The sequence below is a fragment of the Daucus carota genome, chromosome 5, assembly GCF_001625215.2.
Source record: "Daucus carota subsp. sativus chromosome 5, DH1 v3.0, whole genome shotgun sequence".
Taxonomy (NCBI): Eukaryota; Viridiplantae; Streptophyta; class Magnoliopsida; order Apiales; family Apiaceae; genus Daucus; species Daucus carota.
Genome location: NC_030385.2, coordinates 26,145,090 through 26,216,564, shown reverse-complemented (window position 1 = coordinate 26,216,564; position 71,475 = coordinate 26,145,090). Strand labels below are relative to the sequence as shown.

Below are 71,475 nucleotides of genomic sequence, written 5' to 3'. Positions count from 1 at the left end.
TGATGGCAAAATGAGCTTTTAAAGCCACATCTGCACAGTCTTTGTAACTTTTGATCTCTTGGCCCAAAAGCTTGTATTCATTTTTGTCAGGCCTGGCTAGTGGAAAGTAGATTGAGCTTGAGTCTTTTCCAGGCTTGGAGTAGCCACAATTGTTTGGAAACAGAATGGGCTTGAACTCATTTAAAAGTGATGGCTCACCCTTTTCTTTCTTGGAAGGGATAACAATCTCAGGTGTAATCACCCTGAGAATTGTGGTTGTGGTTGGAAAAGAGATTTGAGCTGTGGTGGCTGTAGAAGATTTCTTGCCTAGTTGAGCCACTCTCTTTGCAATAGAGTCCAATTCTTTCATCCTTTCAATCTTTTGCTTTTCCCTTTCAGTGTGGAAAGGAGGAGGAATTTGGCTGATCAATTCTGCAGGAGTTGGTAATTCTTTCTCCCCCTTTTTGTTAGCAGCAAGTGTAGGGGATGGACTGGGAAGTGAAACACCAGAGGCAAGAAGAAGATGTTGAAGAAGTCCAGTCTGAATTCTTTGATGCTGCAACATCTCATCCATTCTAGAGTTTAAGATATAGACATTTCCTTCCAGAGCTTCCACTTGCTTTTCCAATTGTTGATGTTTTTGCTGAGAATCAGAAAGAGCTGACTTGACCTGAGCTGGAAGCTTTTCATCAATTTGCTTGGTCAGATCAGTCTTAACAGAGGCAATAAGAGAATTGAGATGTTCTATCTCATGCTGAAAATGGAGAGATTGAAATTTGTGAAGCTTGAGATTGTCTAGTGCTTGACTGGCAATGGTGGCAGAGATGGCTGGAGAGGAGGTTGAGCTTCCAGGTTGTGATTGAAGAATGGTGGAGGCTTGCCTTTCCAGCTCCATGCTAACAACAGTTGCATTGGCAGACTGCATGGAGAGCCATGAAGGAAGAGAAGTTGAAGGTTGTTCAACAAGGGATTCCTCAAGAGCATCATTGAGGTCTTCATCACTATCATCATAATGAAAATCATCTCCAGCATTGGCAGGCAGAGCTGTAAATGCCTCCTTTGCTCTAAGCATGGAAGATGTAGTGTGAATCAGATTGAGGTGCCTCTCAGCTGCTTGATTGTCCAATCTGGCAAATTCTTGAATGGAGGACATCCCATGAGTAAAAGTCTCAGGGTCTAGTGAAACACTATCCAATATGGATCTGTATTCAGCTTGAAACTCTTGTTCACTAAACCCTTCATTGACACCTGCATTTCTCTCAATTTCTCTCTTTTCTTGCATCAAGGGCTCCCCTTGGCTCACCACACAACTCACCTCTCCCTCACTTACCCTTACTAAAGGGTCACTCTTAACCTCTCCTTTTTCCTGGCTAGAAGAAAATGCCAGACTCTCCACACACTCTCCTTTTGCCAGCTCACTAGGCTGCCTCTCCACTCCATAGCTCACTCCACTCAATCCTAGAAGTGTTTGTGCTACCATTTGATCAACTGCTGTAGAAAAAGGTAAATTAATTGAAGTAGCAGCAGTTGTCAACTGATGAGGGACATCAGTTGAAACATGAGTAGAGGATGCATTCAACTGATGAGAGCTGTTAAGCAGATCAGTTGAAGGACAAACACTGTTCAACTGATGAGGGAGATCAGTTGAAGAAAATGAAGAAATAGGTTTAGAAGCTGTGATAGTTGAGTCTGTGGTGATTGATTTTAAAGGAAAATCCACAGAACACACTGTCACAGAAGAAGGAAGTGGAAGAGAAAGATCCAACAAATCATCAAAATGATGATGATCAATCTCAGATTGGGGCTTCTCCATGAAATCCAAAGATGGAGAATTTACAAGTGTGGTGTGAATTAATTCCACATCCACAGAAGAGGTTGGGGATTGTGTTTGAGTAGTAGAGATGGTAAGATCATAAATATGGGTGATTTGTTGAGATGAAGAAGGGGGCTGTGACTCCACATTTATTGGAGTCACATCAATCTGACTTTGAGAAGTTAAAGGCATAAAATCCAGAATGGATGCCTGTGTGTGTGCAGAGTGCTTAACTTTGTCACTTCTCATCTTCTTTCTCCCATAAGCTTTTATTGGTGAAGAAGTGGTGTCCCTCCCCCTTTTTAACTGTGTCCCTGGATGAGGACTATTTTCAATAGCAACATCCTTTTGGGAGGATGCTGCTAGGGATGAGTTTAATTCCATATTAACATCTACAGTCTTTTGGGAGACTGCAGAGTGGCTAGGCTGGTCAGCACACACCTTTCCTTCCTTATTCTTAGGGCTTCTTTTATGTTCACCCTTTCCCTCCCCCTCACATCCTCCAATCACACTCCCCTCAGGTTTGTGTTTCTTGGATTTTACAACAGATGCCTTTTGGGAGGCATCTGAGGTTGGTTTAGAAGACTTGGGTTTAGAAGGTTTTGCCACTTGTGTGGACTGTTGATGGGCCTCTTCAACAGCTCTGATGGCAGAAAGCAAAGAAGTTGAGGGTTGAGAGAGAGTAGTAGGAAAGCCATGTACCTCCTTTTGCTTTCTAGCTTCCATTATTGGCAGATACACCACCTCCAAGGAGGGGTATAAATTCATCCTAAAGAGGTCTTTAAAGACTCTCTTTTCCTGCACAAAACTGGGAAGCTTGGCTTCCTTGTTAGTAATAGCCAGCTTTTTGTTGAGATGATTAGCTAGCATCATGAGAAATCTGACATAATAAATATTTCTAGGTCTACCAGTTTTATCACCTAGTTTCTCCCCAATTTCTTGGATCATCAAACCACCAAAGTTGAAATATTCATTAGTCAGATACATGTAAAGCATTTGTAAAATCTGGGAAGTAAGTGCATTGAAATTACTAATTTTACCAGAAAATGCCTTAATAAATGCATCACATAAATAACTCCATTCTCTCCTAAGACCCCTTCTTTCTATTTTACCTAAGGCATCAGTTGGAAAAACATAATTCATGGCATAAAGCAAATTAACTAACTGATTATCACTAGGCAAAGATAAAACAGTATCTTCAGGAATCTTAAAGCATGCTTTCATAACATCAGCATTGACAGAATGAATTTCATTATTGACAGAGAAAGTTAGAGTTTCATGCTCACTATTAAACTCTGCAGAGGTCCACATCTCCTCCACTATTTCATGGTAGATGGTAGGAGCTTCAAGCATAGCATAAGAGAGCTGGCTTGACTTGATGAACTCCATCATCCTGTGATACTCCTTCTCCTCCACAGCCTTGGTATCCACAAATGACGCGAAGTTGTTCTTCTCATAAATAAACCCACTTGGTGCAGTATACTTCTTCATTGGTGCCATTGTAGTTACAGAGAAAGCTTGAGGAAAAATTAGAGTTTGCTTTTGCACAGAGAGAGAAGAGAACTTGAAGAATTCGAAAGAGTGAGATGAAAGGAAGTGAAAATAAATTAAAACACTTAAATACTTTCTCAGAAAATTGCTGTGATTGGCTGAGAAATTACCGTTGAGAAGAAATTACTCTTATTGAACTCTACTAAAATTACACACACGATCGTGTGTATAAAGTAGGAGAGAGATAAAAGAAATTTCAACGGCTCAGATCTGATAATACTTTCAACGGATGAAATAAGCGCCTCTTTAAACTTCCTATTCAACTGATGAAGATCAGTTGAAAGCGTCTTCAATTGGTGTCATCAGTTGAATGAAAAACAAAACAAGAGGATATTGTTTCAAACATCAGTTGAAACAATTTCACTACTTCATCAGTTGAAATATTATAGACTTTATCCAGAATTATAATTAATTCAATTTTGATAAATCAAAATTAATCAAATTCTGGCTGCCAAATTACAGAAAAATTCACTCTAAATTAGGAGAAATTTAACATACCTAATTTACTTACCAACCTTGTGAATGTGGATTCATCAAGAGGCTTTGTGAAAATATCTGCAATCTGTTCTTCACTTGGAACAAAATGCATTTCAACAGTACCAGCCATCACATGTTCTCTTATGAAATGGTATTTGATGTCAATGTGCTTGGTTCTTGAGTGTTGTACTGGATTTTCAGTTATAGCAATAGCACTGGTGTTGTCACAAAATATTGGGATTTTTGAGAGATTTAATCCATAATCAAGTAATTGATTTCTCATCCACAATAATTGTGCACAACAGCTTCCAGCTGCAATGTACTCAGCCTCAGCTGTAGAGGTTGATATAGAATTTTGCTTTTTGCTAAACCAAGAAATCAATCTGTCACCAAGAAATTGACAGGTGCCTGTTGTACTTTTTCTATCAATTTTGCATCCTGCAAAATCAGCATCTGAATATCCAATTAGATCAAATCCAGAGTCTTTAGGGTACCAAATACCAAGATTTGGTGTTCCCTTAAGATATCTGAATATTCTTTTTATAGCAATAAGATGTGATTCTTTAGGATCAGATTGAAATTTAGCACAGAGGCATGTAGAAAACATAATATCTGGTCTACTAGCTGTCAAATATAAAAGAGAACCAACCATGCCTCTATAATTAGAGATGTCCACAGATTTCTCATTAGGACTTAACTCTAATTTGGTGGCTGTTGGCATGGGAGTCTTAGCTTCTTTGCAATCCAATAAATCAAACTTTTTAAGTAGATCATAGATGTACTTAGTTTGATTTATGAATATACCTTCCTTTACTTGTTTAACTTGTAAACCAAGAAAGTAGGTGAGCTCTCCCATCATGCTCATTTCATACTGACTTTTCATTAGATTAGCAAACTTCTTGCAAAGTTTCTCATCTGTAGAACCAAAAATTATATCATCTACATAAATTTGAACCAGAATAAAGGCACCATTTACATTTCTGTAAAATAGTGTTTTATCCACAGTTCCTCTGGAAAAATGATTATCTAGCAAGAATTGAGACAGAGTGTCATACCATGCCCTAGGTGTTTGCTTTAGTCCATAGAGTGTTTTTAATAAAAAGTAAACATACTCTGGAAATTCTGGATCTTCAAAACCAGGAGGCTGACTGACATATACCTCCTCTTCCAGTTCACCATTTAGAAAAGCACTCTTGACATCCATTTGATAAACTTTAAAATTTGCATGAGCAGCATAGGCCAGGAAGATTCTTATTGCTTCCAGTCTTGCAACTGGTGCAAAGGTCTCATCAAAATCAATCCCTTCAGATTGAGAGTATCCTTTAGCAACAAGCCTTGCCTTGTTTCTGGTGACAACTCCATTCTCATCCACCTTGTTTCTGAATACCCACCTTGTTCCTACAATTGTTCTGTTTTTAGGTTTGGGTACCAGCTTCCATACATTGTTTCTCTCAAATTGATTTAGTTCTTCTTGCATAGCAAGAACCCAATCAGCATCTTTGAGAGCATCTTCTATAACTTTAGGTTCATCCTGTGAAAGGAATGCACTGTACAAACACTCATCTTGAGTTGCTCTTCTTGTTTGTACAGATGCATTTGCATCTCCAATAATTAGCTCAAAAGGGTGATCCCTTGTCCACTTTCTTTGTGGTGGAAGTGATTGTCTTGATGATGTGGCTTCATTATTGAAGTTCAGGTTTCTATGTTGGAAAGCTCCCCCTAAATTTGACATCTCATTATTTCTAGACTGATTGGAACTTTGAGACATTCTTTCAACTGATGATCCTTGAGGTGTTTCAACTGATCCTTCCAATGTAGTTTCAACTGATGCTTCAGTTGAATTTCCAATTGCAGTTGTTTCTTGCACCAGAGAGTCATCAGTTGGAATATTAATTCCAGGATTAATTCCAATATTTTGAATAACATCATCATCATCATCACTATCATACAGATCACCTTCACCTTCATTTTCAAATCTGAGATTATCATGAAATCCTTCATCTGAGAATCCTTGAATCTTCTTATCATCAAAAACTACATGGATTGATTCCATAACAATGTTGGTTCTCAGATTATATACTCTAAATGATTTTCCATCAGAGTATCCAACAAAAATAGCTTCATCTGCCTTGGCCTCAAATTTTCCAAGATTTTCACCTTGATTTCTTAGAACATAACACTTGCATCCAAATACATGAAGAAAGCTAATTGTTGGCTTCTTTCCTTTGAAGAGTTGGAAGGGAGTTAGATTATGAGGTTTGGTAATTAGTGAAATGTTTTGAGTGAAGCAAGCAGTGTTCACAGCTTCAGCCCAAAAATAGGTTGGAAGTTGAGCTTCATTAATCATGGTTCTTGCAGCTTCAATAAGAGTTCTATTCTTCCTTTCAACAACACCATTTTGTTGTGGAGTTCTTGGTGCAGAGAACTCATGAATAATTCCCTCTTCTTCACAAAATTCTTTCATCACAGAGTTCTTGAATTCTGTTCCATTGTCACTTCTTATCCTTCCAACTTTGACATCTGGATTGTTGTTTAATGCCTTGATATGATTGATGATGATTTTCCCAGCTTCATCCTTAGAATGCAGGAAGAAAGTCCAAGTAAATTTTGAAAAATCATCAACAATCACTAAGCAATATTTCTTCTTTGAAATGGACATTATGTTGACTGGTCCAAATAAATCCATATGCAAAAGCTGAAGGGGCTTCACAATTGATGAAAGAGATTTGCTTTTGAAGGAGCTTCTCTTTTGCTTTCCTAGCTGACAGGCTCCACATAATCCATCTTTGGAGAATTCCAGCTTGGGTAGACCTCTTACCAAGTCCTTCTTTACTAACTCATTCAAGGTTTTGAAATTTAGATGAGACAATCTCTTATGCCATAGCCAACTGTCATCTGAGCTTGCTTTGCTGAGAAGGCAAGTGATAGATTCAGACTTTACAGAATTAAAGTCAGCTACATATACATTTCCTTTCCTTTGTCCAATCAGAACCACATTGTTGTCATCTCCTTTGGTGACAACACAGGCTGCAGGAGTGAAATTAACTTTGTAACCTTTGTCACAGAGCTGACTGATGCTAAGCAAGTTGTGCTTAAGACCAGACACCAATGCAACTTCATCAATGATGACATTCTCTTTTGCAATCAAGCCATATCCCATAGTATATCCTTTGCTGTCATCTCCAAAGGTAATGCTAGGGCCAGCTTTCTCCACAAACTTTGTGAGCAGGGAGGAATCACCAGTCATGTGCCTGGAGCATCCACTATCCAAGTACCACAAATTCTTCTTGTGGTTTCTCTGCACACATTTTACAAACAGATCAAGTTGATTTTGGTACCCAAATTGCTTTGGGTCCAGATTTGTTAGTCTTAGCAATCTTTTCCACTTTCTCAACCTTTACCTTGGATTGAATTGATTCAATCTTTGGTTTTGGTTGAGAAATTGGAATATCAACTCTGTTTTCAAACACAGGCCTTTGAGGCATGCATACATTGTTCATTCCATGCAAATTTGAATGAAATTGAGGCATGTTAAAGGCATTAAAATAGGGATTGAACATATATGGCATGTTAGGCTGAGAATAGGGATTGTGAGGCAATAAACCAGGCATCATATTCATAGCAGATAAATTCATGTGAGGAACAGATGTCATAGGAATAGGCAAAGATAAATTAGGAGCAATCACAGTTTTACAATTAGCAGATAAATGATTTACACTACCACACTTACTGCAGGTTTTCCTAAGAGCACTAGCATTGGGAGTGTAATTGGTGTGCTTGTTAACTCCTATTTTGCCATTTCTATTTCCTTTCTTCTTTTTAGTCTCCTCAGATTTATGCTCACTGGTATCCAACTTCTTCTTGTTCTTGTTACTGGAATTAAGAGTGTTATGAACACTATCACTGGTCTCAGAAGAACTATTCTCACCCTTAAAAAAATTCTTTTTAACAGGACCATATTTCTTGTTAAGCTTCTTGAGAACACTCTTGTCAACTGATGAGTTTTTGTTCAACTGATGACTCTCATCAGTTGAGACTTTGTTTTTCAACTGATGATCATCATCAGTATTCTCATCACCTGAACTGTTCTCAGATATCTCAAGCACTTTCTTATTCCTCTTCCATTCATTCTCTACAAAGGTCTCTCTACCTTGCATGTTAATGATATTGGTGGAAACATCCCTACCAGATTTCCATTTGGCAATAATCTCTTGTTCCTTATCAAGCTGCTTTCTTATGATCTCTTCTCTTTTCAGAACAACCAAGAGATCATCCTTGGCTGTCTGACACTCAATTTTCAGCTTCTCAAACTCAATAAATTGAGCTTCTAAGACACTGTTTCTATCACTAAGAAAGGTGTTAGCTTCCTTAATTCTACTATTTTCCTTAGTAAGAGATTTTAAAGAAACATGCAAATGATACAATTCTGTAGACATTTCATTAATGGTAGCATTGCATTCATCTTTAGTTAACTCAACTAGATTTGTAGTGAATACCTGACTACTTCCAGTGTTTTCTTCTTGATCTGTGGAGTTGGCCATTAGAGCTAGATTGACAAACTCCTCCTCTTCATCAGAATCATCTCAAGCTGCCCAATCATCCTTTGTGATGAATGCTCTTTCCTTTTGTTTGAGAAGTTCATAATATTTCTTTTTGTAGTCAATGTTTTCACTTGACTTCTTCTCAACTTTAGGCTTTCTGCACTCATTTGCAAAGTGACCTGCATTCCCACAGTTGAAGCACTTGAATTTTGATCTGTCTACCATGCTTCTATCAGACTTGGGATTGCCTTTAAAAGATTTTGCTGAATTAAAATTCTTTTTGAATTTCAGTTTGGAGAATCTTCTTGACAGGAAGGCTAGATGCTCATCAATTCCATCACTTTCTTCACCAGAATCAGCTACTTCTTTCTCTTTTCTTCTTCCTTTGCTTGACTCTGAGCTCTCCTCTTTGACCAACTTCTCAGTTTCTTCAACTTGAGACTTTCCCTTGTCCTTGACAGTATCCTCTAGAGATGCAACTAGAGCCACAGATGAATGCCCTTTCTTTTGGCTTTTCTCAATCTCTTCATCTTATTCCATTTCAAGCTCATAAGTTTTTAAGGTTCCATACAGTCTCTCTAGAGTGTAGTCTTTAAATTCTTGTGTATTTCTGAGAGAGACTGTCATGGGTTTCCATTCTTTGGGAAGAGCTCTTAAGAATTTCAAGTTTGAATCCTTAACTTGATATACTCTTCCAAAGAGCTTTAGACCATTTAACAGTTTTTGAAATCTGTTAAATGTATCACTCAAACTTTCACCAGCCTTGAAATGGAATGACTCATATTGTTGAATCAGAAGCTGCATTTTGTTCTCTCTCACTTGCTCATTCCCTTCACAGATGGTTCTGATGGTGTCCCAAACTTCTTTGGCACTTGTGCAGCTAATAACACTATCAATCATTTCTTGATCCAAACCATTGAACAGAAGATTCATGGTTTTCTTGTCCTTGTGCACTTCTTCAGTATCTTCTTGAGAATATTCATGGATAGGTTTTGGAATCATCTTACCTACCATGTCTTCACCATCAGCTCCCATACTTGTGCAGACCTTCATGGGGACATGAGGCCCTTTTTCAATGCAGTTCACATAGCTTTCATCAATGGACAGCAGATGCAGATGCATTCTCACTTTCCAGTGAAAATAGTTGTCTTTGTCAAGAACAGGAATCTTCACTCCAGCATCCTTCTTTCCCATCTTTCTCTAGCAGTGTTGATCTTTTTCCCTGTTTGTTGGGAACCTCGCTCTGATACCAATTGTTATTTTACACCAACTAAGAGAAAGATTGTAGAAGGGGGGTTGAATACAATCTTTTACAAATTTAAAAGATTCAAGAATAATATACTAAAAACACAGTAAACAGAAAAACACCAAGTATTAAAAATACGGGTGGATTGAATGATCCACCCGTGAGATTTTATATCGAAGAATCTGTGGATTGTTTACAATTCGCACAGCTGCTGGTTCATCACTCAAACAAGTTCTAACTCTCAGATTTTCCTCTCAAGTAATTTGAACAAGTTCAACTGATGCTACTAACTTGGTTATATACTCCAAGTTTTACAAAGCTTTTAGCTAGATTACAAAATGCACTCTAATCTAAAAACAATGCTGCACAACTTTGTCTTATGCATGCTTTCTGAGATGTCTTCATCTTTGACCATCATCTTGATTTGATCCAGATTGCACTGCATGAGATAAGTATGTTTCTGCTTCTTCTTTATTTTCCTAATTAGGCTTCCATGTCTATTTTAGTGTAATTCGATCCATGTGATTTGTCAGACTTAAGCTCTAGTCACTTTCAACTGCTCTTTGCTTCATCAGTTGAAAGTTCTGGTTGCTTTCAACTGCTCTTGACTTTATCAGTTGAATGCCCGGCTCATCAGTTGAATGAATTACAAACTCCATCAGTTGAATGCTGTTTCAGTCTCATCAGTTGAATTCCTCAGCATCATCCGTTGAACACTTTGTCTTCAGTTGAATGCTTGATTTTCATCAGTTGAAACATCATCCAGTCTTCATCAGTTGAATAGTTACATCTCATCAGTTGAATATCCTTCACTTAGATAAAATTACATGGCATTGGATATTTACAATTAGCCATCCTATTCTACCCATCCGTTGATAATTCCCAAAGACAAGAAATGTAACAATTACAACTGAAATTTGATAAAGATTCTAAGTAAGACATGTTACAAAATGTTTATGTTATCATCAAAAATTATTGATTCCTAACAGATATCAACTATGCCCTTTAGATTTTTTAGGTATAAAAAGTCAGTTGTGTTAGTGTGTATTAATAATAGTTAAAAATTAAAATTATGAATTCAAGATATGACATTGACAAGTGGTGTATCTAATTTAATATAAGGTTTTAATTGTGGATGAGGTGATTGACTCGAAATATGTAGTAGTACTTTTCTTGATACATTATAAATTTCTCTTGAAACTAATATAAAGTTAATGTATGAATATCTTATTAAAAATATAAATTATTTGAGTAAAATGCGAGTCGTTGCTTCGTTGTATGAATAATTTTGATTATAAAATATAAAATATTCGAATAACGTGCTAGGCGTCGCTGCTCAGCGACGCCGAGAAGCAATTACTCAAAATAGAATTTTTATATACTAAATAATATTACGTAATTTTTTTAGTATGAATGAATTTTAATTAAGAATCAATTTTTTCTAATATTACGTAATTTTCGAACATAAATGAATTATTTAACAATTTTTTGTAGAATTTAATTTTTAATTTATCACAAAAACATTATTACATTATACATTTATCTTGGAACTAATATAATTTAATGTTATTATAATAATCTCATGCAAAATATTAGAATCCAAGATTTAATATTTTAATATGGTTTTACACGATTGTGCATCAATCATCTAAAATATCTGTTTTACGGAACCATAACCTTTCGAATCCTTTTATATTAATTGGATTTCTTTTTTTGGTCTGTTTACCGCTGTATTATCGTTATTTCTTGGGGTAAATGAATAGTGTGAGATGATGGGTGGTACTATTTAGTACTTTTTTTAGACGATAACTTTGCTTTTGACTTTTGACATATTATACTTCACGGATATCAACTCTGCCCTTTACATTTTTTAGGTATAAAAAGTCAGTTGTGTTAGTGTGTTTTAATAAAAGTTAAAAATTAAAATTATGAATTCAAGATATGACATTGACAAGTGGTGTATCTATTTTAATATAGGGCATTAATTGTGGATGAGACGATTGACTCGGAAAATGTAGTAGTACTTTTCTTAATACATTATACATTTCTCTTGAAACTAATACAAAGTTAATGTATGCATATCTTATTAAAAATATAAATTATTTGTGTAAAATGCGAATCGTTGCTTAGTTGTATGAATAATTTTGATTATAAAATATAAAATATTTGATTAAAGTGCGAGGCGTCGCTGCTCAGCGACGCCGAGAAGCAATTACTCAAAATAGAATTTTTATATACTAAATAATATTACGTAATTCTTAAGTGTGAATGAATTTTAATTAAGAATCAACCTTTGTAAATATTACGTAATTTTCGAACATAAATGAATTATTTATCAATTTTTTTAGAATTTAATTTTTAATTTATCAAAAAAACCTTTATTACATTATACATTTCTCTTGCAACTAATATAATTTAATGTTATTGTAATAATCTCATGTAAAATTTTAAAATCTAAGATTTAATATTTTATAAAAGTTCTACACGATTGTGCATCAATCATCAAAGATAACTGCTTTGCGGGACTATAACCTTTCGAATACTTTTATATTAATTGGATTTCTTTGTTTGTCTGTTCACTGTTGTATTAACGTTGTTTCTTGATGTAAGTGAATAGTGATAGCTGATGGGTGGTTTCAGTACTTTTTTTAGACGATAACCTTGCATTTGACTTTTGGCATATCATAATTCACGGATATCAACTCTGCCCTTTACATTTTTTAGATATAAAAAGTGAGTTGTGTTAGTGTGTATTAATAAAAATTAAAAATTGAAATTTTGAATTCAAAATATGACATTGACAAATGGAGTATCTATTTTAATATAAGGCTTTAATTGTGGATGAGACGATTGTCTCGGAAAATGTAGTAGTACTTTTCTTCATACATTATACATTTATCTTGGAACTAATATAAAGTTAATGTATGAATATATTATTAGAAATATAAATTATTTGAGTAAAATGCGAGTCTTTGCTTAGTTGTATGAATAATTTTGATTATAATATATTAAATATTCGAATAAAGTGCGAGGCGTCGCTGCTCAGCGACGCCGAGAAGCAATTACTCAAAATAGAATATTTATATACTAAATAATATTACGTAATTCTTAAGTGTGAATGAATTTTAATTAAGAATCAACCTTTGTAAATATTACGTAATTCTCGAACATAAATGAATTATTTATCAATTTTTTTAGAATTTAATTTTTAATTTATCAAAAAAAACCTTTATTACATTATACATTTCTCTTGCAACTAATATAATTTAATGTTATTGTAATAATCTCATGTAAAATTTTGGAATCCAAGATTTAATATTTTAAAAAAGTTCTACACGATTGTGCATAAATTATCTAAGATAACTGTTTTACGGGACCATAACCTTTCGAATCCTTTTATATTAATTGGATTTCTTTGTTTGTGTGTTTACCGCTATATTATCGTTATTTCTTGGTGTAAGTGAATAGTGAGAGCTGATGGGTGGTACTATTTAGTACTTTTTTTAGACGGTAACCTTGCTTTTGACTTTTGGCATATCATAATTCACGGATATCAACTATGCCCTTTACATTTTTTAGGTATAAAAAGTCAGTTGTGTTGGTGTGTATTAATAATAGTTAAAAATTAAAATTATGAATTCAAGATATGACATTGACAAGTGGTGTATTTATTTTAATATAAGGCTTTAATTGTGGATGAGATGATTGACTCGAAATATGTAGTAGTACTTTTCTTGATACATTATACATTTCTCTTGAAACTAATATAAATTAATGTATGAATATCTTATTATAAATATAAATTATTTGAGTAAAATGCGAGTCGTTGCTTCGTTGTATGAATAATTTTGATTATAAAATATAAAATATTCGATTAAAGTGCTAGGCGTCGCTGCTCAGCGACGGCGAGAAGCAATTACTCAAAATATAATTTTTATATACTAAATAATATTACGTAATTTTTTTAGTGTGAATGAATTTTAATTAAGAATTAATTTTTCTAATATTACGTAATTTTCGAACATAAATGAATTTAACAATTTTTGTAGAATTTAATTTTTAATTTATCACAAAAACTTTATTACATTATACATTTATCTTGGAACTAATATAATTTAATGTTGTTATAATAATCTCATGCAAAATATTAGAATCCAAGATTTAATATTTTAAAAAGGTTCTACACGATTGTGCATCAATCATCTAAGATATCTGTTTTACGGGACCATAACCTTTCGAATCCTTTTATATTAATTGGATTTCTTTGTTTGTCTGTTTACCGGTGTATTAACGTTATTTCTTAGTGAATAGTGATAGGTGATGGGAGATACTATTCAGTACTTTTTTTAGACGATAACCTTGCTTTTGACTTTTGGCATATCATAATTCACGGATATCATATCTGTCCTTTAAATTTTTTAGGTATAAAAAGTCAGTTGTGTTAGTGTGTATTAATAAAAGCTTAAAATTTTGAATTCATGATATGACATTGACAAGTGGTCTATCTATTTTAATATAAGGATTTAATTGTGGATGAGACTCGGAAAATGTAGTAGTACTTTTCTTCATACATTATACATTTCTCTTGGAACTAATATAAAGTTAATGTATGAATATATTATTAGAAATATAAATTATTTGAGTAAAATGCGAGTCTTTGCTTCGTTGTATTAATAATTTTGATTATAAAATATAAAATATTCGATTAAAAAGAAGCAATTACTCAAAATAGAAGCAATTACTCAAAATAAGCGGGATTAATAAACTTTAAAACAAATATATTTTGTATCATTAAAAAATATAGTATGCGCTACAACTAAATTATTTACTACTGTATATTTGTGGTGTACAGGCTCATTTGGAGGGTATAAACCTGTCTCAATAAACGAGTCCAAATGAATTTTCTAAAAGAGCAGGCCCATATATTTCAGTCGGTAGCCCATAAAAGGATTGGACCAAAACACACACAAAACCAAACAATACAGAGTCCTGAAATTAGGTTTAAACGCTTTTGAAAATAAAAGAAAATGGAACTCGATCAACTATTATCAAGTAGTTAATTTAATGACCAAATAAATCATATAAACAACTTATTGAACCCAAAGTAGAAATCCGTTGATACACTTGCGGAAAAAACCCCGGCGGTAGCCGGGCAAACTTCCTAGTAGCAATAATGTGTGGTCTCATTTAATCTATAGAGTAAATGATAAAGTGGTGGCTGTAGTTTTTCGAATTTTACAAGATGGTGGATGGACTTTAAAAATTACATAATGGTGGTCGGAGTTTACTTCCGCCTTTTAAAAAGGTGGCCGCCGTGAAATTCCGTTAATTTTCCTCCGTTAACTCCAAAAAATAAAAGAATAAACGACAAAATGGTGGAAATCCAGCCAACATTTTGTAAAATTTGAAAAACTACAGCCACCACTTTGTCGTTTATTCTTTTATTTTTTGGAGTTAACGGATGAAAATTAACGGAGGTTCACGGCGTCCACCTTTTTAAAAGACGGAAGTAAACTCCGGCCACCATTATGTAGTTTTTAAAGTTCAGCCACCATCTTGTAAAATTTGGAAAACTACGGCCACCACTTTGTCATTTACTCTAATCTATATGTAGATATTAAACTTGCCTTCAGTATGAAATGGAACGTCTAGTCGCATTGTTTTTGTTAGCGCAACAGTTTCTGCTTTCAGACTTATATGCAGTGTGATGTAACCCGATCGATGTACAAGTGTATGGTGAATCTGTGATATTGTAGCTATTTCCATATGATAAACGTTTCCTAAGCCCTTGCTGATCTGAAGCTATAATTAATGTTTCAAAGTTTTGGTCGACTTAAAGCATGCAATGATTAGTAAGATCAAGCCCAACAAAAAAAGCGGAAATTGGAGTTAATGAATGGATCCACCGTTTAGCCATTAATCAGATATCAGGGATTAATCGAAATCATTAACCAGGACTTTAATCTCGTGTATAAGATCAAGCCCAACCAGTCAAGTGAAACAAAGCCACACAAATCTCCTATGAGATAAAACCAAAAATGCAGAGTAACCATATTTGGCAAGTTAGATGTAGATGGGTTTGATTGCTCTTATCTACCAATTCAGAAATGAATGGCTTCGGTTGCTCAGATCATCAAACCGACGTGACAAAGGCATTATTTGTGGCAAGTATAAGAATCGTACCTGATATCTTATCACATGTATAATTGTACATATGGGGATGGCCCTCGTCACTTAAGGTTGGACGGACTCTGAAGATTTGGACAATCAAGATGACCACATGCATCATTTCCCAATGTATCACAACAAATTCCGGCTACCGGCCTCTTGAAATTCGAGAGTACTTGCATGCAATACATTTCACAATGTTTGAAGATTTCAGTTTGACTATAATCGTTGGCTAAATTGAAAATATCTTGTAAATTTGCTGAAACAGCACGACATTGTGCTTGAATGGTATTGACTATATTACCTACTTATTATTAATATTTTAGAGCAACCCCAATGGTATTACCTATTTTGAACCCCTAAAATATAATAAAATAATGATTACCTAAAATATAGGTAAGCAAAAACTTGTTTTCCTCCAACGGTATTCCTTATAATCATCCCTATATTTGAAAAAATAATACTTTATTAGAATTTTTACTATGATGAGATAGATAAAAAGGGAGGGAAAATGAAAAATGAAAGAAAATGAGAGAGGGAGATGAGGTGGAAAAAATAGGGGCCTACTTTTCTATTCCCTAAATAAGGGGTTTTGTTTTCACTCACCTAAAAATTTTAGATAAGGGGAGGATGGTTGGAGTGCAGAAGTTTTACTCATGTGATCTTCCGATATATTTCTTACCGGTCTATAGAGGTTGGACAAATATAATCATTCATAGGAGGTTGGCGAAAATCAATCAATATACTTATATAAAAGAGAAGCGAGGGGCGTGTCAATGGCGACTCTGATATAGCTTTGTTATATTATTCTAATTTTCTGGAATTTTTGGATGAAAAATATCAAAAATTAGAACTACCTTTTTTATTTTCGGATATATTGGAAGCAAGTTTCAGAATATTCAAAATATGAGCAATAAAATCTACTTATCTTTTTTAGTGTCAAAATTATTGGAAGAAAGTTTCAAATTATGAATTTAAGTTTAAGAATATCAAAAATAAATTAACTGTTATTGATAGGGTTAATAATCAAGTGAATCATCAGAGTGGGCTCGATATATCAAGTTGGTCATTGAACTAAAAACCATCTCAAATTGGTCACTTAAGTCGGTTACACGTATCTTTAAATATGAGCTGAAGGATTAAAAATATTATTTACAGAGGTTTACGCATTATTCTTGAATGTTACCACAACTAAGTACAATGTTATGACTTCTAGTATTTATAATAATATATTTTGATTTTATCAAGTTTATTTATTATTTATTTTTAATTAAAACAAAAGAATTAACTATATAATAAAAAAATAAATAACAAATAAACTTGATAAAATCTAAATATATTATCATAAATACTAGAAGTCATAACCTTGTACTAAGTTGGGGTAACATTCAAGAATAATGTGTAAATCTATGTAAATAATACTTTTACTCCTTGAACTCATATTTAAAGATACATATAACTGATTTAAGTGACCAATTTGAGACGGTTTTGAATTCAGTGACCAACTTGATATATTAAGTCCACTTTGATGACTCACTTGATTATTAACCCGTTATTGATATATGTTTGTTAGTTATTCTTTTATAATATTTGTTTTATTCATCTGACATGTTTAATTAATATCCGTACAACTAGAACATAATGTTTATCTTAATAAAATTAGGGATGGTTTCGGAGTTACATCTCAATATCTTTAGACTTTTACGCACATATTTGTTTTATTAGTTAATCGATGTATATTGCTAGATGTCATACATGCAGGGTTGGGTGCATATGGCTAAGAAGTAGTGTTTGGAAAAGTTAACGATAATGTTAGTGAAGAACACGATTACTTTTAAAAAAATACAACTAAAATTAAAATTCGTCGTACTTTAAATCTTTAATTACATGTAGAAATTTATTCTCAGCTTTTCACTCATGAATTATAGTCTTTTTTACAATTTTATATTATTAACATTTGTATTGCATCAAGATGTTTATAATATAAAATTTATTTTATCCTACAAATATTTGAATCATTAATATAACTTTTATACACTGTCACAAATTTATTTTATTTTACAAATACTAATTTTGAATCATTAATATAATTTTTATAGTCCGTCGTTCTTAACTAGTTTCTTATCATTAAAATCTAGAAGTTACTGCATATCAAACCGAACTCCACACGCGGTGTGGCAATCACCAAGAGCGGAGATCTTCGACGAAGCGTGAGGCCGTTGACACCAGCCATGTCCAAATCCTCCTTTCTTTCTCCATTAGGCAACTCAAAATCAAACTTGTTCACAACATTGGCTAACGCAAGCTCATTAACAGCCATGGCAAAGTGGTAGCCCGGGCAACCCCTGCGACCAGCTCCAAAGGGAAGATACTCGTAGTGAAGGCCTTTGTAATCTATAGGACTATTCAAGAACCTCTCAGGCCGGAACTCCTCTGGGCTGTCCCACAGTGAAGGGTCTCTCGCAATTGCCCATGCATTTATCACCAGTTGTGTCCCTTTTCTTATGTCATACCCCATTACTTTGACGTCCTGCCTGGCTTCTCTAGGAACTATTAACGGAGCTGTAATGTACAACCGCATACTCTCTTTCATTACTGCTTTCAGGTAGTTCATTTTAACTATATCATCCTCTGATATCTTTGATTTGCCTTTGCCTATTTCTCGTACCTCATTCTGCAATTTGACCATGACGTGCGGATTCTTTATCAGGGCTGCTATTGCCCATTCCAAGGTTGAAGATGTTGTATCAGTTCCAGCCACGAACATATCCTACAAAAAGTTAGCACTCTATGAATAACACGTTTTACCATTTTAACGTAAAAACACTCAGAACATTATTGTTATGCTTCTGTTGCAGAACAATACAATAATAGTAGAAAAGTACAATAAATGTAAAATAATTATTCTGCACTTTCTGAAAATGTAAAACAACTGTTCTTACAAACAAACTATTCTCTTGAATCACAATCATTTAGAGCAACTTCAAGTGAACATCTGCCTTACCTATAATGAAATGAGTCTACGTGGACAAAAAGAAGGATTTAAGTAAAAATTGTCCCCTCCAACCATCCTTTCCTTATCTAAAATTTTTAGGTGAGAGGAAAAACAAAACTCCTTCTTTAGGGTATAGAAAAGTAACCCCTATTTCTTCCATCTCATATCCCTCTCTCATTTTCTTTCATTTATATTTTCCCTCCTTTTTTATCCTCCCCATCATAGTAGCAGTTCCAATAAAATATTATTTTTTCAAATATAGGGATGATTAAAGGGAATTCCGTTGGAGTAAAACAACGGTTTGCTTACCTATATTTTAGGTAACCATTAATTTATTATAGGTATTCGGATTGCTCTTAGTAGTATATATACTTATTTTATATGGGTCGCTCTCAAGAGAGAATTAATGCTTAAAATAGATACATAGAATTACTAAGGTTTTGTTGCAGAACTCTATATTTTGCATAGATTTTCAAGATCTAAATCTAAATACTTGTTTTTTTGCATCATTGTGTGTTTTCAAAAATAATTTCAAAATATAATATATAAATAAGACATTTTTTTTCATGTGCAGTCCTGCTGAACCCTAACTAAAGGTAAAGTTCCTAAGGGTTGTATGACTAATGAAAGTATGAAACTATGTGGTACATGACCCTATTATATATTGATATCTTAGTGAATACTTATCGAAACTAAACGCCCATTTGTTTGTTTAGAGGAAGCAGAAGCTACTACTGGCTTCTGCTTGATCTCTTTTTTTACCGTTTGTATAAATAAGTATAAGCACTTTTAAGAAGATGAGAATACTAACTTCTCTCTCAAAACTTCTACTTCTTTTCCAAACACTTTATTACCTTATTTACTTTTCACTTCTAATCTACTTATTTACTTTAAGCAAGAAGTCAACTTTTTTTAAGATAGCCCAAACGACCCTAAAGTAGCAAGTATAACATCATATGAGTGTCAAGATTGCAAAATGTTGGGTTAAGAGAGAGATTTTGTTGGTTACCCAGATAACAGCTTTAATACAATCTTTATCCATAGAAGAGCCTGCATCTGTATTCTGAATCTCAAGCAAAATGGATACAAAGTCTTTGTTTGCGTGGCCATTATTTGATGCAACAGTACTTGGATGATCTCTAAGAACACCTTCCAGAAAAGTATCCACCTCTTTGGCTGCTTTCTCTGCCCTTGCATTCAATCCAGTGAGCCTATCAACCCAACCGAGCAACGGGAAAAAATCCCTCATGCTGCGGGAATAGCCTATCAACTCCATTATTTCCCCGAGCAGTATCTTGTATGATGAATTCCCATTAATACCCCTTCCATATTTCCTTCCTAGTGCAACCCTGCAGACTACATTTTGTGCTAGTTCGGCTAGCAGATCACTCAAATTGACTATTTTCGAAGGAGGATGTTCAATATTTTGGATAAGAAGAGCAACTTCTTCTTCCCTGACATTGTGAAACGATTGAACCCTTCTGCTGCTCAGGAGTTGAGTAACACACATACTCTTCACTTGTCTCCAATATTCACTATAACGAGCAAACGCGACGTCCCTTCCCTTATAGAAGATTCTGTTGGCGACACTTAAAAAGGGCCTGTCTGCAAAAACCAGATCATGGGTTTTTAATATCTCCCGAGCTGCCTCAGCTGAGGAAACAACCACAACGGGCACACTTCCGAACTTAAGTAGCATCAATGGACCATACTTTTCAGCCAAGGCTCGAAGTGAAATGTACGGGTCTGGACCAACTTGATGAAGGTTTCCAATTACAGGAAATCTCGGTGGAGAAGGTGGCAGATTTCTTAAGGCTATTTTCTTAAGTGTTAACCATTTGTAGAAAAAGATTGTTGCAGAAAGCAATGAGATGAAATATAGATACAGGGGATATTGCTCCACCATTTTCATTGCCATTGCTTGCTCATCCAAAGACCTCAAAGCTACAAATATATAGCAATAATGTGTGGTCTCGTTTAATCTCTATGTAGAGTATTAAACTTGTCTTCAATAAGATAATTTTTATGCACAATTCAGAAGCCGCATTGTTATTGTGAGAGCAACAGTTTCTGCTTTCGGACTCGTCTGCAGTGTGATGTAACATGATGTACAAGTGTGTGGTTCTTCTTGGGAAGCTATAATTACTGTGATGGAGCTATTTCCATATGTTAAACGTTTCCTAATCCCTTACTGTTTTACAGTATTGGTCGACTTAACATGTTATCGAAGCATACTGAGATCCGAAGTTTTAACCCTCATCTAGATATCAGTATTGCTCAATGAATTGGATGCTAATACTTGAGTTGAGTTGATCATAACATCTTGATATGGTCATTTGGATTCGGGTCCTGCCCAAATATTATTTGTCAATCTCTCTATACTTATATTTCTGTTTTTAAAGCATGCAATGGTTAGTAAGATCAAGCCTCACGTAGAAAGTGGAAATTGGAATTAATCGATGGAGCCACTGTTTAGCTGTTAATGGAATACCGGAGATTAATCAGAATGATTAATCAGGACATTATCGTATATAAGATAAGCCCAACCAGTCAAGTGAAACAAAGCCACACAAATCTCCTATGAGACAAAACCAAAAATACACAGTAACCATATTTGGCAGGTTATATGATGTAGATGGGTTTGATTGCTCTTTCTACCAAATTAATCAGGAATGAATGGCTTCTGTTGCTCAGATCATCAAATGTGACGACAAAGGCATTAATATTGGTGATAAGAAGTGTACCTATTCTTCTCACATGTATAATTGCACGTATATGAGGATGGCCCTTGTCACTTATGGCTGGACATTGAAGAATTGGACAATCAAGATGACTACATGTATTATTTCCCAATATATCACCACAAATTCCGGCCACCGGCCCTCTTGAAATTTGAGAGTCGATGCATGCAATACATCCCTGATCCCACAATGTTATAAATGAAACCATGGTTATATGTCGATTATACAATAAGATCCTGTTAAGTTCAACTCGCTTCAACTCTCATAAGGTGTGCAAGGCGGGGGACTGCAAATCCTTTTTCCCAGGTTCAAATCCGGGTGTCGCCTGATCAATAAAAGACTCGAAATCTCTTATTGACATAACTCTACATGGAAGGCGCACACTTGGGTTGTATTAACAAACCTAATGTGTAGATACATTGTTAAAAGTATACATTCACAAATTGTACATGTCAGACTTAAACCAAACGTAAAGAGTACTAATCAATTGTAACGCTGCAACTTTCAAGCCCTACCACAACGACAACTGCTCAGTTATTCAGTTGTTTGCAAATTCCCTGTTAAGTCCCCTTACATGTTAGTGAAAAGACAGAGCTGCCCCTACTAGCCTAACTAACTTTTGAACATTAGTTATTTAGTTATTTTCGGCTCAATTCTTGAAACCCAATTTGATGTTTAACCCTGCATTTTAAACCACTGTACAATACGATTTCACCTGGCAACTACTTAACATGTTGACAAATCGATGGCTAAGGCCGTGCTCATACAATTACAGCGCACTGAAACACATTTAATATTAATGAATGAGCTGCTGAGAACCGTGCTAGAGCTGATGCACAACTAGTGGCGCTCCATATTGCGGTTGCAGAGTTACAATTGGGAAAGGAGCATGAACATAAGACGGAGAAAGTTGAAACTGAAAGCGTTGTAAAATCATTGTCAGTGCCAATTTGGCTTCAACCATTGCAAAGTTTTGCCCAATGCATACTCGTGGACCCCCTCCAAATGGAATGTAAGAATATTTGCCCTTTGTCGCGCTTGAAACTCCCTCTGAGAACCTCTCTGGTCTGAATTCAAGCGAATCCTTGCCCCATATATCAGGATCATGGTGAAGCAGGATTACTGGAACTGCAATTATTATTCCACCCGGAAGAACAATTTTACCTAGTTCTGCATCTTTTGGGAGTGATCGGGTAAAAAGAGGTACAGGTGGATACAACCTTAGGACTTCTTGTAGAACCATAGTTACCTGCAATTTGAACCAGCATATAAATGTTAGAATATTATCGTGGCATGAAATAAGTTGGTTGGTTTCTTACAATTTTGAGATGATTTAGTCCATCAAAGTCAGGTGTTCTGCTGCCAAAAGCTTGAACAACTTCTTCTCTTGCACGAGCTTGCCATTCTGGATGCATACTCAGCATAATTAAGGTCCAAACAACCAGATTTGAGGTTGTCTCCGAACCAGCAAAATAAAATAGCTTGCACTCTTTTATCACCTCTTCAATATCCATTCCGATACCATTTTCTTTAATTTCTACAGAATTAGATTTCAACAGAATACCCAACAAGTCATCATTTCCAACTTCACCCATTTCCATTGACTTCTGCCGTTTGCTAATGATACCCCTTAGTAGAGTATGTATTTCTTTGCAGACTGTGTTCATCCTCTTGTTTGCTTTAAGAGGAAGATACCTAAAGCCAGCATTTTTAAGTTAAACAATTGTTTAAGTATATTCCAGATCCTCTATCCCATTCCCACAGTAAAATCCCTTCTATTATTGTAGTTGCCTATTTTTTTTAATTTGTGTGGTGATCAAATTAAGGTTTACATAAGATCATCTACTTGTTATTATAGATCATAGTTGTATAGTTGAGTGTTCTAATTAACAGCTTGTATATTAGGACGTGCAGCGTGCTGTGCAGAGATTTGTACCTCCATCCCGGGATGATAACAAATTTAAGAAGTTGATGAAAGAGATCTATTTGTTCCTTCTGGAGGATAAAGATTCTTCTTCCTTCTTTGTAATTACTGCCAAATGCTGTCCGAGAAATGACATCGCCAGACAGATCTTGAAGATTCGGGAAGACATCAAATTCTGCTGAACCCGTCTCCAAGACTAGCATTTCCCATTTCTTGATCATCTCATCACAAGTTTGTTGAATTGCTGGAAGCATAGTCTATCATAAAACAGGATGGAAAATAATTAATTTTCACATTACAAGCACTTCAGTAAATACTTTCAGTTTAGTTAACTAAAAGTCCTCACTGTACATGGCTTGCATCTTTGATATGTGACAAATGATTATCTAGGAAGTAAAACATACCTTTAACTTTTCCAAGTGGAAAGCAGGGCTCATTATTCGTCTATCTCTGGACCATTTCGGATCCTCAGAGCTTAGGAGTCCGCCAAGGATTGTATCAGCAAGGGGGTCAGGGTGCATCTTATGAAATACATTAGGCTTGGACATAATCTCCCTGATATGTTCCGGATCAGTCATTTGTATGCTTGGTGTTGGTCCAAACCAAATAAATGCTTTTTTACCTGCAGATTTGCAAAGTTTTATACCTTAAATAATTCGTCTATACTGCAAAAACTATGTTCAGGTACAAACTTTACCATGTTTCTTGATAATGCTATGGATGTACGGTAGAGCATGGAAGGAGACATTATCAGACGCTTTGATCTGCTTGAGCCTATTCTCCTCACCCATGGCTGCATACTCAAGTATGTCACCTCGTAAAAGCCTGTATGGATTCGCATGGTATCCTCGTTCATTTAGGTACTTCTCATACTTCTTAGGCCTCAACCAAACCCAATTTACCACTTTGAATGCTATAGCTGCGAGACTTGTGAATGCAACAACTGAGATTGCTAAGAGTAATGGTGAAATGCCTTCCATTTTAACTTTTAGTACTAGTGATTAAGGCAGGCGACTTGGTTCGCTTGGCCTAATGAAGCGCCAAATATAGAAGAAGAACTAGTTGCTCTCTCCGTTTGACAACACATAATGACCCAGCTGGACACTATGCAATATCTCATTCTTTTTGGGCTATTAGCCATAAATTTTCTAAACATTACTGTCTTGAGACTGTGATTAAACCAATAATGATATAGTAATCTCCACTTAAATTTAATATGCTGTCTTGGCGTTTAATATGCTGTAACACGGCTAAGCAAGATTTGAGTGGTGACGATTAAGCTAAATTTTGAGCACAAGATAACAATGCGAACCCGGAGTACATGTCAAGAACGCATGCATAAGTTTAACGTCTTCTGTTTAATATATAGCCTAATAGCTATCTGTCAAGATTTGTGCAAAGATAACTTAAAAAAAACATGATCATTACAGGTATATAAATGTATAGCTAATTTAATGCTTTATACATTGTCTTTGTAGTGATTAAGCCTCCCAAATAACTTGAACATAATATGATTTGTCCTAATCAATTCTATTTTCTGGGCAAGTTGTTAGAAACAAACATGAAACATTGTTTATAATAAATTTTGCCAACTCTTATCTTTTGTGGGATTTAATTTAAGTTTTGCTCCTGACATATGAGAAGGATAGACAAAGGACGAAAAGAAGCCGCAACACAAGAAGCCGGAAACGCATATTGTCGCCCGAGCAAAGGCCAGAGAAAGAAACCAAAAGGTTGAATCAACTACTAAATTATTAGGTGATTCGTTTCTTTTCTTTCGTTCTCTTACTTTGAATCTTTCTCACTTAGTTTTCATCAAGTTATAGTAAAGAAGTGGTCTAGAAGTGACATTCTCAGCTTCTTATAAGTGTTTCTGGCTTTTTACACAAACTGGTTAAGAAAAATAGAAGCCGGCTTCTTATCAAAAAAAGCCAGAAGTTGCGGTTGCCAAATAGGCACATAATCATCACTTATTTTTTCAAAATTTCCACCTCGCGTCATTTCTGACCTAAGCAGTGCGCAACGTACCTTCTACCTTTGTATACTCCATTTTACGCATAAGGTTTGCTCTTGGATCATTTGTGAGAACCAAGCAGTAATGAACATCAGAAACGTTTAATGAAGATAATATAAAAACTAGAGAAGGATATATAAATCCGAGTTGAGTTCTGAATGTCAAATAATTTGTGAGAATCAAGCAGATAATGAACAATGGAAATGATGTGACTAATTTCACACAATTAGCGCCATTACTGCTAACAACTTGAAAGATTTTCTTTACCAAATTTCTAACAATATTCCAGTAGATGACTTTGAGCATTGCCTTGTTCTTTTCTGGCAATTATGGAATGAAAGGGATAACACCTTATTTGAGAAAAACTATGGTTTCAAATTCTTTCAATCCTTATCTAGTTGACTGGGTGGCAGAATTTGATTTATAGTTTAAGCTGCCACTAAGGCTGCGTTCACTGGGAGTAAAACTGCGTTTCTTTTAAAGCTTAGGAATTTTTCTTTAGAGTCTCACTGTTTGCAGGTGATTAATTCTACCAATAACAATGACCCAGTGCAATTGGCACAAAGCTGCTAGTCAAAAGAAAGTGCTAGGGTACGTGACATGATTTCGTCTGCAAAAACGTAAAATATTAGTCTCGATTTTTTATTTTGTTATACCAGACCAGGTGCCCGAGGGTGACTCCAATACTCAGACCAGGGGTCAAAACTCAAAAGACCAATTCCATGCTTTCAGTTGAGTTAATCTTGGTACAATTTGTTCTTTTCCCTTTTCAAGGGTCTCATGCTTTTTCTCAGGGCCAATAAATTTCCAAGTTTACCCCCCAAGTGAGTAAAGCTAATGCAAATGGATGAATCTGCTGTAGTTTACTACCAGAAAATTTAATCTTATTACAAGCAGGATGTTCACAGTATGGGGATGAAATGTACATAGTACATATAAACTTTTAGCACAATTGGTAAGTGCAGCACAATATAGCACAAAGCTACAATAACGATAATCTCATTGCTAATGCATGACGAGTTTGATTCATACTAGAGCTTGTGCAGAATTATTTTGGCTCCATGTTGAGGTTGAAGAGTTATAATCTGGAAAGGGGCATGTGCATAAGATGGCGAAAGTTCAAACGAGAACTGCTGTAGGATCATTGCCAACGCCATTTTGGCTTCAACCATTGCAAAATTTTGCCCAATACAAATTCGGGGACCCCCTCCAAATGGCATATATGAGAATCTGCCTTTTGTTGCACTGAAAATGCCCTGGGAGAACCTTTCTGGCTTGAATTCATGTGCATTGCTGCCCCATATATCAGTGTCATAGTGGAGTAGCAGGATCGGCAACACAAATCCAATTCCACCTGGAAAATTCATATTGCCTAGTTGTGCTTCCTTGGGAATAGCCCGGATAAGCATAGCTGCAGGAGGGTATAACCTTAACACCTCTTGCAGTATCATTGATACCTACAATGGATAAAACAAAGTATTAACTCAAGTTCAATACTTAGCACAAGCAATTAAATTTGCAGAAAGAATACATAAAAAATGTGAAGAAAGTTATTGTTACTCACTGTTTTAAGATAATTTATCCCATCATAGTCTGGTTTTTTGCTTCCAAAAGCTTTTAGAACTTCTTCTCTTGCACTGGTTTGCCACTCTTTGTGTGCACTCAGTAAAACCATTGTCCACACAAGCAAATTTGAGGTAGTCTCTGACCCCGCAAAATAAAATAGTTTGCACTCATCTATAACCTCCTGGATACTCATTCCTATTCCTCGTTCTTCAATCTCCTTGGAATTGGATTCTGTTAAAATACCTAACAAATCATCGTCATTGTTGGCTTCTCCTCTCTGCTTTGCCAACTCTCTTTTTCTAATGATACTCTTGATTGAAACTTGTAATTCGGTGCATACTTCATTCATTCTCCTGCATGCTTTGGTTGGAATGTACCTACAAGTAATTTAGCAGCACCTTATTTTTTCAATATCAGATACATGATACATGTATTAAAGCTTTTACTGGTTCAGCTACTCACTAAAAGAAAAACTTCTGAATACTTGTGATTAATGTAAAACATGACTTAGGTAATGTTTCAAGGGTGAATTACCTCCAACCAGGTATAAAAGAAACCCATGCTAAATGAATGGCGAGGTGAGCTTGCTCTTTCTGGAGAAGAAAGATCTTTCTACCTTCTTCGTGGTTACTACCAAATGCAGTTCGAGATATAACATCCCCTGACATGTCCTCAAGATAGGGCCAAACATCAACTTCAGCTGAACCTGTCGCTGACACTAATTCTTCCCATTTCTTGAGCATCTCTTGGAAACTCAAATGCATTGCTGGCAGCATATTCTATCACATATAGAACAAAGTAACACATTAAAGGGAAGTCTCTACAGACTTTAAATGCTGAAATACTTTTATTAACTTGTGCTGGTGTAAACTAGGATTGCAGCAACCTTTAACTTGTCTACGTGAAAGGCTGGGCTGATTAACTTTCTATGCCTCGTCCATTTCTCATCTTCAGCTGTCAACAGCCCGCCAGTTATTATTTCGCCAATTGGGTTGGGGTATGGCTTTCTAAACACATTCGACTTGGACATAATCTCCTTGATTAGTTCTGGATCTAATATGTTGAGCCTTGGTTCAGGTCCCCACCACATATATGAATTTGCCTTACCTGCAACTCAACTCAATTAACTAAAACTGATAACCTGATCAAGCTGAACTGTATATATAGAAGATTACCGACTAAAAGAATCAAGTAATTAGTTTGATATGAAGAGAACTAAACAAAACTAACAGATATAGAATTTCAGATATAAAATTTGAACTGGTTTTATACTCTGGCAACGCTATTCGCTGGGATAACTATAGAGATATCACAATAATCCAAGACATTGACATACCATATTTTTTAACGATGTAATGAATGTAGGGCAAGGCATGCTGAGAGACATCACCGCAGAGCTTGATCTCTTTAGGTTGTTCCGCTTTAGTGACCCTTACATAGTCCCCCATGTCACCAAGAAGAATCCTGTAGGGATTTCCTTTGAAGCCCTGAGCTTTCAGGAACTTCTCTAGCTGCTTAGGTTTCAACCACACCTTATTTACTACCTTTTTTGTCACAGTCACAATTACAAGTATGACAACTGAGATTGCTATAGAGGATAACAATGAAATCGCCTTTGCATCCATTTTCAGTGCTGAAATAATATCACTCTCCTGCAGTTAAATGTACAAAATGAAGCCGGCCACATTTATACACATAGTTCTCTTGTCTGTACATGCTTTTGAAAGTGAATAAACAGGGGACTGGATGAATGAACTCTATGCATCTTGAGATCACCAATTTCTAGCTTGGAAGTTTCTTATTACAGATGTAATCAATGAAAGAAATTATTATATTATACAGCATTATTGCTCAGCACAATTGACTTTAGTTGTTAATTAGATTTTTATTGTATAATATTTCCAGGAACTACATTCTATCTGCATGAGGGCGCAGGGTAGTTAAAATGGTACCCAACATATACAAAAAGATGACAGATCCTGTCTTTTTGTGTGAAATCTTATATAACAGACAAACATCAGCAAGGCTAGCTATTTTTCCATATCTCATCCTCAGATCAGAGGTCAATTAGCAACAAACATTTATATTGATGAGATATATATACACACATTACGCTGCATATTAGCTCTGAACATCGAGACCATAGTGTAGGTCTTGATCTTTATTTTGAATTTAACATGCTGCACGTACATGGATGACTTATATTTTTCGCAGAAGCAAATGAGCACCATGTTGGGGTTGAAGGGTTAACACAAATGAAGGAGCATGAGTGTAAGAAGGTGAAAGCTCAAAGGAAAAGCGTTGAAGCACCATTGCTATGAAAATTTTTGCTTCCAACATCGCAAAATTGCTGCCAATACATATTCTAGGTCCCCAGCTGAAAGGGAAGAACGAAATCCGGTTATTGGTTGCTTTACTAATTCCCTGTGAAAATCTATCTGGTTTGAACTCTTTCGCATCCTCTCCCCATATTTCAGTGTCATGATGCACTAATAGTACTGGCAACAAAAACTGTACCCCAGGAGGCAGTGTCATCTGTCCTAGTTTTGTTTCTTTGTAGATGACTCGGGTAAATATTGTGGCAGGAGGATACAATCTCAGAACCTCGTACAGAATCATTGTTACCTAGAACAAATAATATCACATTTACGTCAGATGAGGTGCTATTAGTATCAGTACCTGAGAAGTGTAACAATTTTTAACTACTTACTATCTTGAGGCGGCTTAGTCCCTCATAATCTGGTTGTCGGGTTCCAAATACTTGAAACACCTCTTCTCTAGCATGAACTTGCCAATTTGGGTAAATGCTCAATAGAATCATTGTCCAGGTTAGAAGATTTGATGTGCTTTCTTGACCAGCAAAATAAAATGTTTTGCACTCCTCAATTATTTCTGATGTGTTCATACCAAGGTTACTGTTGTCTCCGTTTTCTTGAATTTCTTTTCGACTAGTTTTCATTAACAAGCTCAATAAGCCACCGTCCTTATCATCTTCTCCCAAATTCATGGTCTTCTCCCTTTTTTCAGTGATATCTTTAAAAAGGCATTTCAACTGAGAGTTGATTTCTTTTAATCTCCTGTTTCTCCTAGTTGGCAAATAGCTTCACATATCGGAAAGAAGACAACGTAAATGTGATATAATGGCTAATACAGAACAGATATGCACAGGAGGAGATTCAGAAAAATGATAATGTGCGTTTACCTCCACCCTGGAATGTAAACAGATTGAAGAACTTGGACCGTGAGCTGAGCCTGTTCTTTCTGAAGTTGATGTATTCTTCGACCTTCTGTATAGCTGCTACCGAAAGCAGTTCTGGAAATTACGTCGCTAGTTAAGGCCTCAATATAAGGGTGCACATTCAACTCACAAACTGCACTGGAGTTTCCGTCTACTAAGACCTCCCATGCCTTCATCATGTCGCTAGAGCACAAGCACATTGCCGATAACATATTCTAGATCACAAGAAATGCACAATTTTTATTACAGTATATTACTGTGCTCAACTTTATCGCTAAGAGTGTCAACTATAATTTAGGATATCAGTAGACTAACGTGCCTCTAATTTGTCAACATGGAAAGCTGGATTAATGATTTTCCGATGCTTGCTCCATTTTTCATCCTCATAGCCTGACAAGCCGGATACTAGAAACTTTGCAAGAGGATTAGGAGTGGGTTTCTTAAAATCCGTGTTATTCATTAGAATTTCTTTGATCAGCTCTGGTTCCAGAATGTTTACCCTTGCTACTGGACCAATCCATGAAAATGAACTCTTTCCTGAGAAATATTAAATGTTTTCACTTTGATAAGACATCGTTTTAGGCAATCAAGATCTCACTAATTAATACTGTTATTGTTCTGACCATACCATAGCTAGTTAGATTCGTGTTGTGATGACAGAAGCCCTGATCGTTAAATGTGGTATGCATAATGCATCTCTCTCCTATACTACAATATCAGTACTACTTTAGGGAATCAGCTTTCCTATGGAATCTATGAATGTCAATTATTCTTTCAATATCTAGAAGTCTCTACATAAACAAATTATCTAGTCCAAGACGTGAGAGTATGGTCTGCATATATTTAACCTCGTATGGTCTATTTGGTTTAAGCTAAATTATGCAGCAAAAACATTTTAAGTTCACATAGCCCCATGAACCGGACGTGTGTATTAGGTACCTAGAATTAGTACTTATTCAGTATCAGAACTGTTTCCTAACGTATGTGTGGTTCTGGGGAGGGGTGATAATGCACGGATACAGCTTACTTTTGCTTGTTAATGCTGCAACAGATACTGTCTACTGCTTTGCTTGAAAAGCCACTAGCTAGTAACCTGGAATCGGAGAACTGGCAACTAGCTAGAAACTACCCGAAAGGCCACAAGATTTGGCCTTCAGCCAATTATAAACATTGTAATTACAATCAGTATAAAACATAAATAACATATCACCTACACACATTCCTTTGCATCAAATTTATGTGGTAAGATTCGTAAAAGTTGTACAATCAAGTAGCAATATGAATAATTAACTTGAAGTTCAATATTAAAAATTATAGTGTGTGCTGTGAGTGTGACAAGGGGGAGTAGAATAGTATAACTGAGGGATCAACAATTATATGTGTATCTGTGCATGTACGACGTACCATAAGTCTTGACAATGTGATGATGGAAAGGGAGGACTCGAGGAAGAATATCATCACAGATGTTAATAGGATATGAATTAGCAAGTTCTGCCATATGTTTGATCTCCTTAGTGTCACCGTAGAGCAGGCGATATGAATTACCAGAAAGACCTTGCTCCCTTAACATATTTTCGACCTTTTTTGGCCTCAACCACACCCAAGTTAGCACCCTCCAAGTCCATAAAATGGCACCCAAGAAGATTGCTGCAATCACAAGTTTCAGTTCCATGTCTTTAGTATATGTATGGGAAAGGAGAGCTGGTAATGTGAGAAGAAGAGTGAAATGCATGACGAATTTATAGGCCATGTTGATTCGTGAAGAAAGAAGGTGGTGATCAGCTATTGGTTTATTAATCTATAAGCTTAATATCGCACTTCTCTCTGGAATCTCCTTTATATTAGCTATAGATTATGGACCACTTGAGTTTAATTACACATATTTCTTTTCCTTAGTGCATGCCTGAGGAGGGGAGGAGTTTATGAAGGAGGATTCCGATCCGTGAATAACATGAAACTAATCAGCCTATACCTAGTGAAGTACAGAGACCAGCATAATATACATATAAATTGTTGCATTATACAATATTATCAAGGTCCAAAATATTCACAAGCACGATGTTTAAATCGTCGCCTTGCAATTTGAATATATCTGGATTCCATAAATTTTTAAATGACAGCTGCATATTGATTTTGCAGAGTTTCAGTGTCACTTCTTTGTGGTCTCAGCCTTTTACTCTTTGAACACATTTGCAGTACATTACATTTGTCAAAGTTAAGAAAGTCCAGAAATCAGGTTTATACATCACTATGTGATACTTGAAACGGAATCAACACTGGAAAGATGACAAAAATGAATCTGTTAATTTCCGAAGATCAAATGATCAGAAGATTCAAAATATAGTTGTCGCTCATTTCTAACTCCACCAGGGATCTTCAGTGCCCCGAGTTCCCCAGATTGTCCCCGAGTACATTAATCCATGGAGCTAATTGCAAAACGCATCCCTTGGTTTGGCCCAGTTACACTTTATTACGTTGATTTTAGATAATTACATAATGCATCCCTTAACATATTTTAGCGACACACATTGAACCTTTTTGACCCATTTTCGTCTATTTTGACCTATCACTATGTTAATTAAAAAAATAAAACAGAGTTAAGAACCTATAAATTACCTTTTAGATAATTTCTGATTCTATTTCATCCTTTTAATTTTCACGGGGATATGTCAAAATAGACATAAATAGTAATACAGGCCAGAAGGGTTAAAAATGCGGCGCCAAAATATGTCAAGGGATGTATTGTGCAATTAATTAAAGTTTAGGTAACGAAGTGCAATTGGCCCGAACTAAAGGGATGTGTTTTGCAATTATCTTTTAATCTGTAGATCACAGCAGAAGCAGCAAAATTGAAAAATAAATGAAACCAAGGCATGTACTACAACTTAACTAGGTTTCATCCTGCAGAGTGCAGACTGTAAATACCAGATCCAACAGTTAAGATGTTCCACATTGTGTTCACCATTCCTACAACAAAAGTGTTGAGATAAGTAGAGGCAGAGGGAGAGGGAGTTTGTGTTCCCCGTTTATTAACACATCACTAATCTATTCTTGCTCCTAATTAACTAGGATTTTGAATTCTTGATACACAGATTATAATTAATAACAGGCATCACCCACATGCACATCACTTAATTTCTGGGGAATTCACTGGCTGTCAAAATCACGTTTCAAGTATATTAGTCCTGCTGCATCTTGTTCACTCAATCTAGCTAGCCTCCCCAGCTACTTGCTTATTTATATACGCCCTTGACTTTTACTAAATTAAACAAATCCTTTTTCTTCAATCAATAGCATACATATTTATGAATCAATAATTTATAATGCATGAAAATATTATACATTATTATTGTAGTACAATTATATACAAATTCCCATGTATATATTCTTGTCCTTTGCTTGAAATGATGATGGTGCGAGTGACGAAAAACATGCACTGACAAAACTACTAGTAGCTGATAAATCGGATGCATAAGAACATGAAACGTATAATATATATAATTAAGTGGGCAAATCAAAAAGACTTGGACCATCAAGAAAACTAGGAACCTAGTACCTTGTCTTAATACAAGAGATTAAAGCATCTGCTTTAAGTAATCAAGAAATCAAGTACATAAATCATGTTATGCCTATTAACATATAGACTGGGGACCAATGTACCCCATGTTAGACTTGATTACTCTCTGTTTTGTAATAATTTCTACTTTTTAATTTGCCAATTTTCATCTTGATTACAACTGTCTAACAAAGAAACACATGCATAGTTTCTGGGAGCATAATTTCAGTAGCAACAAATATAGGTAGGTAGAGCTTCTACCATGATTTGGCTTTAACTTATCAACCTAACTCAACTCCGCGGCTCCAATGACAAGCACAGAATGTGTTCCCAAGTCCGAATCATCGCACCATATATTTCAGGGGAAGGGATGGGAATGAACAAAAACACATAGCACAATGAATAAGAAAAACTAAAATTAGTACATCCAAACAGCAGCAAAAAATTGAGAAAACAGTTGCACTTTTCACCCTGATACTGTCTCTCTTTTGTTTTATAAGGCATTTGATCGCACACACTGTCAAGCACTTTGATTTTATCAGATTCTACTATTGAATATCAAGGTTTCATTGCAGAACTTCAACAAAAACATTGAGTTCAAGTGGAGAATAATCAACTACACATATTATTCTACATTGATTTCTTATTAAAAGGTCAGGCTAATAGGCTGATTTATATTGAAATAGATATGAGATTTAAAATCACATTATTTCATATTAAGAGTCAGATATATATTTTATACATGACAAGTAATATGCGGCAGATTCATGATATTCCTATATGCATAATGTTTACAAACGAATTTGGTAGTAAAAAAAATTTGAAGTTGTCACCAAAATCAAGATTTGAGATGGTAATTCTTGATCTCATAAAAGATCAGAGAGTGGTGGTTTTATGATTTAGGGTAGTGGAAGATTGTAGATATAAAGAAAACTAGAATTTTCTACACAAATCTCTTATCCTAAAATGTCAAGTCATACATGAGAGTCGGCCGCTCCATCTTCCTCTAACCCTAGCCTCCTTCATCTCCTTCTCCACCCCTTCTATCCATCCCTATCTATCTCCCTTCCTCCCATCTCAATTCTCCCGCCACCCATTCTTCATTCACACAACACATCTTCTCTTCTTTTCAATTCTCAATCAATAATCCTCTTTGTATGTTTTCTCTTCAATAAAATCGAGTTTTGTTCCACAAAATTCGGAAAACTCATTTGAGTTCTTCGTTGTCTTATGTCTGAGTCATTATTTGTGTGTTTGAGTGTCTCGCTTTGTGCGATGTGTCTCGCTTTATGCGACGTGTTTGTATTGAAAATGAATTTTACGGTGTATTGGGAGATCCCGAGAACTCGCATCAACAAAACTTTCGGCAGGTCTATAGCTGGTATCCGGCAGGTAGATAGCTGGGTTGCGTTTGGAACAGTAGTGAAAATCGCATGTGCTCACCTCTCACAAAATATATTTGTTCATAACATGAGGCCAACCGAGTCCTCTGAACATTGTACTATCCATGAAATTACTGTGAGGGTCAATTGTGAAGCTACTGATTTCGGAGGAGATGCAGGTTGGATTGCACAAGAAACCATCATCTTCATTTTTAATTTTCAGAATATTTGTATTCAGTTAGTTAAGCAATCCGGAAACAAAGCGGCTAATTATTTAGCTCGTTTATTTGTTTTTCAACCTGGTTGCATGATCAATTGGGGGTTTGTCCCGATTGAATCTTTTTCGTATTAATGAAATCTGCTCTAAATTTTGGCAAAAAAAAAAATGTCAAGTCATACATAGTTTTTATAGCATAAAAAATATATTAGAATTTGCTTTTTCTTAAAAAAAAAAACACTTTTCTAGAAGGTCTTATACGATAAGACTTGGTACGGCCTGAAGGTTCAGCTACAATCTCGAGACTTTACAAATCAAACTTGGATTTGGAATCTCCGAATTACCCACTACCATCAACCTCATGACTTTTTCAAATGAAAAGGCATGTCCTTACTCTCCGATTTAGACAACCCTGTGGAAGCAAGTCCTTTTAAAAAGGATCTTCTAAGAGTCGCCTATAAACTCTCTCATGAGAATAATTCACTAGAATGTAGAGTTCAAGTCATTTTGATACTCCTCGGGGATAATAAATCATCAGAATACGAAATATAGTCTTAAGAGAAAAAAAAAACCCTACACCAAAGGCATCTTTACACCAAAGACACTCCCTCAAATGGAAGATGAAAGTTTCCCACAAGAACATATTCAAATATCAGAGAATTTACCTCCCAAATATCATTTATCTCTCCTTCCCAAAATTGGGTTCACCCTTGCAACTTGGGCTCACATTACCTTATAGGTAGGGTGAGCTTTAGTTCCAAGGCTCAAGACTCAAAAGTCCATGTTTAATCATGTTTTGCTATTCGGGTCTTTTAAACCGTAGTCCAGCTCATTTAAGTCCAAGTTAAAGTAAAGGTCAATGATTTACTATGAAATCTAAGAACATCTCAAATTCTATCCCGAATACGCATTTACGAGAATTCAATTTCATCTTATAGTTCATGTTTTTCCCAAATAATCAAATTAGATTTATTTATGTAGGGGTGGATGAAAATAAATGGCTTTTTCAACATTTTTTATTGAAGAGCAACGAACAACCAGAACATATAACTATATAAGTGGAACATATATAGATGACTTTTCTTATAACTTGAACATACAACTTCTCCTTTAAATTTTGAATATCATCCATTTGACTATGTTTTTCATTGATAAAATCATGCCCAAATATATAATGTGGTTGGAAACGTAAAATATAAAATTGTTTATAACAATTTCAAGGATAATTGTGATTTCTTATACTATGAAATTTTTCGTCACTGTAAATTTAGATTACGTAAATATGAGATTATATTGAGAGTTGGATAAACAATATGACGAGCTTAAAAGGTCTGTAAAAAATATAAAAGTATGTACAGTAAAGAAAGATGCGCACGTGCACATAACAAATCAGGATTCTTGCAATATTCGCATCTAAAATTTAATGTCTTATACATCTAGTTACATTTATTGAGTGTGAAAATATTCGAAATGGAAGAAAGAATAATAGAAATCGAGCATGTTGAAAACACAAGTACGGGAGATCTTGATCTTGAGAACAACAATAACATGAAAGTATTAGATTTTGTGTCTTGGAAGCAACGAGATTAAGTTATACATAAACGAGTATGAAAATATACACAGCAAATGGAAAAATGGTCCCAGATCTCACAAAATCTGGAAGTAATGTCCTGAATAACAGAGTTCAAAACAATGGCCCCAAATAACAGTTATTAACGTCTGATAATCTAGTATTTTCAATTTGGGAAGAAAACGTTAGATCGTATAGCGTTTTGTTATTTTAACCCCAGCAAAACCCTACATCATGCATTTGTGGATTAAGCTCGTGATTTTGTTCTGACAAAAATCCTGAATTGAGTTAGTGATTCCATTTTGACAAAAATTCTTGACATGGGTACTTAATTATGGTGTAACAAATATATTATTTTGATCAGGGTGATTCCGTTATGATGAATAAATTGACTAGGACGGACAATTCTATTTTGATGATGAATTAGTGAAAAGGGTGATTCTATTTTGAATTTCTATATATTTAATACGATGAATATCAATCAGTTCGAGGACATTTTATCACATAAGAATAAGTCAGGGTCATATATCATTGTAAGAATAAGTGATCATACTATATGCATACAATGATTTGTAGATAATAAAAACACTCCCAGACATTCAGAATAAAGTAAATTCCACTTTGCACCCAATATCTTAGAATGTTTTCTTGATTTGATCTTAGTGTATAAAACATGGCATGTTGCACCCCAAATTTACGATTTTTCACATTTTGCACCTTTTTGACTGTTTTCCATCCAAATTTCCGTTAAAGTTAACGGATGGCAGGGGCATAACTGAGAATTGGAAAACAGTTAAAAAGGTACAAAATGGAAAAACTGAAAACTTGGAATGCAACATATTATGTTTTATAAGTGAGATCAAATTGAAAAATCATCCTAAATATTAAATGCAAAATAAAATTTACTCTTCAAAATAGTATATAAAATATGAAATTTTTACTCCAAATAAATTCTTGTTTTGTAGTTGAAAAGAAAAGGCAACTGGAGGAAAACACCCCCCATCTACTTTTTCACATTTACTTCTTCCGGATTTCGGTTAACATTGATATCCCCGATTTTCATTTTTATAAAATCACATGTCTACAATATACAACATACGAGTGGGATGTATGTCTACAATATACAACATACGAGTGGGATGTATATTTGTCAATATACATGTAAATACAATGCACTTAGTACTCCATAATATAAAATACTCATTTGTTACCCTGTGACAAACAAACTTGTTCAATGCAGTTCAATAACATAACAAGTCAACATTTTACATGGAAAAAACATATAGCTATGAATAATTGTACAACCTAAAACAAATATCTGCAATACCAACTTTACAAGAAGCAGCTCCACCTCAGCACATAAGCATCAATCCCACTCATCAGATGTCAGACCAAATACCACAGCAATAGCAGCAAGAACAGCCTGCAAAAACAAGAGGAGTTTTAGTTGCTTTATCAGGCTATCAAATCCGAGTGTCAGATAAAGCTTGATATAAATGTTAATGCATCCACTAAACTAGCTGTCTAGCTCGTACTAATATTTTATGTGATCTGCCAGTTCCTCCTAGTTCACTTGGATAATCGTGAACAGGCGAGTGGCAGACATATAGCAAAATATCTAGAGTTGTACAGTACCAATGTGTTCCATTGTCTCCAGACACATCCATTTTAAAAAAAAATAAAAGATTGTATAATTTTCCTAAGGATTAGAGAGGCAGTGTAGTAATATATTTTACAGGCATAGAACAGTAGAAGATGTGCAGCCGATCCAGTAAATTTGAAAAAATGGAAAATGAATTATATCAGGGAAAAAAGTTAATCGGGAACTAATATTTCTAAATAAACAAAGCAGCCCAATAGTCCATATGCTTGTGTTCTGGAGAATTAGGATATAAAATGAATGAGAGTATCCAGGAGAGCAATGATATTAACACCACAGAATCCCATTTTCAGCACAAAATGCAGAGTAAAAGGAACACGCTTTGCACTATAAATGACAGGAACCCAGCATTTTGCGGCAATAATAAATTTACACAAAGGCGGAATATTTTCTGCTTATGTAACTGGTCTGAGATAAAAAGACGACTTACAGCTATAGTGCACGCAACATATCCTGGTTTCTCCCGATGGTCATATCTGGCACAGAGTAGAACAAATGCACCAATATACCAAGGGATACCAGCAAGAAAGAAACCAATTATGAACCTTCAAAAATATAAAGGTAAGGGGTGTCATGTTCAAAAGTTACTACAATTTAAATATTTATACTGTAGATAAATAAATAGTACCATCAAAAGAACCTTTGTTAAATAAACTTTTACAGTGAACATATATTTTCTAAGCTGACAGCATAGCTATACTGTTTTGGTAAGTAATTGTGTTTATGATCTCAAATATAGACGCTACTTTCTTAAATAATTGTGTACGCAAGCGCATAGCAAAGTTTGCGACTAAGTAACTTTTGACTAAAAAGCTACATTCAACTCTAGACTGTAAATCCCAGAAACACTGATATAGTAGTGACTAACTAACTATGCAAACTATGTGAATCCAGAACAATATTAAATTAATCTGTAGCTCTGCTACTAGTTAAATCTGCAAAGAACATGCAAAAATGACTTTGCTTTGAGCTTGATTTTGATATAATGCTAGTCTAGAAAGCATAAGGATGCAGAACTAGTTAAATGTAAGACTGGTGACATAAAAGATAGATGACAATACTACGGGAGTGTTTGTACTTTTATCCTCTTTTAGGAGTTTAAAAAGCTAAACCAAACAGGCCATATACAAGGCAATCGTTCTCGAGCTTTATAAGCATCAAAATTGCCATGACCTATTTCAGTGAAAACTCAGACATCGCTTTATTTTTGTGATTATTAGATACTAATACAGCTAGGAATCTTGCTTTTGTAGCAGAAGATAGCTTTCACAATATATCATGACTTTGAAACATTACAAGTGACTTTTCTTTGTACCGATGTTCAAGCTTCAAGGAGAAAAGAACATCTTGCAGTAGGTAGAACAGAAAAAGACTATACTAGATTTCTGTCCCTGCCATAAAAATTAAATCAACTATACACAAACACTAATAACAAGTAGATTGATCGCTAAAAGCATGTTTACTTGAGAACTTAGGTTAGTTATATATATCGACCATATTTTCCTTTAAGTTTCTTAAAGTTGGTTGCAATTTATTTTTATATTTAAATAAATTGACACAGAAATACAGTATCAAAAGTTAACTTACAGGAACCAGGCACATCCAATACCACAACAAGGAAGCCGGCGCTCTCTGATTGGTCTTCCTTCAGCAACTGCATACCCTAGGCCATCAAAAAGAGAGAGCATATAGGATAAAAGCCTTCAAGGGACATGTTTAAACCAGGTATTTCAAGCATAATGCATAGCAAGGTACATTCGCGAGAAATTACTGTGACAGCACATGAGAATCACAAAGAATATATAACTGGTCGGTGTCTAAAAATTAAATAAAGTACAAATTGCTCGAAGTAATTGTCACACTCCTGCGTGGCCCAATGTCCAACTCTACAAGGACCTTACAATGGCCATGAGGGAGATCATATGATGAAACCTATGAACCTTGACAATCAAGAACTGAATCAAAGTCCCTATTTGGCCCTCAGGTCACCTTAATTAATAAGCAATCTAACATTCCGCACATTACTTAATATTGAAGTGACAGTAACTAAAATATAATATTAACAAACACATCAAGCAGTTCACAGCTGGAATCCCCAGCAAGTATTAATGTCCCCCCCTGCAGCTCTTTCAAACAAATTTATATCATTTCACATCCTCTTATCAAAAAGTCAAGATCCTACCCAAACAATTGATTAATCGATCATATCATCTCAACCAAAGTTCTAGTAATTATAAAAAATAACAAATTACAAAACTATATAATCAATCGGTTTTTCTAGTGCGTGCGCAGAAGTTTATAAGTTTGGACTCATTTTTATTGGCTCTAAGATCTTAATAATGGTGGACCCCCTAATATACAACCACCACACCAATCAAAATCTCCCAAACATATAAATTTTCGCGCTTAGCATGTGCCCACCATGAGCACACAGTAGACAAACCCATAATCAATTAGATCAAAAACAATACATCATTAATTAATCCTTGAATCATGATCAATTCAATATCACTATCCACTACTCTCGGCAACTTCCCACAAATTCCATAAACTAATATCAGTACATTAAAGTCATAAACAGCTGAGTCAAATAAAACACACAGATATACAAAAACAATAACAAGGGTTGATTTAAACAAACCTGGAACAGAAGACTGGTAGCCATGGGCATAATGGTGGGCCTGTGAAGTGGGCTGAGCATAGTGTCCAGGCGGGGGAGCAGGGTGGGGGAAGCCCATAGCTGGCTGGGGCTGTGGATAATTAGCAACCCCTTGAAAAGTACCATACTGGATTGCTGCTGCTGGTGGTTGTTCTTCATCATGGTGGTGATAATGATAATCACCCTTTTCTTCACTCATTTTTTTTAGTTCAAGTAATAATCTGTGTGAATTTTCTGGGGTTTTCCAGAATTTTATTAATCTACTTTGTGATGGTACTTATTTTTTGTAGATCAAAATGGTAGTTGATGTAATGATGATAGACAGAGATATTTATAAGATGTCGTGTGTAGAGACAATTTTAGTCGTGATCAGATGTTGTGTTTATCTAATCTGTTTAGACTGTTGGCTGTCAAAATAATTCGAAAAATCCGATATCCGTTCGAAATATCTGTATTCGTATCCGGAAAAAAACGGATATTATCCGTATCCGACGTCAACCGGATATTATCCGTATCTGAATCCGAGTATTTAGGATACGGATACGGATACAGGCACATTCGAATCCGTAAATATCCGAATCCGAAAAATAAATAAATAAATAAATAAATATTATGTATAATATAATATTTTATTTGGTTTAAAATATATTTATAATAATATTTATATTATAAACTAAACTAAGCATATGCATATTTTATTATATTTAATATTCAAAAATATAACACTTCACTGAATAAAGCCGTAAAGATAAAAATGGAAAAGTAAAGACTACGGACCCCAAGAGTCCAAAAAGACCAAAACCCTTGTCCATCGATCTGTCTTCTACAATCGCACAAGCCTCTTCACTTCGTTGCCGTGAACATAAACACTTATTGCCGCCGTGAACCCACCTCGACAAGTTCGAAATCTCATCCTATCTCATGAGCCACGCCTTATCCCTCAATCCTTATTAACGAAAAAGGTTAGTTTGTCGATCTGAAATTCAATTTCTTTATGTAACTAGTTAATTAGGGTATGTGATATCACTAATTTAAACTGTGAATTGTTATCTTCAAAGCCTTTTAAGATTCCATCACACACTTTGCTTACAAACTTCCTCATTGTTTACTAATGGTTCACAGAATCAGTATCTAACCACCGATGCCTATTGTCATATAACACACTAACATAATGTATTTCTCATCTCAGTCTTATCATCTGCACTACAAAGACCCGTTTTTGGAGCCGGAGAGAGGCTGGACCATGGAGCCGTGAATTTCATAAAATTTTTGCAATTTTTGAAAAATGGGTTCGGATTCGGATATTATCCGTATCCGGATAATATCCGCCGGACTCGGATACAGATATTTTTTTCCCGGATAGTTCCGGATTCGGATACGAATTCGGATACGGTTTTGGGTTCCCGGATTCGGATTCGGATATAGCTGTATCCGTATCCTAAATATCCGTTTGACAGCCCTTCTGTTGGCTGCTTAAACCTCTACACGTGGATTTTCTACTCCAGAATTGTACTGATTGACGAATCAAACATGAATTTGGGCCTAACTGGATCATCATGCACGGGGCTAGTGCCAGAGACTTGCTGACCCATTTTAAAATTTTGATTTTCGGAAACTATTGTTCCCATTAGAGATTTTGTTAAGGGACAAATTTTGTGATAATATATTTAAAATTTGCTGGGATGATCGAAAAACGAGAATAAGGGATTTTCGGTTTTTGATTGTTTGGAGTTGAGTTGAGAGGTGTTTCAATATGTTGAAGTGGGAGTTGAGAGGCGTATATATAGCTTTTTATCCTCATGATTTTTTCTTTTTCAGAAAGTGAAAATAATTAACTTGTGACTAAGGTTGAAGTTGACGAAATAAGTTAGATAAATAATAAGAGATGTGGACAAAGATTAAATTTTTGTGGGTGAAACTATTTATTTTATGCGCGTGTATTTGTTTATTTTGTTAATAAGTTTTTAAATTTTTCAGATAGAAAAAAAGTGTGTCATGATAACTTTTAATTCTTTCTGTTTTCATTTTTGACGGGATATTATGATAGGTGATCTAGATGAAAATTTTTGAGCTTGATGACTCGATTGCAAATTTGTAATCAGTTGGGTGATCAAAATGTCGCTTCAACATATTACACATGCCACGATAGATTTATATAAGTTCAGCTTTCCGTTGATTTTTTAACGGAGTGTAATAACCAGTAACCTGAATAGAAATTTTAAATAGTACTACCTACATCCCAAATTAGATGAACTAGTTGACTTTGGGCACGTAACCTTAGATGCATTGACCGTCTACTCTCGAAATTTATTTTTTTGTTTTTTCTTTTGTAAATGAAAATTTCATATTTTAATTTTTATTTGCAAAAATAAAATTTTAAAATTAAGTCATGTAGTTATGCGGTCAATGAATTTTGAATTGTGTGCCTAAAGTCAACGAGGTCATCTAATTTGGGATGGAGGGAGTATAATGATGTGACTAGAAATTTTTTAAATTGAATGATCTAATTACAAATTTTCGATCAGTTGAGTGATCAAAACGCTATTTAATCCGAGCAACACAATGGATAAGGTGGAGAAAGAGTGGGCACAGCATAATAAAGTAAAGTAAGTGTGCCGACGATGCACATGAACACAACATGACAAAAAGGGCGAAATAGCCAGCCAGCTGCGGCACTACCGAGACTTTTGTTTAACATTAACATAACAAAATCTCATCTAATCAAATTTTTCCATGGGAATATGGGATTCAGTTTTAAAGATAATCACGTGTAACTATACAAGTAAGATTATATTATACACCTCCTGACAAAAAAGAGATTATATTATACACCTATGTGACCTCAGGTCGATTGGACTGGATTATTTAATCACACGTCCCAAGAGCTTATACGAAAGATTGAAACACTTGCACATCGGAGACTTTTCAATTCCGAAATAATATTACTTACATCCTCCGTTCTGCTCCCTCAGGCGTGTGCGCGTGGCGATTAGAAAAAATATAATTTAGTAAAAAAAAATGAGAGAAAAACAAAATAGTGAAATCAATTAATATTTAATATATAAATTAAATATAATATATAAATAAAATTTTATATTATAAATTTTTACTAGAATATATACAATTAAAAAGGACGTCTCAAAATAATTGTATAAAAATAAACGGGCAAAAAGAATATCATTTCTCTCGACATTTTTCAATGTCGCTTATTCTTTTGTATTTCAAAAATTCTCGATGTAGTAAATTTTTATAGTATAAAATTACTTACGTCCACTAATTTTTATCCGCTTATTTGCATTTATCAATCAATTAAATAATCGCAAGTTTATAACCTTACTCATTTTCTATATTATAATAATTTAATTTTCTTAAATTCCACCCCTTGCCTAATTTTATAAATTTGATGGAACTGAATTCAAACATTTACATTTTAGGAAAATTTGTATAATTATTTAGCCATCTAAAATTGAGAGAAATTTTGTATTTGTACTTCCAATTAAAAGTAATTCATTAGTTCGAGTAATCAAAAGTTGAGTGAAACTTATAAAAATATTTAAATAATTTTGTTTTGTGCGAGTTGATTTCTGAATTGTTTTTAGTCGGTTCTGGAGTTGTTTTTGTGATATTGATACTAGCACGGTAGGAACACTCATTTTTCTCCACTTACAACTTATTATACAACTAAATGTAATTTTCAACCGATTTTTTTAAAGTTGTATTTGTGGTTGCATATATGGTTGCTGGCAGTTGCAGTTACGGTTGTATATGCGATCACCGTATTTTTGCAAATATCTTTTGGAACAGTGTATTTTTACAATTTGTTTTAAGAAATGATAGCATTTTTGTAAAAATTCTTTTTAACTTGATTATTTATAAAAAAAAACCTTTTAATACAGTATATAATTGTTTTTCAAAATTAAAAGTTATGAATATTTATGCATGTGATGAGGGTATTATTGATGAATATTTATTTATGTCCCCTAAAAACAAGTTCAAGACTGAATATAAGATATATACACATAGAGGGTTACTTCAGTGAGAACTTTTTAAAATGAGAACCGCGAGAACTTCCTTAATTTATCATATTTTGACTAATCTAAACATCAAACTAGTGAGTACCCAATATAAAAAATGTATATAAAACTAGTCTCTCCCTAGCTAGTCAAAAAAAAAATTCAAAAAGAAAAGTCCACTACCACGTCATCAGTGATTTTTTTTTATTTTTTTTTTCCGGCTAGCTAGGTGGAGACCTTAATGATATACATTTTTTGCGAAGGTGCCCCTGGCGGGGCCCTTCAAATGAATGAGATTTTGATTAATTAAAAAAGTTCTCACGGTTCTCATTTTAAGAAAGTTCTCATTTGAGCAAGTGCCTGTATACATAATATTGAGAATAATTATAATATTGTTGTAAATCTTGTAATATATACTATTAAACTATACAACGATAGAAAAGAAACTATCCTTGAAAGTATAAAGAGAATAGGAAATGGAGAGAGAAAGTAGTTGTATTTCAGAATATTTCAAAATAGAATTCATTTCAACTGAACCAGCTATTTATAGAGGTTGGTCGATGACTCTTCCTAACTAAGGTACTGTTTGGGGTTGCTGTTGCAGACAGCAACAGCAGCTTTTTGCTGAAAAACAGGTGAAAAGCTGTTTGGTAAATCTAAAAGCAGCTTTCCCGAACAGTAGCTTTTAGCTGAAAAGCTGCGGTTAGAAAAAGCAGGTCCTCCCATGCTTTTAGAAAAAGCTGCTTTTCAGCTTTTGCAGAATGCTGTTATATATTTCATTATAAAACCTCACCAAAATCATTATTTTTTTTTATATTATAACTGAAAATAAGTAAATATCAAAAATTTACCAAACAGTTATCTGATTTCGACAACAGCACTTATTTTACCAGCACTTTCTCTCACAGCACAGCAATTTTTAACAGCACTCCCAAACAGACCCTAAGATTTGCAATACTTCTAGGTTAAGTATTACGATTCTTCTCGAGTAAGTATTGTAAGTCTTCCTCGATAAGCTATGCGAGTCTTCCTTAATAAGTTTCGCCATACTTCCTTGATAAGCTTTGCGAGTCTTCCTTAGTAAGTTTCACCAAACTTACTTGATAAGATTTGCGAGTCTTCTTGACTAAGCTTTTGACAATCACTTAATATATTATTTTATAACAAATATATATATATACACATACATTTCAAAATATGAAGTTCTAAATATTTATGTCCTTCGAGGACTTTCAAATTGCATATAAATTATGCCAGGATGCAAATTCAATATCAAGAACATTAGTTATTACATCCATATTAAAATTATGAAACACTTATATTGGCATTTAAGCAATTTATCAAAAAAATATATAAAAAACAGATAACAGCCAACAAGTGATTTATTTTAATTTAAAAGGATCGTATTGAATTATTTGAATGGATGTTTTGGACACGTATGAGCCGCGAAGTTGCCACGTGCTTTTAACTGCCCTGCGTAAATAAAATAAAATAATAATAATATCAAGTGCTCCTCGCAAATGTGTACTTGGACACCCCTTCTCTTTTCGAATCATTATTCTGAATCTCCCTCCGACCATCCTCTTCATTTCGGTCGCCGCCGACGTATTTTCCGGCTACCCCATCGCCGTAAAATTCAATTAACGCTTTATATTCACCGCCTTGAAATACCCCATTAAGTCAATCCATGCCATCCACTTTTGCAACATAAAGGTTCAATCTCAACCCACTGACACACACACACATACATAAGTGTGTTTTGTGCGTGTATTTTGTGTTTATATGTATAATCTTTTGATGGGTCTTGCTTAATCTGAAGGATTATTGTATTGATTTCTTGGCAGTGAAGTACTCTTGGCACCTGCTGCTTCAAGTTTGATCTCGGGTCTCTTTTGGGTCGGGTCAGGCTTAAGAAGTTCGGTAGCAATGGAGGGATCATTATTACATCATGTGTGCATTGTGTTACTTGTGCTTTGGTTGCTCTCTACTTACAATTGGTTCCACCCTGTTGCCTACTTTATCTCCTTAATCTATCTTTACTTGGTATGTATCTGTCTGTCTATGTTATTACAAGTGTGACTTTTGATTTGACAATAATTGATTTTTTTTTTTGGAATTTAAATGTTTTTAGTTGGTTTAAAATTGGATTTTTTTTTTTTTTGGGTGAAGGTTCATGAACGCTATGTGATGCGGTTGCGGAAGAGAGTTCAGTTTGAAGAAAGAAGACAGGCTAATCAAAGAAGGGTGTGTGTCAAACTATTAGGATTTTTTTTGTGTGTATTCTATGGCTTTTATGTGATTGTTTGACTTTTACTTTTCTGTTTGTTAGACATTTATTTGGTAGAGGCAATGGCTTTGAAGTCAATCTTTAGTATTTGAATGATGATTGTTTCTAATTTAGTGACCCAGTCAGGTCTTGGATTGAGTTGTTAATTAATCTGTATCTAGTTGGTAGACCTTGATTTTTCTACAGGTTCTTTGCAAATTCAGTTATGAAATGTTTATTGCTAATTCAGTGACTAATGGAGGATGGTCGGGTTCTGAGTTTTTTTTAAAAATTTATAGGTGCTTTCAGATTCTGAAACAGTCCGTTGGCTGAACCATGCCGTTGAAAAGATGTGGTCTGTTTGCATGGAGCAGATTGTCTCACAGAAAGTTCTTCTTCCTATTGTACCCTGGTTCTTGCACAAGTACAAACCATGGACAGTTGTATGACTTTCCTGCTTTGCTTTAATCAAATCCCTTACCCTGTCTGCGTAATGGGCCATATTTAGTTAGTAATATGGATAAATATACATATTTGCAGAAAGATGCAGCAGTTCAACATCTGTATATGGGAAGGTCACCCCCTATGTTTACAGATATAAGGGTTCTTCGACAGTCTTGTGATGATGACCATTTGGTAAATAATCGTGGCTCAGGCCTGGTGGATATGTTGTGATGTACTATGTATTATGTATCTAGGGGTTCATGTTTTGTATTTATTGAAATATTACTCAACTGCAGGCTTTGGAGCTAGGAATGAAATTCCTTACTGCAGATGACATGAGTGCAATACTTGCAGTGAAACTCAGAAGAAGGGTGGGTCTTGGGATGTGGGCGAAGCTGCATCTAACAGGAATGCATGTAGAAGGAAAGGTGAGTTACTGTTATGGTGCTTTGAATTAAATCAACTAAAGAGTAGTCAAATGGTAAAAGTTTCTATTTTACAACTGTGATGAACTGATGATCATATATTTAATTAGGAACTCTTGTTTACTGTTTGCTATCAAGTGGATAACAGTTCAACATCAACTATTACTGTTATTTAATTTTCTCTTCGCTAAATGCTAATCTCTCCGTCCTGACCATTTCTTTACACTTTTCTTTTTTATGTTGTCCCTTTTATTTCTTTACAATTTGGAGCTTACCAAAAATAGTAAAATTTTATAATATAAAAATTAGCTACATCTATATACATTAAATATCAGTCGGTCCCACTACTCTACTCTCACTTTACTTACTTTTTCTCTCTTACTTCACTCATTTTCTTAATTCCTTTGCTGAACCCAAATGTAAACATTTGGGTGGGACGGGGGAGTATTATCTATTGCTACTTACTACTATAACTGTAATCATCTATTTAAAGAAAGGTGAGTTACTGTTATGGTGTTTAGTCGAACTAAACCAATTAAAGAGTAGTCAGATGGTAAAAGTTTCTATTTTTTCAGTGTGATGTATCATTCATATAATTAGGAACCCATGTTTACTATCATGTAGATCATAGTTCAACTGTTACCATGGGTCAATTTTCTTTCTTCATTTTTTTGCTAAATAGTATTAATTTTTTGCTAAAGTGTGACATCTATTTAAAAAAAAAGTGAAATTTCCATTCGATCATTGAAGTCTATAACACATATTTGTTTCTGTGGTGGTATTTTGACAATTTCTGACCTTTTTATATTAATTGTTTTCATTTCGGAATCAGAATCTTGATAATCTGTTGCGGATGAGCAACTGTAATGGAGTTGTATCATTAGGATTTTTAGTAAGAAACTATTTACGACAGTCCTCCATCTTGCAGGTCTTAGTTGGGGTTAAATTTCTTCGACGGTGGCCTTTCATTAGTCGTTTGAGGGTGTGCTTTGTTGAACCACCATACTTCCAACTAACTGTAAAGCCTCTTGTTGCTCATGGTCTGGATGTTACTGAACTTCCTGGAATTGCTGGATGGCTGGTATATAATCTTCATTGGTTGTCTTAAAATTTTGTGTTTTGCACTGTTCTATGTTTAACATCCTTTCCCCCTTTAGGATAAACTTCTGGCCATTGCATTTGAGCAGACACTTGTTGAGGTAACGCTCTTTAGGCTTTGTTTCTCCGTGTCTTTCTGCAGTGAAAGGCATTATCCTTGCATATTTTATACCTTTTTTTTTTACTATTTCTGTTCTTGATGCCCTGGTCAAGCATTGTATGAGCGTGTCTTTAATTTACAAGTATACTTTTTCCAGCCAAACATGCTGGTTGTTGATGTGGAAAAATTTGCTTCACCAGAACCAGGTAACCAAGGAAATCCCAGCTTCTTGAAGTCATTTAAAATGCACTATTTATGACATTGGAATGAGTGTCGTAATAGAATAATATTTTTCCATTTCGGATTTTAGTATATACCCTGAGTTGTGTAGCTGATAAATGTTTATATTTGTTTTTTCTTACCCCTTAAGCAGTGTAGTATATAGCAAATATTTCTGGCCATCTGTGCTTCGATACTGTTGCAAACAAAAAGAGTTTGGGATACCTTGTGGGATATTTACGACAGTGTTTATACGGCGTAATGGCGACACGGCGACCGTAGAGGGTCAGGACGCCATGGCGGACGCCATGGCGGACGCCATGGCGGACGCCATGGCGGACTAGGCGGACGCCATATTTAATCTGATATATTTAATATATATATATATATATATATATATATATATATAGTATTATATGCATATATTATATGTAAAATAGTATAAATATTATCAAACATTCTTGATATACACATAGGAATATTATCAAACATGTGGTGTGCACTGTGTAATTACTAATAAATATAGGTAATGAGGTATATTAAGAAAGTGAAGAAGAAGAAGATAAGAACTAAGAAAAGAAAATAGGAAGAAGATTAAATACCTGGTGGAATGTTTGAGTCGTAATCACACGGGAGAGACTTGAGTTTTAGTATTTAGGTTATAAGTTATAACATATAAGAGTCTGGGCCTATTGGGCCACCTTTTATTAATAATTTTTGGGCTGGGCCTGGCGCCATGGCGGTCTTAAACGCCATATGGACGCCAAACAGCGCCAAATGACGCCATATAAGAAGTAGACTGGCGAGGAGGACGCCATGGATTTTTTTATCGCCTTATCGCCAAGGCGACGCCATGGCGACGCCAAGGCGACGCCGTATTAACAGTGATTTACGATTATCTAAAGTCTTAAACCTTTCAAGCTCATATTAATATGCAAACACACTGTTTAATTGTCTCAATTAGTCTTGCTCTGGAAGTGAACTGGAGTACCAAAAGAAATTTAACTTAAGTTTGCTATAGAAAGGACTCTTGACTCTTGGTAGTAGCATTGTGTGTGCATCTTGTGCATATTTTTTTTACCACGAGTGAAGTTTAACAGTGCAGGGATATCATCAATTACAATTTCTTCTTGAATTTGAAAACTAATTCATGCTATAGATATAGTTGCAATTAATTGTCAAGGTGTTGAGGTTATTAAATATGCGTAGGCAACAGGCATCCAGCCTGCCTTGATTTTAGTTTTAATAGGATAGGCTTTGCCTTGTGGATTTGGGTGTCTAGACATCCATTAGGCATTCTGGCATGGATGTAGATGATATTCTTAAAATTATTATATGGTTTTACTTATATCCATTCGCGATGTATTCTTTAGCATTCCCTCTCATGAACCTGAAGAATTACTATTAAAATGTTGGTGAAAATAATTGCAATCTCAATTTCTTAAGACATAATAACATTTTCATAATTATATTAATTTTCTATAAATTTAATTTAGTTAAGTAGTTGGAACTTGGAAGCCTGATGGATGCCTAGACGAGCATTTTACTGACTAGGCAGTTCCCTGGCTACTTGGCTCACCATTTTATAGTAATTGATGCCTTTCTCAAGTTTAGGGAAGGAGAGCTTAAGACCTCTTCTAGTACTATGGCGTTGCCACTTCACGAACACTACACGAGTCTTGCCTTGGCTTACTTTCAAGCCTTCACTAGTCCATTTGCATGACTCCACCGACTGACTGCTGGTTACCATCTCTGTAATTACTATTTTGCACGATGTTAAGAATGCGATTACATAATGGTATGAAACTTAATTGGATATACACACTTGGTTTTCTTACTAATATTAATGTGTGTGTGTGTGTGTCCACACACACACACGGTTATAAGGGGTTATAATTTGTCCATATTAATTTGGCAGTGGAAGCTATCAGAAATAGAAGAAACGTGCTCAATTTTATTATTTTTTACTTTAGTAGAACTTCATATATTTGCAAGATTTTTGAATAGATAAAGCTTAAATATTGTGTTGTGTGTTTATAAATTTTCATTTGGTCACACACACACACACACATAAAGGGTCTTACTCTTATACGAACTTTCTTAAAATACAAACTATAAATAAAAATTCTAAATCACATTGAAATATAGCACATATAGATGCAATTTGATTGTTGGGAGATGAAAAATACAATGAAGTCAGATTTAAAAAGAAATCTCGCCAATTGACAGAGAAATCAAATTTAAAACGGAGTGGATTATGTGGGATCATGTGTGAGAGGGTGTATTTTAATTGCGTGTGTAATGACTTCTAGGGGGCCATTAGATTAGGTTCATGTCAGGGCCTACATTAAGTTTGTAGTTTGTATTCTAATTTGGTTTGTATATGAGCAATTACATATATGTATATATATGTATTATATGAGGTCTTCTACCTTTGTAAAGTAGTATAGTACTACACCACTACTTAGATGTGTAGTTTTGTACTACTGCAATGGTTATTGTGGATATATTCAAATTTGAAATCATACTTTTAACATATTTAATCGGGGGCTTTTTTTTGGTAGAATGATGGTTGATAATTAGCTTGGCAAACAGCGAAATGATCCATCAAAAAGTATGTCAGTAGCGCTTATCTTTTGTGTAGTGGCATTACGGTGCTTAGATAATATAAATTCTTATATTATTCGGTACTTTAAACTTGATTTTACATAGCCTAGTCTTGGTAATTATAGATTGAAAGATGAACATAAATACCCTTTATTAATAAGCGAAACCACATTTCAGTGGAACATCGGTAGCAAAAGTACCAAAATTTGGTCACTTTCATATTAATTAGGATTTTATAGTCATTATTATACTATTCTCAAAAAACTTCTATATTTAATAGAATTTTATTATTAAAGACCTTAATATTCATTAAGACAGCGAAGACTTCTATATTGATTAGAATTTTATGAAAAGACTTCTATATTGATTCGGATTTTATTATTAAAAATTTCAATAGTGGTTAAGATTATTATACTACTATAAAAAGACTTTTATGGTGTTTAACTATAAAATTTCTATCATATTTCAGAATTAAAATAAACAAGATTCAATATTGATACCAAAGTACCAAAAAACTTGGTCATATATTTTTTAATAATAATAATTATTGGGATAAATACGAATAAGACGGTGGTAACACTGACTTGACAAATAAAAATTCAAAGAAAATGAAGTCATTGTCCATATTGAAACATATAATAATAGAACCGAAACTCTAAACATACGTCAAAATATTTGATATCAAATTACTTTTGGAAAGTTAATTAATTTTGTCAAACTACAATATCAGTTTATCAAACAACTAGCAAATGTTAGATCTACAAAAACTTCAACTAGAATTATATATAATGTTTGCCTATTAAATGAATAAAATAATTGCGACTTAAAATTTTGAATTTTTGTTCAATATTAAAGACGCTATAAATGAACTTATATGTGTTGATCTTGAATATTATTTTCACAATTTAAAAATCATCAAACAACATAGTAATTTTACTAAAATAAAACATACTGTTAGAGTTAAGTTCCATAAAGTCGGCATTTAAGCCGCAGTAAGCACCAGTCATAATCTTTTAGTTTAATCATAAATAATATCTTAAGTTATTCTAATTTATATATAATTTACCATATTTAAGTAGTTTTAAATATATAATTATCAATTAATCATTAACATCTTTCAACATTAACAATCATTAAGATCATTATTCTACTTATGAGTTATATTTTGGAACATATATAATGTTTAGTGATTTATAAAATAATTGTTTTATCTTTTGATTGCAACGATTATATTGTGGAACATAACCTGCAAATTGTCAGATGTTTACAAATATTGTAGACAAAAGAAATTAAAATTAAAACGAGTAGATTATTTTTAAATAATTTTGGACTCGAATACTCTTATTTGTGGACTTCGTTATGAAATAAATTTAAAGTAGGATCATATTTTAATATATAGAAAGTCTTATATTAAATAATAATAATTTAAATATCATTTAAAAATAATAATTTAAATAGGTATAATAAAAATATGATAATGTAATTAAAAAAAGAAATCGTTATTCTAATAAATAACAAATTTTAAAATTTTATTTAAACCCGTGCTTGGCACGGGTTATCAACTAGTATGTGTAATTCTGAAAGTGCATTTGTCGTAGAGCAAGTCCAATGGTTGTGCTAAAATAGATGGAGCTATTGCTATAAATTAGCACCAAAAGTTATTTGTGGTGCTAAAATGGTAACATGTCTCCAATGGTTGTGGTCTTATATCTTGTTCCAAATTTAACTTATTCTCCAAGTACCCCTGTTATTTTAAATGTAAATTTAAAATTTCAGCATAACTTTACATCAAGTACCCCACTATTTTCACTTTTTGATGAGGTTACAATTATAGATCCATCTATCTTTTGTTCTTTAGTTAGAACAAAATATAGCAGTGTTCAATTTCAGCACAAGATATTAAACACTGTTGGAGTGATATTTCGTTTTTATTCTATAATATAGAGATAGAACAAGATATAGTACGCCAACGTATTACCTCCACCAATGCCATGACACTGTTAACAACATCTGCCTGATCCTATACAAGTAGAGATCAGCGTTTTATTTGAAATATGACTTGGTTACTTTTCTACTTGACGAGAAATGCACTATGAGCAATATATTCCTTTTATGTGGAGATTTTAACATGTTAATCTTCCTTCATGGGGAAGATACTTATGAACATATACTCTTGTTTGGTGTGTGTAGACCTGTGTACGGCTGCCTTTTTTTTTATTTTATCAATTAGAACATAGTTAATTATGTTCGGATTGGAATTACCTGTTCTTGGTGCTTGCACTAATTTATCAAGTCCCACTGCTTTTACATCCCTAATAATCGTAAGTATCAGCTTGATTCTTTAGTGATTCCGTAGAAATTTATAGATTCGTCCCCTTGCTAGTTTGACTGCATCTTTTCATAAATCATGTAGCTCTACTTCATATTAAATAGCATACTGTTCTTCCAGAAAATTGGTTCACTGTTGATGCAAAGGAGCCAATAGCTCATGCTCTGGTAGAAGTCTTGGAGGCATCTGATATGAAGCCATCAGACATGAATGGTGAGTCTAATGCTCAAATTTTAGTGTTTGACCTATCTTTAGCTGCACTTCTCTGATTGCAACAGCTGGTACTTGTTCAGGTCTGGCTGATCCATATATAAAAGGGCAACTCGGTCCTTACAGATTTAGAACCAAGACTCAAAAGAAAACGTTGTCACCAAAGTGGCATGAAGAGTTCAAGATCCCTATAATTTCATGGGAGTCTGGAAATGTGCTTGCTATTGAAGTTCGTGACAAGGACCACTTTGTAGATGACACACTAGGGTCTGTTTTTTCAACTTACATTTTCTGCGATCTCTCAGTGTATATAGTTTAACTGTGTTTTGATATTTAAAGTCACGTCTTTATCCCATCAAGGAGCGTTCGAAAAAACTTCAATGTATAACTTTTTGTTCATGTTATATATTAACATGGCTGAAGATAGATTTAGATTAAGTATATCACATTTCTGTGAGGTCTTTCCTCTATCTATCTATTCATCAAATTATGACCTTCTAGAGTGCTAAGCTTCCTAGGAGTAATGTTGCCGTATAGGCCACCATTGTTTATGCTGGTTGTGGTTTTGCATGTTAAGTTTGTGCACTTCGTTTTATTGTTTGCATTCCACTTTCACCTATGCTTTGGTGATCTGACCTCTGATGATCTACAGGGACTGCTCGGTATGCATCAGTGAAGATATCCGGGATGGCCAGAGGCATGAGATGTGGTTGCCTCTCCAGAATATTAAAATGGGGAGAGTGCATCTAGCGATAACTGTTATTGAAGTTACAGGGAAGGTAAAAACTACTTCTATTTATTTCTGGTATACCACCAAAGGCAATTTAAAGTAGCATAGATTTATTTTTTTTCCTTAATGATCGTATGTAATTTAACGATAAACATGTATCATATTTCAGCTCGGAGCCTGAAGGTAAATAGCTGTAGGAGGAGTGTTAATGAGTTGTATACTTGTGTTACATTTAAGCTGCATGTTTGTAATTTTTAGTAACTTGTATAGGGGGATGATCAAACATATCAGGAGGAGCCATCAACTGCTGAAAATTCATTTTCTAGTGATGCTAAATTGGGAGACTCTTCTGGATTAGGAGAGAAGTCTCCAAAAATGGCTGATGAATTTGAGCCTATTGATTATGAAGGGAAACCAGAGACTGGAATCTGGGTCCAGCGCCCAGGAACTGAAGTTGCACAAGTCTGGGAGCCTAGAAAAGGGAAGGATAGGCTTATGGATAGTAAAATACTAGGAGAACGTGGCAGTGAGTCCGTTAGTAATTCAAAGTCATCAGCCCAGAGTTCATGTGGCAATGTTAGCAGTAGCACTGATGAAAGTCAGGAAGGCGATGAAAATCGTTCAAAACACAGAGTTCGCAGAGGCTTGCAGAAAGTTAAAACAGTATTCCGTAGAAATTCTGGAAAGGAGGATAGACGCAGCAGCTTTGAATCTCTGGTCTCAACTCCACGTGATAACATTAGGTCAACAAATGATAAAGGGACCAATGTAAAGTTTGTAATTGAGGACAATCTTTCCTCCCCTGGTACCCCAAAAGTGGAAGGCCGAGATGGTGCGGAGGGCAATAACGTAGAAAGCCCTAACAAGGGGCATATGAAAGACATGGCAAAGAGCATATTGAAGCATGCTGGGAACTCTGCCCGTGGCCTAAAAAGTGCACTATCCAGGAAAGGATCCAACAAAACCAAAGGCGAGCTAGGATCAATACCTGCGGGCTGTGGAGATTCTGCTGGGTCAGACTCATCGGAAGAAGATGTTTTACCAATACCAGTGAAACCTGGAGTTGAACTGAATACAGTTGTTGCCAATCCCGTGTCTGAATCCGGATTTGAACTGAAAACAGTTGTTGCACATCCGGTGCCTGCCATTGGTTGTGATTCTTTCAAGTCCGATGAACATATTATACAGGACAGTTCCAATAATCCTTCACTGGAGAACCCGGTAGGCCAAGTCAATGGTGAAGAGGCAAATAAAATGTCATCAAACAGCATAGAGGGGGGAAATGATGCAGTGGTTCAGGAGCATGTAACCTCCAACCCGAAGTCCTCTGAGGGGGACGGAATAGAAAGAGCCAGCGAGACTTAGTTCAGTTGTCTGCAGATTTTATGTAACAGAATATGATGTAAAATATGGGTGTTTAGTCGTGTTTGTTGTCTAGTTTGTACATCATACTGGTTTTAGGGGTTGTCGCAAGTTTGTGTTCCTTCTGTGTTGCGGACTTCCGGACATCTGCGGGATTTGTTATGTGATTGAAATAAGTTTGTAAGCCTTGACATTTACTAGTTTTGTAACTTTGAGCGGGACTTGTCTCAATACATTTATTTCATTAGTTACCGAGGAAGAAACTACTCCATGGAAATGAGATGAGTTCTCCTCGATGTGTAAGGTTTTTGAAAAGCCTGTGTACTTGTGAGCATTCGAGTATAGTACTTTTCTTTGTCATAGAGCATTCGGATTAATTTTTTTTTAAATAAAGCATTCGAGTATAGTTGAATTGAGCTAGATTGAGAAATCTATCATCGGACGACCACAACTATTAATACTTTCTAAAATTGTAAATTTTGGAGTACTTCATAAAAGAGTATTCAGAAAATGGCTATCTGAGCCATTTGAGCTATCTAACCGTACCGAGTTAGGAATTAAGGGCTTTTGTAAATTACATTTGTTTTCATCTTTTGAAAAGCTACGTTTGTTTCACTTAAAAATCTGTTAATCAATATCAGTGAAAAATTAACACAACGTTGAAGAAGAAGAGAAAAGAATCGACATACAAATATACACTAAAATCAGTTGAATTCATTCAGTGTGCCTGAAAAATCAAGCACCTCCTTGTACAGAGAACAGGGAAATATATACACATAAATAAAGATTTATTAATTCGTTCAATTACATTACAACATCTGTATCTTGCCACAATGAACCATAACTTTGCTCCTCCAAAGCACTGGTCACATAACTATGATGGTTACCATTATAGCCATCACTCCTGTACTGAGAATTTTGATAATAATCTTCTCCAACTACACCAAATCCAATCCTTTCTTCCATATCCATCCAATTATAATTATCCAAATCATCCATGTCAGACGGCGTCGAACAATTCTCACTGTTGCTCAAATCTTGTTGAAGCCCGTCCCACATATAATTGCCCATGTCTACCAAATTATCATCCCATTCAAGCTCCATGAACGAAGCATCATCTTCGGTCATCATAGCAGGCTCAATAATCTCAGCTTCTAGTGACCGGATCACACTTATTAACCGCTCATCATTATAATCTTCTACGTGTGATTCATCAAGAAGTTGTGACAACAGAAGTGCACTGTCAGTGTGGAATTCACAACTGAGAGATTCGTAGCCTTCGGGTACAGACGAGGCCATTCTATGAAGGTTTAGTAAAAGTGGGAGCTAGAAGTTTAGTGTAATGCAAGGTGATTGGAATGAGTAGAATTCATTAAAAATGAAGCATATAAATAGGCGTTGCAACATGATATCAGAGTTAGGTCTTATACTTTAAAGTTTAAGGTTTTAGATTGACTGCTTCTCGGCTTCTTTTCGAGAAGGCCACTTAAGAAGCAAGGTCCCACCACTACGGGAAAACAGGACATAACCGACCGACATAAACGGTCGGTTATGAAGAATATCGGTCGGTTATAAGCCTAAAACCAACCGATATGGGTGGTCGGTTAAACCCTGGTCGCTTACGTGAATTGGTCGGGTTTAATCCTTAAAACCGACCAATAGGGTGGTCGGTTATGTGCTTTTTTGTAAGCAAACTATCAAAAGCCTTATTACTACAATGTGAGATATTCTTGAATTCTAACAATTTTGTGGTAAAGCTTAATCTTGTATACTTCGTATTACCGGGATAAATAGGTGCTCCATTTTCAACAATCACCTCATACAATTTTCTTGCACTATCATTTGGAACTTCTTCTACATTCCTAGTTCCCGTATCCACGTTGTTATAAAATTCGGAATTTTCACCGGCAAAATCATGTAGCATCGCATTCAAATCTACCGGTTGTTCTACCCTCGTAGGTTCCCGAACACAATAACGATTATGCGATGTTCGACTACGTTTTCTTCCTCTTTCTTCACCATGTGATGTCCAAACGGTATAACCCTCAAGCATCCCCTTAGCAAGTAAATGGAATCTAACATCATCGATACTTAACCAATTCAAATTCCTACAACGTTTACAAGGACACTTCATTGTACCATCTTCTCCCATTCCATTTTCACTTGCAAATTTTAAAAAAGTTTCTACACCATTCCTATATTCCGGAGTTAACGAAATTTTATCACTTTGCACTTGATTACTAATCCAACTTCGATCCAAGTTTGTCATCTACACACACATTTAACACACATTTAACACACACATTTAACACACACATACATTTAACACACACATACATTCAAAACACACATACATTCAATACACAAATGTAATAACACATACATTTAACAAATAATTTTACATGAATTTCATACATTCAATACAAGCATTCAATACACACACACACATTTAATATAACAAAAACATTTAACACACCCACCACACACACATTTAATGCAAAGAAATGAAAATCACTTACTTGAAATGTTTGCAAGCAATAATTCTTCCCCACTTTAGCTCCTTTCTTCTCCTTTGATTTTTATTTCAAGTGAATGGGAGCTCACTACTAGCTAAAAAGTGATATAAAAGCTGCAGGTTAAAACCGACCGACAAATCGGTCGGTTTTAGTACCAAACAAAAAAAACGACGTCGTTTTATGGGGCTGGCGCACAGATATTTTTATTTAAATTAATTTTTAATTATTTTTTCGCGGAACACAAAACCGACCACAAGGAACGGTCGGTTATAACAGTGCCATGTCATACATATAACCGACCGTTGCAGACGGTCGGTTTTATTTGTTGCCACGTCACCCAGGTCGACGTCGTTTTGCGATTTCGACGGGTTAAAATCGACCACGCGACCGTCGATCGGTTTTATTTGTTGCCGTCGGTTTTGTGCGGTCGGTTTTGACCTGTTTTCTTGTAGTGCACGTGGACAGTTGACAGTATCAACCCACAAATTAACCTAAGATTCATGTACAACTTGTGAACCCTACTCATTATATGCGCAAACTATAATAATATATAAGAAATGGCCACGAGTCAAGTGGACAGTTAAAATAGCAAAAGAGGCGTAATATGATATCTACAAGATAAGGAGAACCAGATTTAGAGATACGTATGTGTTCCTGTGTGTTGCTATATCGTAAAACCACTTATTAATGCATGACTAATTTATTGATATTTTAGTTAATCATCCAGTGATGTACATGTGGACAAGTATTATTGCACCGGAATATGTAATCAATCCGGATCACGACCCGAAGATCAAGGTTTCTTGATTGCATTTAGGTTGTTTATGATACTTGATTTACTTTATACAGGAGATAATCTTTGTTAGCCAAATGCATCAACTATATAATTTGCACGAATCTGAACTAATTCAGGATTTATAAGAAATATATCGAAAACCTTTAAAATAAATGAAGAATTTATATTCAGATCCAAGTGTAAGTGTGTAACCGATAAAATGGTGAAATTCTTTCAAAAAATTAATTGAGAATTTTTTCATAAATCAAGTATCATGAATAAGATAATTCAAAAAATAAACAACATTATAAAATAACTTTTAAAATATCTGTATATGTATCACACGAATTTAAAATAAACACATATTTTTAAAAGTCCGCATTGGTTATAACTTATAAGCTAAGCTAGTTTACAAAAAAGCTTTTGCTTAGTTCAACGATAAGCCGATTATTCCCTCCAATTCGATTTGAACAAATTCAAATTACACGAAACCGAAATTTGAATAAATTGTTAATCAAATTAGATCCGATTCCAAACAATTTATAACAAAAAATACTAGAAAGGTCGTGTCCAATTACATGAATTGTTAAGCCCATTTCCTCCCAAAACAAGTATATTTATTAGGACAATGCTAGAGATCCCAAAAAAATTTTCCAAAAATCTTTACCAAATGATGCGGCAAACAAGTGGCTAGTTATGCTTGGATGATTGATGAATCTGCAGGGGGGTCTTATTATTATGGGAGTGAATTCAGCCAATCAGATTTGGACACATCATTTGGGAAAATTATTTGGGACAATTTTTTGGGGTCTCTAGTATTTTCCTATTTATTATATACAATCACCAAAGTCAAGCTAATCAACTACTCATCTAGCGTCTATTTGGCATAGACTTGGCCACTTATAGGTTTTCCTCCCCAAGACAAATAGTCGTGAAAATAAAAACAAGCATGCAAGCAAAGGGTAGATCATAGTTTTTGCAGGTTTATTAATCCAAAGCAAGGTCCTACGTAGAGAGATATAAAACTAGATAAGAAAATGATTAATCTATTAATATAAATTTACCAAAACAGCCAAATACATTTGATATGCCCAAGTAATCAGCTGTCTCTCTTGATAAAGAAAATATACACATACAAGATACAACTAGTATCTTAAGCTTGATTAAATTACATAAGCACATTTGCATCTTGCCACAAGGAACCATAACTTTGCTCATCCAAAGAGTTAATTACATAACTATTGTGGTTCACATAATACTCGTTAGTATCGTACTGAGAATATCGACAATAATCATCTCCAACTCCAGATTGAATCATGTCTTCGATATCCATCCAGTTATAGTTATCAAGATCATCACTCTCCGACGATGTTGAACAATCTTGACTGTTCATTTCATTTTCTGCTGGCCCGTCAAAAATATAATCCCGAATCATAACAAAGTTATCATCCCACTCAAGCTCCATAAATGAATCACCATCTTCAGTCATCAAAATAGGTTCCATAATCTCAGCTTCTAATGATCGAATAACACTTGTTAATCGCTCATCGTCTTCACAATCTTCTACATTTGATTCATCAAGAAATTGTGACAAGAGAAGCGCACCATCTACGTTGAATTCACAACTTGCAACGGATTCAAAGTTTTCGGGTACGAAAGAGGCCATTAAATGATGGTTTAGTAAAGTAAAAGTATTGGAGCAAGAATTATAAGCTTAGAGTTATAAGCAGAAATGGTTATTATGAGTTGAATTTATAACAAATCAAGCATATATATAGGCCACCTTCATGTCCCGCAACGAAGGCCACTTAAGACCCAAGGCCCCATGTGGACAGTTCATAGTATCAACCCACTAATCAAATTTTAGTTTCCTACAAAGAACCTGGGAACATACTAATTAGTCATCCATGTGCACAGACTATAATAATATAGAAACATGCATATAGTATTATTATCTATGAGATCAAGGAAGTTTCAAGTTATCTACCACCTTTGCTCAAATAAATAATAGTATGCAAAATTAACTTAGGCATCACATTTTAAGTGTTACGTTAATTAATGACTACAAAAAGCTTAAGATGTAATTAGACAGGTCAGTTAGATATTTAACACTCCCTCACTCCATTGTCTCGGGTACTATACATTATATAAAGAATACTTAACTTTTGAACTTGAGACCTTCGATACTGAGGTTTTGTACTACATTAAGTTAATTCTCTTTTATTTAAAATGTCATAGTAGATGGATGATAAAATAATTATGTCATATATGTAATAAAGCACTCTGTTTGGCAGTCTTGATTCATGTTTAAGACAAGCTAGATGTACATCTAAATCTATGGATATGATATAAATAATATGTAGATTTACGACTAAGCAAGCATGGAATATTGGAAATAGAGATGGGAGAAATATGGGAATATTATATGAAGTGATATATGTATATTTAAATGTAGCAAATGTATTTGTCTATCATATTGGTGACAAATAGTTCAGGAGCATAATTGATTAAGGAGATGGGACAGAGATGGAAACAGCTCACAGAAGTAAAGGACATAAATAATTTGAGTGTCAAGATTATGTTTGATATGGGGGTTGATACTTGGCCAGAATATGGATTGTAGAGAAAACACTCAATTATTCAAGTAATGTCAATAAACATCATTTATTGAGGGACCTAGTTGTGTCTGGTTTTCAGATATTATGTGAGACGGATCAAATTTTAATTTACGAAGATGGACATTATTGAGTGCACATATGAATATATAATTGAAAAGCAGGGAATTATTTTGCTTCATTATTTATATTTATATTTGCAATTGCTTAATGACAAAGCAAAAAATAGATAAAGAGAGATAAATATTAATACCTTGAGCCATATTCGATCCCTTCAAACCAGGAATAGAGTTCTTGAGCGAGGATTGACACACAGAAACTTTTGGACTAGTATGTTGAACGAAGGCCAAAAGTCCTCAAGTAAAAAGTGCCTCAACTTCCCTCTTCACATTAAAGTTGTCCAAACAGCCCAAGACAATCAGCTCCCCGTCATTAAAGTAAACCACACTCAATTCATTATAATAATTCCACAAATTTAAATCAATATGTACATCTGCAGGAAATTATTTAAAACTATACTCATATCATATATAATTCCACAAATCAAATTAGATACTATGATGCCATCATATTCGTTGCATAAAAGTCCCGATTAGAAACGAGTGTAGGTCATGATGACACGCTCTACTTCTTATTTCAAGAATAGCTTTGGGTTGGGCATGGCAACTAATGTATGCCAACTAATGTTGATGAATAAAGGCACACTGCTGAAACACGTCCAATTCTCGTAATACGCACGTCAAGGCTGAACAGTAAAGGGGCCAAGGTGACTGGTGAGTGCCTTTATAGCCCTTTCCTAAAGGCGTACATGTGGAGCTAGCATGATTGGCTACATACCAGTATCGGCAAACTAAGATGAGAGTGGATGAATGGTCAAAGTCGCAGCTGGCCTCTTGTAATACAAGCCTACAACATAGGTACAACACCACACAGGTTGATGAACTTAAAATTTAGAAAGAAATCTAGATTGAAAAAAGCTATAGGTTATACACTTATACCTAGTCTGAGTACTGATAGCAGGTAAAAGGGGAAGGTATTTCGTCAAAGTCTCACACTCTCACCGTAGTGATCTTAGCTACATTCTGAAGAGAATTTTCTAAATAATTTCATCCAGTATCTTTAGCTATCAGATTTGACTCTAATTTACGAACTTCCTCTTTACAGTAAAAAGTCTTACGAGTTTCAAATTGTTTCACTACGATTTATAAGAATTTTAATAAAATAAAAACAAAATCTACTAACATAATATAAAACATAATATTATTTAATTATAACTTCTTCAATATTAAGCATGTTCCATATTACAAGTTTTGTGAACTCACAGAATGAAGAGTTCCAAAAGGAACCTTCACGATATGAAGGTAAATGGTTTTATTCAATTATAAAAATGTTAAATACTTATAGAACTCAAATTAAATTTTAATCATACTATCATATTATTATATTCTTTAAAAAAAAAACTTTATTATCATTCTTAACATAGTTTTAAAGCTACAAATACAGTTGAAAGCAAACACATAAAAAACTATTTTTATCATTACATAATTACTTAATTACATATCATTGTATTATTAACAATCAAAAGGTGTGTACCACAAACTATCAACTTTAAATTTTTTTTACTAATAACCTACTTGTACATGTCTTACTATAACTTTACAGAAGATTATACCACAATATGTTCAATAAACAACATCATTGATTTGAAGTAAAATAGAAAAATAATGTCATTTAGACATCCTAAATATTTGTTATCAAACAATATTTTTCATTTAATATTCAATGAAGATGACAACCGCAACTATTCAGCTGGATTCTTGTTAAGCTAGTTAACAAGTTTTGCACACATTATCTGAACTGACATTAAACTTGACTAGTTGCAAGATGTGAACTAAATCTACAATGAACATAGTATCATTGTCTACCCCCTCAAGCTAGGAGTGCCAAACAAATTTCTGTACCTGAGACGATGGAATCACAAGTTGCGAACTCCAAACTTTCTACAGGTTCTCAAAAGAAGGTATGAATTGAGTACAAACTATACCTGTCTGTAATTTTTGTCTGCCTAGGTGACAATCAATATCTATAATCTGAGCCCTATGATGGAATATATGTGTGATTAAAGGCGATGTGTAAAGCTGATTTATTAAGTTACTATTACATAGAGGCAGGTGTGGAAGATTTAGAGTGTAGTTCAGTGAGGTGTAAAACAATCAAAGTAAGCTGTCAGCAAGCATCTGCCAGACTGCCATTGTCCTGTACTTTGCATAGGACCAACAGAAGTAGATTGCCTTTTTTGTCTCCAAGTAACAATATAACCTGATGGTGACAAAAGAACATGTAACAGATTGCATTGTAGTCTATTAAGAGTGCAGTCTACATCACGAATTGCCACAATGGTGAGGAAAAGGCTGACACCTTGACCGCAAGTTGACTTAGGTATCAAACCAGCTTGAGTAAATCCTGCTAGTGAGCTACTCAAGGATTATCCTTGAGTTGAGGGCCTTGATGGAAATAGCACAGAGTATGATCAGGCCTTCTTATCGTGCAACGCACACAAGATGTTAACAATCTAGACTCTAGAGGATGATATTATTCATTAATGTATATACAACGCATACGCATACGCATACGCTCTTTAACCAGCTTGGAATTTCAGCTCAAATCCAGCTATTGCACAGGTGCCCAAAAGTGCAACAGAATATGTGATGGAAATGTAGTTTTAAATTATAATCAGTTTGCGAGAGAGAAATTAGAGTAGGAGAACCATGAATGTGGTCTAGAATCTAAAATTTATGTTCATCTTTATCTTATAAATGTAAACAATTTTATACAGATATCATAGGCAATTCGATTCACAGATACAACTTACAATGCAATGAACTCCTAACATAGCCTTTTCGATGTATAAGTGTTTTAAAACATTATAATATTTTGACTTTAAACTAATTAATTAACCTTTTGAAAAAAATACACAAGCAACACATAAAAGCTATGATAATAGCAGCATGTTAAAAAAACAGTATGTTGCGTAACTCCAAAAGTGAACACGTACAAATTTCAACAAATCAGCATGATAATATTAAAGCAAAGAATATTAACACAGGTAGGAAATAGTTAAAGTTGTAAATTTTTCATAAAAAGATTATGGAAAATGAGAAACCAACTAATGCATATTTGTAAAAATTTATTGAAATTCATTTAAAAATAGCGATGACAGAGGGAATCAGAGAGCAATGTTTACACAATCAAGCGGCGCAGCATAGAATCTCAGCACAGCCACTTTGGGCTGCACCAGGAGAATATCTAGACAATAATTACCATCATAAGTACCTGCTATGACTCATCATTTTCCTCTCTTCGACTCCGTTTGGGAGTAATGTTCAAAACTGTTATGCTGTGAAAATAGTGTTGCAAAAAAAAAAGTTGGTGGAGAAATACTGTTCGGTAACATTTTTAATATGTGCATATCTTGAGGTATAATATAAAAAATTAATGTCTTTGGTGAGGTTTGACAAACTCTACATAAGCTGAAAAACAGCATTCTTCAAAAGTATGGGGGCAAGGAAAAAAAAGACATGCTTTCTCTAAAAGCATCTTTAGACCCAAAAACACTTTTCCTGTGAAATTTACCAATCAATTTTTTATGCTCACCAAAAAAGCTATTGTTGCAAACAGCAACAATACCATTCATATATTCATTTTTGGGCATTGGTCCAGATTATTAGTAACATATGTTCAGCAAAAAAAAAGAGTTGGACGACAGAAACACTAAAATGGGTCAGTTTTCCGTTGGATGATACTGTACCACCCCCATATATGCATCAACAACTTAGGGTTAATGCATCTAGCGGTTTATATCCGCTGGTAGTATACCCTGACATATGATTGTTAGGGACCGGGACCCTTCATTTTTTATCATCTCAAGTTATAGTAAGTCAGTTCTGAACTCAGCTACGCAATCACAATTAGTTCAAGTAAACATATATATAATTGTCTAATCTTTTTCACTATTTGTGGTGTGCAGCCCCTAAATAGTGTACAATCAAACTACTCAGTTCTTTTAGCGAAAGAAAACTTTTTTGAGAGGACACAGACAATTGAGTATCACAGAACAGGTGAAAAGGAACAGGGTTTAGGTGGTAATAAGCAATTAAAATTCCAAAAAAAAGCAATGCAGGTATATTAAAATTAGACCAAATATATTAGGTGAGTCAGGTAGCATCAGATGACTGTTAGAAATAAGCAGACTTTGCCTGTCTTACTAGAAGTAGAGGGGTTATTTCTACGTAAAAATTAAAAAAGGATTAACATTACTGAAGATACTAAAATTTACCATTGAAAATGGATTCATATTAAAGTATTTGGGGAATAGAGCTCCCACAAAATATAAGTTAACATTAACACTTATACAACTCGACCAATTACAATTCCATTCCATTCCGGATTCCATTCCGTTTCCCCAAAGCGAACCAAACGGCCCCTTAGAATGTAGATGTTACAAAGCATAAAAAAATAGTATTAAAAAAGTAGAAACCCAAGAGCTAAAGACAGTCAGATGAGTAAGGAAGCCATCAAACTCCAGCCAGAAAAAAACCAACCAGCGGCATAAAGCCGGGCAGCAATCTTCGTGGGCATAGAATCAGGCACATTATACAATTTCTCCTCATTGTCCACTCTTCAAATAACATCTATATAGTCTCATTCTTCACAGTTTAAATACTGTGCATAACAATGTATACAAAATGTGCACAAATAATTTGCAGAATCTATATACGCATAGAAATCAAATTTAAAGATGGAAATCTTTATACACCCATTTAGTTTGTGAACTCTAAAATAAAACAAAAATTACACAAAGATACTGGATTTAAGAGCTACAAACAAAGGTTATGTAAGCAAAAATGAAAAATAGGGTTTGGTAATAAAGACATTAGACACATAAGACAGTAATTCAGTGAACAAGTAAGAAAAAGATTGCAAGTTTAGTGCAATATATACATACACGCAGCTGCTATGCGAGCAGGGTCCGGTGAGTAACGCCGCCGCGTTCCTGCACGCTCTGATTTGAGTTTAGCCCAAAACAGTAGACTTGTAAAGTTGTAATCGTAAGGCAGCCCAACTGGTATTGGTTTCAGATGGCCCGATAGCATATGCAAATTATTCTAACCAGAGTTTTTTCCGGGGCCTATCACCGATTGATTATTTATTTAATATAAATAATTTATTAATCTATTAATATATAAACTTGACTCTAGATTGTTTTGATACTCCATCATTTATATAATTTTATTAAACAAATATAGGTGTAAATGTTCTAAAGAAATAATATATATTTATATTCAATCGGTTTGATCAACTATAAATATCTTAGTTTCGTCAAAAAAAAAAAAAAACTATAAATATCTTAGTTCAAAAAGATAATTATAAATATCTTTTTATTACTAATAAAAAGATTTTATTAACCTGATAACTCATTCACCCATACATTCAAAACATTAATAGGGAGCTCCCTTCTACTAAAAACTCGATCCGCATAGAAATATGACTTTCCTCTAATGAATGAGCAGTCAAATTTGTAGATCGTTTGACGAAAAACAAAGTAGTTTTGTTCAGCTCCTTTAAGAGCCTTCGACATTCGTCCACCACCTGACCGAGTGGAGATGTCATGAGCACACTGCTTCGAATTGCTTAAATCGCCACTAAGCAGTCTGACTCCAACTGAACTTGAGGCCAATCTTCACCATTTATCCAGCCAAGTGCCTCTTTGATCGCTAAAACATCTACTAGGTCTGCAGCAATAGTCCCAGGTTTGCTTACTAATTTCGCTCTAATACATTCACCCATATGATCTCGAGCTACAAGCCTACAATGCCCATCCCATAAGCCTCCTCCGTACTAAAAATTGCAGCATCAACAAATGAAATATATTACCTGGGACGGACTAAAATGAAAATTATTATATTAAAATGAAATATATAGAAGGGTCTTGTTTCCTGACAATTGATTGTCAGGGAACGTTTAGACAACACACTGTGTCCCAGCCGTTAGATCGACGATCCAACGGCTGGAACAAAAGGAAAAAATTTTAAGTATCCGCAGTAAAAAACCGCGGACACTAAGTCTTTCCGCGTGTTTTAACACGGACACAAAAGGTATCCGCTGAAAATAACAGCGGACAACACATAAGTAGGATAAACTTTATTGTATATACAATATTAACTTTATTTTATATTCTAAACTTTATTTTATATACAATATATAATATTAACTTTATTTTAGATCCTAAACTTCATTTTATATACAATATACAATATTAACTTTATTTTATATTCTAAACTTTATATAAAATAAAGTTTAGATATATAAAGTATATAAAGTTTAGAATATAAAATAAAGTTTGGAATATTATTTTAAACTTTTATATACAATATTGTATATAAAAATTTAAAATAAATTTAATATTGTATATTGTATATAAAATAAAGTTTAGAATATACAATATATTAACTTTATTTTCTAAATAAAGTTTAGAATATACAATATATTCTAAAATAAAGTTTAGAATATAAAATAAAAGTTTAGAATATATTGTATATTCTAAACTTTATTTAGAAAATAAAGTTAATATATTGTACTCCCTCCGTACCAAAAAACATTTCCTGTTTTGACTTTTTGCACTGTTTATTGTAAGCAATTGACTACTAATTTATACATAATTTATAAGATAAAATATAGTCATGAGTGATCTTGTTTGATTCGTATTTATGAGTACTTTAATACAGTGAAATTTTTATATTTAATACTAATACGAAATTAAAAATATTAAAGATAAGAAATGTGTGTTGGCAAACGCGCACATGATTAACAGGAAAAGTATTAAGAGACGGAGGGAGTATATTCTAAACTTTATTTTATATACAATATACAATATTAAATTTATTTTAAATTTTTATTTACAATATTGTACATAAAAGTTTAAAATAATATTCCAAACTTTATTTTATTGCGTGAGCTCATGGGTTTACCCAGTGCGCACCCGAAGGGTAGCGGCTGCGGGTTCCTACGTTAAAAAAATAAAAAATAAATAAATAAATAAACTTTATTTTATATAAAGTTTGGAATATAAAATAAAGTTAATATTGTATATTGTATATAAAATAAAGTTTAGAATATAAAATAAAGTTAATATTCTATATTGTATATAAAATAAAGTTTAGAATATAAAATAAAGTTAATATTGTATAGTGTATATACAATATTTCCTTTTGCCCCAACCGTGGATCGTCGATCCAACGGTTGGGGCACAAATGTTGTCTAAACGTTTCCTGACAATCAATTGTCAGGGAACATGACCCTATATAAAAAAAAGCATATTTTCTTTCACATAAAGATCGACTATAGGCTGCCATCACCGAATGCAATTTCTGATCCTGATTTCGAAATCCGAAATCTGAACACTCTCAGTGCAGTTTCATCCTAATTTGTTAAATTTACACCGAAGTCAATTTATTATTAGTTTGTTATTCGATTCCAATTTGAACCGGAAATCAAGATCCGCACAAGGATTTGCTCAAAATTCTAAATATTTTAAAATTAATTAATTAATTAATGGATATGAAATTCTTTAAAATAAAATTTATTTATTTATTTAATCTAAATAAATAATTATTTAATATTCTAAATATTTTAAATTAAAATTCTTTTTTTTATTTATTTTGATTTGTTTTCTTCAATAATCTTTTTTTTCGGTAAAGGATTTTTATTAGGTTTGGTTTGTTTTTCTAAATATACACTATGGGGTTATCGGTTTACATTTCTTTTCGATTTAAGTAGAGCTTATCGGATTAGAGAGTTAGTTTTCTCTCCTAGGTGAGAGGTTTGTTTTCGTTTTTTAATTGTAAGCGAGGGTCTTGATTTGGTGATAAAATTTTATATGCAATCCCAGTTTTAGGTGATAGCGCAAATGATAGTGATAACACGATGGAGAGGGTATCACTAATTTCACAATGATGCATGAAGCATGAAGTGGATACTTTTATTTTATTTATACATTACCTTTAAAATATCGTTTAACTGTCTTTTTTAAAACGGACAGTTACAAGTTACTCTTTATTCGTCTCGATTAGTAGTGCAGATGTCGTATGACTTTTTATTATTAAATTAATATCTCAAAAAAATTGAGGTCATTATTATATTATTAAAAGATATTCAATAATTTTTTTATAATTCTATAATATCAATATTTTAAAATTTCTTACTATAGAAAAGTTTGTTTTGTGAAATATTTAAACTTAGATGTATATAACTTGAGCTATAATTTGTGGCGAGCCCGCCCGACTCGAACTCGTTTAACTAGACTCGGCTTCAATCTTTAAACGAGTAGAATTTAGACAAAGGTTTCGGCTCGTTTAATTAAATGAGCTGGCTCGACTACTCGTGAAATTAAGCGAGCCGAGTTTGGGTAGA

At 34.3% G+C, this 71,475-nt stretch overlaps 6 protein-coding genes and 2 long non-coding RNA genes across 8 annotated transcripts; 2 read left to right on the top strand and 6 right to left on the bottom strand.

Moving 5' to 3' along the window:
* Positions 1–17,603: 17,603 nt before the first annotated feature.
* On the bottom strand, positions 17,604–20,875 carry LOC108220230 (psoralen synthase). The gene is made up of 2 exons (XM_017393936.2): positions 19,780–20,875; positions 17,604–18,545 (listed from the first exon to the last, which is right to left on the bottom strand). Exons 1-2 carry the CDS (start codon positions 20,686–20,688, stop codon positions 17,910–17,912), a joined length of 1,545 nt encoding a protein of 514 aa, XP_017249425.1. The 5' UTR covers positions 20,689–20,875; the 3' UTR covers positions 17,604–17,909.
* Positions 20,876–22,280: 1,405 nt separating this feature from the next.
* On the bottom strand, positions 22,281–24,510 carry LOC108222198 (cytochrome P450 CYP72A219). Its single transcript, XM_017396104.2, has 5 exons — positions 24,133–24,510; positions 23,840–24,057; positions 23,448–23,692; positions 22,831–23,206; positions 22,281–22,760 (listed from the first exon to the last, which is right to left on the bottom strand). The coding sequence occupies exons 1-5, from the start codon at positions 24,413–24,415 to the stop codon at positions 22,335–22,337; spliced, it is 1,548 nt and encodes a 515-aa protein (XP_017251593.1). The 5' UTR covers positions 24,416–24,510; the 3' UTR covers positions 22,281–22,334.
* A 1,783-nt stretch (positions 24,511–26,293) lies between these two features.
* Positions 26,294–28,811, bottom strand: LOC108222195 (cytochrome P450 CYP72A219-like). The gene is made up of 5 exons (XM_017396100.2): positions 28,352–28,811; positions 27,902–28,122; positions 27,550–27,794; positions 27,014–27,392; positions 26,294–26,906 (listed from the first exon to the last, which is right to left on the bottom strand). The coding sequence occupies exons 1-5, from the start codon at positions 28,638–28,640 to the stop codon at positions 26,481–26,483; spliced, it is 1,560 nt and encodes a 519-aa protein (XP_017251589.1). The 5' UTR covers positions 28,641–28,811; the 3' UTR covers positions 26,294–26,480.
* A 271-nt stretch (positions 28,812–29,082) lies between these two features.
* Positions 29,083–32,041, bottom strand: LOC108221491 (cytochrome P450 CYP72A219-like). Its single transcript, XM_017395365.2, has 5 exons — positions 31,658–32,041; positions 30,573–30,790; positions 30,218–30,468; positions 29,726–30,116; positions 29,083–29,640 (listed from the first exon to the last, which is right to left on the bottom strand). The coding sequence occupies exons 1-5, from the start codon at positions 32,001–32,003 to the stop codon at positions 29,215–29,217; spliced, it is 1,632 nt and encodes a 543-aa protein (XP_017250854.2). The 5' UTR covers positions 32,004–32,041; the 3' UTR covers positions 29,083–29,214.
* Positions 32,042–38,158: 6,117 nt separating this feature from the next.
* On the bottom strand, positions 38,159–41,686 carry LOC108220009 (large ribosomal subunit protein eL20z). The gene is made up of 4 exons (XM_017393640.2): positions 41,280–41,686; positions 40,226–40,301; positions 39,069–39,183; positions 38,159–38,401 (listed from the first exon to the last, which is right to left on the bottom strand). The coding sequence occupies exons 1-4, from the start codon at positions 41,494–41,496 to the stop codon at positions 38,345–38,347; spliced, it is 465 nt and encodes a 154-aa protein (XP_017249129.1). The 5' UTR covers positions 41,497–41,686; the 3' UTR covers positions 38,159–38,344.
* A 342-nt stretch (positions 41,687–42,028) lies between these two features.
* Positions 42,029–42,980, top strand: LOC108222264 (uncharacterized). The gene is made up of 2 exons (XR_001806932.2): positions 42,029–42,259; positions 42,487–42,980. It is a non-coding gene; the product is annotated as an uncharacterized LOC108222264 (long non-coding RNA).
* A 3,839-nt stretch (positions 42,981–46,819) lies between these two features.
* On the top strand, positions 46,820–57,351 carry LOC108223154 (C2 domain-containing protein At1g53590). The gene is made up of 13 exons (XM_017397269.2): positions 46,820–47,023; positions 47,155–47,353; positions 47,480–47,554; positions 47,876–48,019; positions 48,117–48,212; positions 48,317–48,448; positions 49,374–49,526; positions 49,603–49,644; positions 49,801–49,849; positions 54,919–55,011; positions 55,092–55,275; positions 55,661–55,787; positions 56,009–57,351. Exons 2-13 carry the CDS (start codon positions 47,237–47,239, stop codon positions 57,101–57,103), a joined length of 2,307 nt encoding a protein of 768 aa, XP_017252758.1. The 5' UTR covers positions 46,820–47,023; positions 47,155–47,236; the 3' UTR covers positions 57,104–57,351.
* A 4,066-nt stretch (positions 57,352–61,417) lies between these two features.
* Positions 61,418–68,174, bottom strand: LOC135152908 (uncharacterized). The gene is made up of 2 exons (XR_010292178.1): positions 63,260–68,174; positions 61,418–62,273 (listed from the first exon to the last, which is right to left on the bottom strand). It is a non-coding gene; the product is annotated as an uncharacterized LOC135152908 (long non-coding RNA).
* Between the last annotated feature and the right edge of the window lie 3,301 nt (positions 68,175–71,475).

What these genes read in the sequence shown, in the direction of transcription:
- LOC108221491 (XM_017395365.2), bottom strand. Translation starts at nt 32,003, where the DNA reads ATGGCCTATAAATTCGTCATGCATTTCACTCTTCTTCTCACATTACCA. An exon ending in TCACATTGTCAAGACTTATG is followed by an intron (nt 30,791 to 31,657) that starts GTACGTCGTACA and finishes AATATTTCTCAG; the next exon opens with GAAAGAGTTCATTTTCATGG. An exon ending in GACTAAGCCGCCTCAAGATA is followed by an intron (nt 29,641 to 29,725) that starts GTAAGTAGTTAA and finishes TATTTGTTCTAG; the next exon opens with GTAACAATGATTCTGTACGA.
- LOC108220009 (XM_017393640.2), bottom strand. Translation starts at nt 41,496, where the DNA reads ATGAGTGAAGAAAAGGGTGATTATCATTATCACCACCATGATGAAGAA. An exon ending in CTACCAGTCTTCTGTTCCAG is followed by an intron (nt 40,302 to 41,279) that starts GTTTGTTTAAAT and finishes TTGATGGCCTAG; the next exon opens with GGTATGCAGTTGCTGAAGGA. An exon ending in ATGTTGCGTGCACTATAGCT is followed by an intron (nt 38,402 to 39,068) that starts GTAAGTCGTCTT and finishes TTGTTTTTGCAG; the next exon opens with GCTGTTCTTGCTGCTATTGC.
- LOC108220230 (XM_017393936.2), bottom strand. Translation starts at nt 20,688, where the DNA reads ATGGCAATGAAAATGGTGGAGCAATATCCCCTGTATCTATATTTCATC. An exon ending in GTATTAAAGCTGTTATCTGG is followed by an intron (nt 18,546 to 19,779) that starts GTAACCAACAAA and finishes AACTTTTTGTAG; the next exon opens with GATATGTTCGTGGCTGGAAC.
- LOC108222198 (XM_017396104.2), bottom strand. Translation starts at nt 24,415, where the DNA reads ATGGAAGGCATTTCACCATTACTCTTAGCAATCTCAGTTGTTGCATTC. An exon ending in TAGCATTATCAAGAAACATG is followed by an intron (nt 24,058 to 24,132) that starts GTAAAGTTTGTA and finishes GCAAATCTGCAG; the next exon opens with GTAAAAAAGCATTTATTTGG. An exon ending in TCCACTTGGAAAAGTTAAAG is followed by an intron (nt 23,693 to 23,839) that starts GTATGTTTTACT and finishes GTTTTATGATAG; the next exon opens with ACTATGCTTCCAGCAATTCA.
- LOC108222195 (XM_017396100.2), bottom strand. Translation starts at nt 28,640, where the DNA reads ATGGATGCAAAGGCGATTTCATTGTTATCCTCTATAGCAATCTCAGTT. An exon ending in TTCACGTAGACAAGTTAAAG is followed by an intron (nt 27,795 to 27,901) that starts GTTGCTGCAATC and finishes TATATGTGATAG; the next exon opens with AATATGCTGCCAGCAATGCA. An exon ending in TCTTTTATACCTGGTTGGAG is followed by an intron (nt 27,393 to 27,549) that starts GTAATTCACCCT and finishes AATTACTTGTAG; the next exon opens with GTACATTCCAACCAAAGCAT.
- LOC108223154 (XM_017397269.2), top strand. Translation starts at nt 47,237, where the DNA reads ATGGAGGGATCATTATTACATCATGTGTGCATTGTGTTACTTGTGCTT. An exon ending in CCTTAATCTATCTTTACTTG is followed by an intron (nt 47,354 to 47,479) that starts GTATGTATCTGT and finishes TTTTGGGTGAAG; the next exon opens with GTTCATGAACGCTATGTGAT. An exon ending in GAATGCATGTAGAAGGAAAG is followed by an intron (nt 48,449 to 49,373) that starts GTGAGTTACTGT and finishes TCCATCTTGCAG; the next exon opens with GTCTTAGTTGGGGTTAAATT.